Below are 72,089 nucleotides of genomic sequence, written 5' to 3'. Positions count from 1 at the left end.
GACTACATTCCCAGATTTAGCTGACTTCCTGTTACAATATATATATATATAAAAACCCTATACATGTAACATAATACAGTGTAACAAAAGATTAAATTTGTTTCTGTTCATTTCAAACATCCAATCATGTCAGACATCACATCATCAATTTACCAAAAAAATGTTAGTAGTCACACATGATTTGTATCCTCTTACCTAGTCAATCTTTTCATAACAATGATCCCCCAGAATTTCAGAGCCATGATCAAAGACCTCCTTTCCTTTACCATAGATGTCTGATGTGCATGTGATAGCGGTGGACTGAGAAAAGCGAGAATTGGTTCTAATAGATATGCAATTAAGATCACCTTCCTTCAAAAAAACAGAACAGTTACAAAATTATAGTGTATGTGAACCTTGTTCTGGTCCTGACAAAGCAAACAACAGGGCTAAACTGACTCCACCTTGATGACAGGTCCACCGTCATGAGTGATCTAGATATAGATAGTCATTTAGAAGGGCTGCCTTAGAGTGATCACTGGCGGTGATAGTGGCGAGAAATACATGAGAACATAACACTGACAAGGCGCTCCTGAAATGACATGTGGGTGTCATTTATGCATGATATGATAAGACCCCAAAGGGCTGACTAGCAGTGATATCAAATGCCCAGAAAAAGAGGACAGTGTATCCATTGAAGCAGTCTAGGTTTATTCCACACATGGTTAAAAACAAATTAAATACGTGGTGGTTACCAGTTGATGACCAGCCCCATACCACAGGCATGCAGGATATGCTGAGGAACCAGGTTACCGATGTGGACTGTGGGATCCATATAGGAATATTCTAACAGGCTGCGCCAAGGAGGGGGTGAATCCACGTCACCGGAAGTAGCTGGAACCAGAAAGTCTGTAGTGGTGGACACTCAGACTGAGACACACCAGAGAATGACACCAGTTGCCAGGATAACATGTTTTGGGGTACGTCCCTTTGTCAAATCCACTTCCAACTAATCCTGGTGACGTGGATCTACCCCCCTCCGTTCCACGGCCGGCGAGAATGTTCCTACATTAATCCCACGGACCTCATCGGTAACGCGGTTCCCTAGCATATCCTGCATGCCTGTGGTATGGGGTTGGTCATTAGCTAGTAACCACTGTTCATCTCTGTTGTTTTTAACTGTGTGTGAAATAAACCTAGACTGTTTCAATTCATACAATGTCCTCTGTTTTTCTGGACTTTTGATATTACTGCTAGTCAGCCCTTTGAGGCCTTATCATATAGTGCATATATGATGCCCACATGTCATTTCAGGAGCGCTTTGTCAATGTTATGTTCTCATGTGTTTCTTCTTACCACTATTCCAGTGGTCACTCTGAGTCAGCCCATCCAAATGACTATTTATATCTGGATCACTCTTGATGGACTTTTCATCAAGGTGGAGTCAGTCTAGCACCTTACAATGCTGGTGTTCTGGTCCTGGGCTGCTAGATAAACTATTGCAATGACACTAATAATGGGCAGAGGACTCGAATGACAGGACGATAGTCCTTATCAAGCCTTAACATAATATAGGTCCTCTAGTGCAGTGGTCCTCAACCCTGGCCTACAGGGCCCACTAACAGGCCAGATTTGCAAGATAACTGAAATACATGCCAGGTGATATTATTTCCTGCTCAGTGATTGCAGTACTCTAGTCTGCATCTCCCCAAGGTAATACTTAAAACCTGGCCTGTTAGTGGGCCCTGAGGACCGGAGTTGAGTACCACTGCTCTAGTGTATTCTTTTGGGATTCTATTACCATCTGCCACTCAATCCCTCAAGAAATGGTGGGAGGGGGGACTTCCCCTTAAATGCGATTAACCAAAAAACGGTTCAAAAAGACTTTTATATAAACTTTTGTACCATGTGTCCCTCGGTATACATCCACCTTTGCTATAGGCTCCTTGTGCAGTGTAGCCACTATCTGCTGCTATAATTATCCTATGGCAGAAAAAGGGGGCAAACATTTGTTTGTGGTACATAGGACAGTGTAAATCACTGGCAATATTGACAGTAGAGTTGCCTCCTTTTGTTAAAGCCAAATATTGGAAGTGACCAAGGGGCTTGCCTTCATGTAGCTTTATAAGGGGATGTGGTTTATTACAGCAAATTGAAATTAAACATATACTCTGTCAAAGACTGTCACCCTTTTATGCTTACTCTAGAGAATATTTCCACAATACTAGATACATTGTCAGGTTACTAGAAGCACTGAAATGCAACAAATGCTACCCTTTTACAAGTAGAGATTACACACAATTTTTCACTACTGGAGTCCTGGAATCAACTGTACACCCTTAAAAAGGTAAGCTGTGAACCTAGAATGTTGGGAAAAGGGGGAAATAGGTTTCAAGGCCCCCCTTTTCCTCATGGGATCACCGTAGCCTGAGGGTTTCAAGGCTCCCCCTAGCAGGTGAGGGCGTGGTCTCATGGGGGGCTTATACCTGATAGGTAGGGGACCCATATCCTGACTGAGTTGGGAACTATGGCGGATATGTATTCCCACCCGGATGTACTATTGGTGCATCTGGGTGGGAATGATATAGGTCATAAGAGAACGTTGGATTTGGTGTTTCAAATGAAGCACTATGTCCGAACGATTAAAGCTTTATACCCTGGGTCAGTGATAATTTTCTCCGAGATTATACCCAGGTTACAATGGTCATGTTTAAGTCTTTGTCGTTATGGGGAAAAGATTCGTAAAAGAATTAACAGGATAATGGAAAAGTTAATGTCTTTGGGTTATGGTTTTTTATTTCGCCATTCAGAATTGGAAGGTAGCATTAAAGGGTTATATAGAGGCAGACTTGTATAAAGTACTTGAAATTTCTACTTGAGTAAAAGTACAAGTACTCGATCAAAAAGTGACTTGAGTAGAAGTGGAAGTGCTCGCAGAAAAAGTTACTTAAGTAGAAGTACTAAAGTATTCAACATTTTTTTTACTTAAGTATTGCAAGTAGTTTTTTCAAAAAATTTGCTACTTAAGTACTAAAAGTAAAAAGTACCAGTAGTTTTGAAAAAAAAATTCTACTCAAGTACTGAAAGTAGAAGTACAAGTACTGTTTTATGTAGTTATTAAAGAAAGAAGTCAAAAGTTTGAACATCATATTGTTTTTTATTATTTCAAATGATTTATTCAAATGATTAACCCGTGTTAGTAGTTTCTTGATGCACTTTAAGCGCTGTAGCACCATTTATTTGTTTGTTTCATATTTTCTTTTTATTGGAAAGATTTGGTATAGCAGCTTTTATTATACACAGCCTTTATTTTCGTATGCACTGATTTACAAATGACATTATACACATTTTTTTGAGCTTTATGCAACCTGCCATCTACTGTTCTGGCAGTGGTAATTTTTTTAAAAGCAACGAGTAACTATGCAGCACAAAAAAAAAAATATCGGAGTAGAAGTATCGAAATCATCGAAAAAATGTAGTGAAGTAAAAGTACAAGTAGGAGAAAAAAATTCTACTCTAGGAAAGTACAGATACCGCATTTCGGTACTTAAGTACAGTACTTAAGTAGTTCTACTTCGTTACTATACATCTCTGTATAGAGGTGATGGAGTTCATTTGTCCGATATCGGACTTGATATATTCAACAACAATCTTCAGACATGCATTGAGAAGGCCACGGTAAGGGGGTAGACAGAGGTCGTGCAAGGTGCACATCCTCTGTCTGTTTGGGGACAGTGTAATAATATTGTGATATGGTTATTCAGCTCGAGCTCTAATAGCTGAGTTGAAAATTTGTATGGAAGTCAAAAGTTATAAGTCATATCGTTATGAGTATGAAGTTGAAGTTTTAATAAAGTGTATATTCAAACCAGTTAATAAAGGCCGTGGCCAAAATTTTGCCATTAAGAAGTCTAGTTGTGTGTTTATTTGCATGTCTGAAGATTGTTTAAGAATAAATGCTGCGTGTGATCCCATGAATGTACATGAGCCTACACTGATCACCACAAAATACTAGCACATTATGTAAAAACTTACCCGCAAACGAAGCCCACGTTGTCATTGCTGGGGGCCGCATCCATCTTCACACATGTTCTTTCTAGGTCCACGGACTCCGGCATGCACGCGGGAGCCGCTGGTCACGACATGCCCCGATGACGTCATCGGTTGCATATAGAGTAAATATCTCCTAAATGGTGCATGTTTAGGAGATATTTACAGTACCTATAGGTAAGCCTTATTATAGGCTTATCTATAGGTACAAACAATTGATGGAAGTTTACTTTCACTTTAAGATATTAAATTATATTTTACTTGGTTTATATAACATCAGGTAGCTCTAGTTTCATACCCCAATATATGTGCCCCTATAATCTTCCTGTTAATAATGTCACCAAATTTTAGCTTTCTTAAAAAAATTACGCACTCACTTATTACATACAATCTTGAAGAGATTAAGTACTGGTGTGAATCCTTTAGTATTATATTCACACATTTTTACTGGGTGTGTGAATTGAATGAGATCAGGGTAAGTTTCATTGCAAACTGGATACAACACAATATAATTCAGGAACAGTTTTAGAAGACATGTATTAAAAACAAAATTGTGCCAAGCAGCAGTGTTATTAAAATGAACTGACAACAGTATCTCAGTTTTCTCCTTTGTTGTTGCAAAATCCTGCAGCACATTTTTCAAAGTAATGGCCAATGTTTTGTCTGTAGATATTAGCAGCCTGCAGTTTTATATCAGTATAACTGGGCAACAGAGGGGCTATTGCAATTTACTGTATCTAAAAGCATTACAGTTTCTGTCTGACTTAATGTCTGGTGTGTAGAGCATCACAAGGTTAGCACTGTACAGCATCAAGATTTAAACATAACAATAAAGGCACTGTGCTAAAAAAAGATGTATAAAGATATACATGATCTAAAGATATGTAATTCTGCTCTTCTATATAAATCAGAATAATAGCTTTCTGAAGTGAGCCATGTTGTTTTACAAAAAAAACTACTTTTTTTTTTTTTTAAGCTAATTGTGCTAAAAATAAAGCCAGTGCATTTACAGTATAACCAACTCTTTGTAAATAAATAGTGGGAGCTCTCGCGCGCAAAAGCAATATTACTCCAAAAATAATAATATCGATATCAATATATAATGTGAAATCAATATATGAGCAAACATGAAAAAGATGATGAAAGTGAATAGATCACAGTGCTGCAACTTAAATAAATATAACTGAAAAATAACAGTGCAAAATGATATAAACTGTTAGCTGGGCACAAATATCATCCAAAACAGGGACATGTGTATAAGTGATCAATCAAATAATCAAATAAGTGAACAATAAAATTCAAAAAAACTGCCTCCAAAAATATATTTGTATATAAATATGAAAAATAAAAATAGTCCAAAAAAGTTCATGAACTAAACTGAAAATCCATAGTGATAAGTATAGATAGTCCGGTGAGATTCCAGTGACTTCAAGATAAAAGAAACACCAAAAAAAGGTCCACCACCTCTGTGTTCCACACCCCTTTGCCAAGTCACTCACCCCCACTTAATGCCATCCACTCTCATGGAATGGGCAAAAGACACTTGGATGTTCCACCTTAGATCAAGAGTAGTGTTGAGCGAACACGGACTGTATTATTCGTGTTCGTACCGAATAATTGGATTTTTGTTACCCGAAAACGGACCCAAAAACTTTACTGTATGTTCGGGTTTAAAACCCATGTTCGGTCATTTTATTACAGGGTTTGTATGTAATGGTGCGCTTTTAATGGCGGGCTTTCAACAGCCAATCAACAAGCGTTTAACTGGTGTGCCTTAAACCATCCCAGCCATTCCTACTAATGTATTAGTAGCTGTGATTGGCCATCTGAAGCATGTGACCATGTTTTTATAAGTTCGAGAGCCCCAGCGCGCCGCGTCATTCTGCTGTAGATTAGGGAGAGAGCACACATCATACGTGCTGGCTGCTGATTAGGGACAGACAGTAAAAAATTGTATTGTGTCCGAAAAGAATGCAGGGTCAGGTCGGAGTGCAGGCAGGGTGAGTTATTAGGGCATTTTAGGGCGAGGCAGGAGAATAGGCAGGGTCAATGTTCTACATCAATTTTGCTGTGTGGGGGGTTGGTTGTGCACTGCCAGTGAACGATCTTATCGACAATATTAGGGCGATGCTGGAGAATAGGCAGGGTCAGTGTTCTACATCGATTTTGCTGTGTGTGGGGTGGTGCAGTGAACACAATCTTTTTGCCCGCTGAGGAGGAGGGAGAAAAAAATCTATTTTTATCAGTCAGTTGTGTGCAGCGTTTTTGCTTCAGTGCTACATAGTTACATAGTTACATAGTTAGTGAGGTTGAAAAAAGACATCAGTCCATCCAGTTCAACCTATGATGTGTGTGTGTGTTTGCTTTTAACCGTACATTGTATACCCCTGTATGTTTTGGTCTTTAAGGTGTCCATCTAATAGTTTTTTGAAACTATCAATGCTCCCTGCTGATACGACTGCTTGTGGAAGAGAATTCCACATCCTTACCGCTCTTACAGTGAAGAACCCCTTACGCACTTTAAGGTTAAACCGCCTTTCCTCTAGTTTTAGTGAGTGGCCACGTGTCTTATTGTATCTCCTTTCACTGAATAGTTTGTTCCTTATGCTCGGGTCACCAGTACAGTATTTGTACATTGATATCATATCCCCCCTCAATCGTCTCTTCTCCAGAGAGAATAGGTTCAGTGCTTGTAGTCTTTCCTCATAGCTGATGTCCTCCATTCCCCTAATTATTTTTGTTGCCCTTCTCTGGACTTTCTCCAGTTCCAGCACATCCTTCCTGAGGACCAGTGCCCAGAACTGGACAGCATACTCCAGATGTTGCCGGACCAGAGTCTTGTAGAGAGGGAGAATAATCTCTTTATTTCTGGAGTGAATCCCCTTTTTTTTTTTTGCCACTGCCAAGCTTGTTGTCTACCAGTACCCCCAAGTCCTTTTCCATCCTAGACTCACCCAGAGGTTCCCCCCCTAGTGAGTAGCTTGCTTTCAGGTTTCTGGCCCCCAAGTGCATTACTTTACATTTTTCAACATTAAACCTCATCTGCCATGTAGTTGCCCACCCCGTTATTTTGTTCAGGTCCACTTGCAAGGTTTCCACATCCTGCATAGAAGATATTGGCATGCCTAGTTAAGTATCATCTGCAAAAACTGAGATTGTACTCGATATCCCCTCCTCTAGATCATTTATGAATAAATTAAACACGATTGGTCCCAGGACAGAACCCTGGGGAACCCCAATTTCCACCCCCGCCCAATCCGAGTACTCCCCATTAATCACCACCCTCTGGACTCTCCCCTGGAGCCAGTTCTCTATCCAGGTACTCACCTTATGGTCCATACCTACCTTCCTTATTTTGTACAGTAAGCGTTTGTGGGGAACGGTGTCAAAGGCCTTTGCAAAGTCCAGATAAACCACATCCACCGGCTTACCTTTATCTAGATGGCAGCTCACTTCATCGTAGAAGGTTAATAGATTTGTTTGGCACGAACAATTTTTCATGAACCAGCCTATAGTTACCCGGGATATATCTCGGCCCCTTTTTAAATATCGGTACCACGTTGGCTTTTTTCCAATCAGCTGGCACCATGCCCGTCTGTAAACTATCCTTAAAGATCAAGAATAATGGTCTGGCAATCACCTGGCTGAGCTCATTGAGAACCCTCGGGTGCAAGCCATCCGGTCCCGGGGATTTATTTATGTTAAGTTTCTCTAGTTTAGCTCTAAGTCTATCTTCTGTTAGCCATGGCGGTATTTCCTGAGGTGTGTTGTTTAGTTTGGCCTTACAAGCTAGGTTCGTGTAGCCCCCCGATTCTTTTGTGAAGACTGAAGAGAAGAAATTATTTAACACTTCCGCCTTTTCTCTGTCCTCAGTGGCCATTTTTCCTTTATCATCTTTTATGGGGCCAATGTGTTCTGGCCTCGCTTTTCCTACTGTTTATATACTTAAAGAACTTCTTTAAGTGCTGACTGTGATAAGACACTGCTGTGTTCACATGTAGGGTTGAGCGAACACGGACTGTATTATTCGTGTTCGTACCGAATAATTGGATTTTTGTTACCCGAACACGGACCCGAAAACTTTACTGTATATTCGGGTAAAAATCCGTGTTCGGTCGTTTTATTTCCGGGTTTTGCATGCTTTGGCGCGCTTTTCATGGCGGGCTTTCAACAGCCAATCAACAAGCGTTTAACTGGAGTGCCTAAGCCATTCCAGCCATGCCTACAAATGTATCAGTAGCTGTGATTGGCCGTCTGAAGCATGTGACCAAGAATTTATAAGTTCGAGGCAGCGCCGCTGCGGCGTCATTCTGCTGTTTAGTTCAGGGAGAGAGCACACATCAACGTGCTGGCTGCTGATTAGGGACAGACAGGAAAAAAAAAACATTTGTGTACGGATAGAATTGAGGGACAGGTCGGAGTGTGTTAGGCAGGGTGAGTGGTAGGCATTTTAGGGAGAGAGTCTGCTGATTTTTAGGGTCAGTGTGTTCTACAAACTACAATCGATATTGCTGTGTGGGGTGGGGTTTGCAGTGACTGATCTACGATCTTAGCAATCCTTTTAGGGACAGAGTCTGCTGATTTTTAGGGTCAGACAGTGCGTTCTACAAACTACAATCGATATTGCTGTGTGGGGTGGGGTTTGCAGTGACCAATCTACGATCTTAGCAATCCTTTTAGGGACAGAGTCTGCTGATTTTTAGGGTCAGACAGTGTGTTCTACAAACTACAATCAATATTGCTGTGTGGGGGGGGGGGGGGTTTGCAGTCACCCGATCTACGATCTTATCAATCCTTTTAGGGACAGAGTCTGCTGATTTTTAGGGTCAGACAGTGTGTTCTACAAACTACAATCGATATTGTTGTGTGGTGTGGGATAGGAGATAGGCAGGTGTCAATGGTCCACATCCATTTTGCTGTGTGTGGGCTGCAGTGAACACAATCTTTTTGGGGTGCAGTGAACACAATCTTTTTGGGGTACAGTGAACACAATCTTTTTGGGGTGCTGGCTGCTGATTAGGGACAGACAGGAAAAAAAAAAACATTTGTGTCCGGATAGAATTGAGGGACAGGTCAGAGTGTGTTAGGCAGGGCGAGTTGTAGGCATTTTAGGGAGAGAGTCTGCTGATTTTTAGGGTCAGTGTGTTCTACAAACTACAATCGATATTGCTGTGTGGGGTGGGGTTTGCAGTGAACGATCTACGATCTTATTAATCCTTTTAGGGACAGAGTCTGCTGATTTTTAGGGTCAGACAGTGCGTTCTACAAACTACAATCGATATTGCTGTGGGGGGGGGGGGGGGGGTTTGCAGTCACCCGATCTACGATCTTATCAATCCTTTTAGGGACAGTGTCTGCTGATTTTTAGGGTCAGACAGTGTGTTCTACAAACTACAATCGATATTGCTGTGTGGTGTGGGATAGGAGATAGGCAGGTGTCAGGGGTCCACATCCATTTTGCTGTGTGTGGGCTGCAGTGAACACAATCTTTTTGGGGTGCAGTGAACACAATCTTTTTGGGGTGTAGTGAACACATTATTTTTGGGGTGCAGTGAACACAATCTTTTTTGCCCACTGAGGAGGTGGGAGAAAAGTATTTTTCTATCAGGCACTGTGTGCAGCATTTTTCCTTCAGCTGTGCTGTGCTGAGTGACTGATCATACACTGCTGTGTTCAGTTCACATGTGCTAATATTGAGTGGTTTCAAAAATCATACAATTTTTTTCTATTCCACTATTCAATATACAGCCTTGGGTTAAAAAAAAATTAAATTGTGGCCTGCAGCAGAGCTGAATGATATTTGGGGTTTTTGGGGTTCATCTCATACTTCTGAAGATTTGAGGGTGCTGCCTGTTCCATACTCCTCCTACTCCTCATCCAGCCTTTTAGGGGTACAAACAATAGTAATTGGGGCCTAGTGTGCTTCTGTACGTGTGAGATACATACACTTTTTTTATCATATTTCCTATTCCGCTATTCAATAAAAACCTTTGGGGATCAATTAAATTGCGGGATAGTCTGTGTTGGTACGTGTGAGATCCACCTTTCCAAGTTTTTGGGGTTCATCTCATACTTCTGAAGATTTGAGGGTGCTGCCTGTTCCATACTCCTCCTACTCCTCATTCAGCCTTTTTGGGGTACAAACAATAGTAATTGGGGCCTAGTGTGGTTTTGTACGTGTGAGATACATACACTTTTTTTGATCATATTTCCTATTCCGCTATTCAATAAAAACCTTTGGGGATCAATTAAATTGCGGGATAGTCTGTGTTGGTACGTGTGAGATCCACCTTTCCAAGTTTTTGGGGTTCATCTCATACTTCTGAAGATTTGAGGGTGCTGCCTGTTCCATACTCCTCCTACTCCTCATTCAGCCTTTTAGGGGTACAAACAATAGTAATTGGGGCCTAGTGTGGTTTTGTACGTGTGAGATACATACACTTTTTTTGATCATATTTCCTATTCCGCTATTCAATAAAAACCTTTGGGGATCAATTAAATTGCGGGATAGTCTGTGTTGGTACGTGTGAGATCCATCTTTCCAAGTTGTTGGGGTTCATCTCATACTTCTGAAGATTTGAGGGTGCTGCCTGTTCCATACTCCTCCTACTCCTCATTCAGCCTTTTAGGGGTACAAACAATAGTAATTGGGGCCTAGTGTGGTTTTGTACGTGTGAGATACATACACTTTTTTTGATCATATTTCCTATTCCGCTATTCAATAAAAATCTTTGGGATCAATTAAATTGCGGCATAGTCTGTGTTGGTACGTGTGAGATCCACCTTTCCAAGTTTTTGGGGTTCATCTCATACTTCTGAAGATTTGAGGGTGCTGCCTGTTCCATACTCCTCCTACTCCTCATTCAGCCTTTTAGGGGTACAAACAATAGTAATTGGGGCCTAGTGTGGTTTTGTACGTGTGAGATACATACACTTTTTTTGATCATATTTCCTATTCCGCTATTCAATAAAAACCTTTGGGGATCAATTAAATTGCGGGATAGTCTGTGTTGGTACGTGTGAGATCCATCTTTCCAAGTTTTTGGGGTTCATCTCATACTTCTGAAGATTTGAGGGTGCTGCCTGTTCCATACTCCTCCTACTCCTCATTCAGCCTTTTAGGGGTACAAACAATAGTAATTGGGGCCTAGTGTGGTTTTGTACGTGTGAGATACATACACTTTTTTTGATCATATTTCCTATTCCGCTATTCAATAAAAATCTTTGGGATCAATTAAATTGCGGCATAGTCTGTGTTGGTACGTGTGAAATCCACCTTTCCAAGTTGTTGGGGTTCATCTCATACTTCTGAAGATTTGAGGGTGCTGCCTGTTCCATACTCCTCCTACTCCTCATTCAGCCTTTTAGGGGTACAAACAATAGTAATTGGGGCCTAGTGTGGTTTTGTACGTGTGAGATACATACACTTTTTTTGATCATATTTCCTCTTCCGCTATTCAATAAAAACCTTTGGGGATCAATTAAATTGCGGTATAGTCTGTGTTGGTACGTGTGAGATCCACCTTTCCAAGTTTTTGGGGTTCATCTCATACTTCTGAAGATTTGAGGGTGCTGCCTGTTCCAAACTCCTCCTACTCCTCATCCTGCCTTTAGGGGTAAAAACAATAGTAATTGGGGCCTAGTGTGCTTCTGTACGTATGAGATACATACACTTTTTTTGATCATATTTCCTATTCCGCTATTCAATAAAAACCTTTGGGGATCAATTAAATTGCGGGATAGTCTGTGTTGGTACGTGTGAGATCCACCTTTCCAAGTTTTTGGGGTTCATCTCATACTTCTGAAGATTTGAGGGTGCTGCCTGTTCCATACTCCTCCTACTCCTCATCCTGCCTTTAGGGGTACAAACAATAGTAATTGGGGCCTAGTGTGCTTCTGTACGTGTGAGATACATACACTTTTTTTGATCATATTTCCTATTCCGCTATTCAATAAAAACCTTTGGGGATCAATTAAATTGCGGGATAGTCTGTGTTGGTACGTGTGAGATCCACCTTTCCAAGTTTTTGGGATTCATCTTATACTTCTGAAGATTTGAGGGTGCTGCATGTTCCATACTCCTCCTACTCCTCATTCAGCCTTTTAGGGGTACAAACAATAGTAATTGGGGCCTAGTGTGGTTTTGTACGTGTGAGATACATACACTTTTTTTGATCATATTTCCTATTCCGCTATTCAATAAAAACCTTTGGGGATCAATTAAATTGCGGGATAGTCTGTGTTGGTACGTGTGAGATCCACCTTTCCAAGTTTTTGGGGTTCATCTCATACTTCTGAAGATTTGAGGGTGCTGCCTGTTCCAAACTCCTCCTACTCCTCATCCTGCCTTTAGGGGTGCAAACAATAGTAATTGGGGCCTAGTGTGCTTCTGTACGTGTGAGATACATACACTTTTTTTGATCATATTTCCTATTCCGCTATTCAATAAAAACCTTTGGGGATCAATTAAATTGTGGGATAGTCTGTGTTGGTACGTGTGAGATCCACCTTTCCAAGTTTTTGGGGTTCATCTCATACTTCTGAAGATTTGAGGGTGCTGCCTGTTCCATACTCCTTCTACTCATCATCCTGCCTTTAGGGGTACAAACAATAGTAATTGGGGCCTAGTGTGCTTCTGTACGTGTGAGATACATACACTTTTTTTGATCATATTTTCTATTCCGCTATTTAATCAAAACCTTTGGGTATAAACAATTAAATTGCGGGATAGTCTGTGTCGGTACGTGTGAGATACACCTTTCCAATTTTTGGGGCGCATCTCATACTGCCGAGGATTTGAGGGTGCTTCAGTCTGCCTCCTGCCTGTTCCGAACTCCTCCTACTCCTCATCCTGCCTTTAGGGTACAAAAAATTGTAATCGGGGCCTAGATTGTGTTTGTACGTGTGAGATACACCGTTTTGTAAAATTTGTCCTATTCCGCTATTCAATATACACCCTGTTTGAGTGTAAAAAATTAAATTGCGGATAGTCTGTACAGGTACATGTGAGATACACCTTTTTAAATTTGTTTGGCGCATCTCTTTCTACCGCCGAGGATTGCAGGGCGCTTCAGTTTGGCTCCTGTTCCCAACTCCTCCAACTCCTCTTCCTCATCCTGCCTTTAGGGTACAAAAAATTGTAATCGGGGCCTAGTTGGTGTTTGTACGTGTGAGATACACCGTTTTGTAAAATTTGTCCTATTCCACTATTCAATATACACCCTGTTTGAGTGTAAAAAATTAAATTGCGGGATAGTCTATATCGGTACATGTGAGATACACCTTTTTAAATTTGTTTGGCGCATCTCCTTCTACCGCCGAGGATTGCAGGGCGCTTCAGTTTTCCTCATGTTCCCAACTCCTCCTACTCCTCTTCCTCATCCTGCCTTTAGGGTACAAAAAATTGTAATCGGGGCCTAGTCTGTGTTTGTACGTGTGAGATACACCGTATTATAACATTTTTCCTATTCCGCTATTCAATATACACCCTTTTGGAGTGTAAGAAAATTAGATTACGGCATAGTCTGTATCGGTACGTGTGAGATACACCTTTTAAATTTGTTTGGCGCATCTCCTTTCACCGCCAAGGATTGCAGGGCGCTTCAGTTTGCCTCCTGTTCCCAACTCCTCCTACTCCTCTTCCTCATCCTCCCTTTAGGGTACAAAAAATTTTAATCGGGGCCTAGTCTGTGTTTGTACGTGTGAGATACACCGTTTTTTTATCCTTTTTCCTATTCCTCTATTCAATATACACCCTTTTGGGGTAAAAAACATTAAATTGCGGCATAGTTTGCATATTTGACTGTCAGATACACCCGTGCGATACTGTTGTTGTTTTGTTCCGCTATTCAATAAACACCTTTCTAGGGCAAGATCATAAATTACAGAAATATGAGGAGACCGTCAAATAGGGGCCGTGGCCTGGGTTGTGGTGCTGCTGGTAGAGCTCCTGTTGCAAGGAGAGGACGTGGTCAATCTGTGCCAGCTACACGCACAAGTGAAACACCTTCCACAAGTGTGAGTAGGCGACAGAACCTGCAGCAGTATTTGGTAGGGCATAATGCGCCTCTAGACGTGATGAGGCCTGAAGAAGTACAAGCGATAGTAGATTGGGTTGCTGACAGTGCCTCCAGTTCCTTCACATTGTCTCCCACCCAGTCTAATGCAGAAAGGTCAGAGTTGGCACCTGCAGCCAATGTCCAACCGTCTTTCACCTCACCCCCTTGGAAATCAGGCAAGCAGTCTGAGCCCCAATCCATACAGCAGTCTCTTGTTCTTTTTGAGGACTCTGTCAGCAGGGTTTCCCAGGGCCATCCACCTAGCCCTGCCCCAGAAGTTGAAGAGATTGAGTGCAGTGATGCCCAACCACTTATTTCTCAAGATGAGTACATGCAAGGACCATCGCAGCACGTCTCCGATGATGACGAAACGCAGGTGCCAACTGCTGCGGCGTTCAGCATTGTGGAGACCGACAAGGGCAGGGGTGAAGACTGGGTGGAAGATGATGTGGAGGACGATGAGGTCCTCGACCCCACATGGAATGAACGTCATGCAGGTGACCTGAGTAGTTTGGAGGAAGAGGCGGTGGTAGCACAGTGCCACCAGCACAGCAGAAGAGGGAGCAGGGTGCAGAAGTGGAGCGGCCGTGCCCTAGACACTACGCCCGCTACTGCCCAACGCAGCAAGGGAACAAGCGCACCAAAGTCAGCTCAAAGGAGTTCTCTAGCGTGGAAGTTCTTTAGAAAATGTGCTGATGACAGGACACGAGTGGTTTGCACCCTGTGCAATCAGAGCCTGAAGCGAGGCATAAACCTTCTCAACCTGAGCACAACCTGCATAATCAGGCATCTAAGTGCAAAGCACGAGCTGCAGTGGAGTAGACACCTTCAAAACCAAGAAACGTCTCTGGCTCATCCTGCTTCCTCTTCTGCTGCAGTCTCGGCCGCTCCAGCCACATCTGTAGTGATACCGGCACCTGCCACCCCGCAAACAGAGGATCTGTCAGCAACACCACCACCTGGGTCACCAACCATCTCCACAATGTCCCGTGGAAGCGTTAAGCTTTCCATCTCCCAAACACTTGAGAGGAAGAGGAAGTACCCCCCTACCCACCCGCGATCCCTGGCCCTGAATGCCAGCATTTCAAAATTCTTGGCCTTTGAAATGCTGTCATTCCGTCTGGTGGAGACGCACAGTTTTAAAAACCTTATGTCGGTAGCTGTCCCACAGTACGTCGTGCCCAGCCGCCACTACTTTTCCAGGCAAGTCATCCCTTCCCTGCACAACCAAGTGGGGGAAAAAATCAGGTGTGCACTACGCAACGCCATCTCTGGCAAGGTCCACCTAACTACCGATACGTGGACCAGTAAGCACGGTCAGGGGCGTTATATCTCCCTAACGGCACACTGGGTAAATGCAGTGGCGGATGGGCCTGAGGCGGATAGCAATTTGGCGCATGTCCTTCCACCACCGAGGATTGCAGGGCACTTCAGTTTGCCTCCTATTCCAAACTCCTCCTACTCCGCTTCCTCATCCTCTACCGCCTCCTCATCCGGACAGCGTAACACCTTCACCACCAACTTCAGCACGGCCAGGGGTAAACGACAGCAGGCAGTTTTAAAACTTGCCTGTTTGGGGGACAAACCACACACCGCGCAGGAGTTGTGGAGGAGCATGGAACAGCAGACAAATGAGTGGTTGCTGCCAGCGAGCCTCAAGCCCGGCCTGGTGGTGTGCGATAACGGGCGAAATCTCATAGCAGCTCTGGGACTAGCCGGTTTGACGCACATCCCTTGCCTGGCGCATGTGCTGAATTTGGTGGTGCAGAGGTTCCTTAAAAACTACCCCGATATGTCAGAGCTGCTGCAGAAAGTGCGGGCCGTCTGTTCGCACTTTCGGCGTTCTCACCCTGCTGCTGCTCGCCTGTCAGCGCTGCAGCGTAACTTCGGCCTTCCCGCTCACCGCCTCATATGTGACGTGCCCACAAGGTGGAACTCCACCTTGCACATGCTGCAAAGACTGTGCGAGCAGCAGCAGGGCATAGTGGAGTTTCAGCTGCAGCACGCACGCGTGAGTCGCTCTGCGGAACAGCACCACTTCACCACCAATAACTGGGCCTCCATGCGAGACCTGTGTGCCTTGTTGCGCTATTTTGAGTACTCCACCAACATGGCCAGTGCCGATGACGCCGTTCTCAGCTTAACTATCCCACTTCTATGCCTCCTTGAAAAAACAATTCGGGCGATGATGGAAGAGGATGTGGCACAGGATGAGGAGGAGGAGGAGGATGAAGAGGTAACATTTCCAAGGCTTTCAGGGCAGTCATTCGCAAGGGGCTCCGAGGGTGGGTTCCTGAACACACAAATGCCATGGGACACAATTGTCCAGCAGGGGCACAGTTCTGGAGGATGAGAAGGATGAGGAGGAGGAGCTGGAGGAGGAGATGGAAGCATGTTCACAGCAGGGTGGCACCCAGGCCAGCTCATGGCCATCACTGGTGCGTGGCTGGGGGGATACAGAGGACACGGACGATACACCTCCCACAGAGGACAGCCTTTCATTGCCTCTGGGCAGCCTGGCACACATGAGCGATTACATGCTGTGGTGTCTCCACAACCACCGCCGAGTTGCCCACATTCTAACTTGTGCTGATTACTGGGTGGCCACGCTGCTGGATCCCCGTTACAAGGACAACGTACCGTCCTTAATTCACTCACTGGAGCGCGATCGCAAGATGCGCGAGTAGAAGCGCACGCTGGTAGACGCCATGCTGCTGGCATTCCCACCTGACAGCGGGGCCACAGTGGAAGCACAAGGCCAAGGCAGAGGAGGAGGAAGAGGTCGCCAACGCAACCAGGGCACCGCCAGCACCTCAGAAGGCAGGGTTAGCATGGCCGAAATGTGGAAAAGCTTTGTCAGCACGCCACAACAAACAGCAGCACCAGCAGCTCATATGGAACGTCTTAGCAGGAGGCAGCATTTCACCAACATGGTGGAGCAGTATGTGTGCACACGCCTAGACGTACTGAATGAGGGGTCTGCCCCCTTCAACTTCTGGGACTCCAAGTTGGGCACATGGCCTGAGCTTGCCCTTTACGCCTTGGAGGTGCTGGCGTGCCCTGCAGCCAGTGTATTATCTGAACGGGTATTTAGCATGGCTGGGGGCGTTATCACAGACAAGCGCAGCCACCTGTCCAGAGACAATGTGGACAAGCTCACGTTCATTAAAATGAACCAGGCATGGATCCCACGGGACTTTTCCGTACCTTGTGCAGAATAGCGATGGATACCGACCTTACCCAGCCATTGTTCCATTTTTGCTCTTTCTCACTCTTTTGGGGTGTACCCTCATTTAAAATTTGTGAAAAGAAGCAGTGTTGGCTACCTCGTCCTCCTCAGGGCCAGATTAACGTAGGGGCTATTGGAGCTGCAGCTCCAGGCCCCTACCTTTATATAGGCCCCAGGTTGGCCATATTCACTGTTACCGCTCTTCTGTCACTTGTAAACACAGAAGTCTGGCTTCTATGCTCGCTTCCCCAGGCAGCTCCCTCAGAACCTCCCCACACAGCACGAAGGCCAGACAAGGAGGGATACTTGACGATGCATGGATGTGTTTATGGGCTTCAGAGACAGCATCCCATGTGGAATTAGGCATGCATGGCTGCACCCTTCCTCCTCTGGGTGCATGCCAAGGCACGGCCCTTAAGGCCCTTCAAAATCCTCAGCACCAAGCCCATGATGCTCTTAATCCGGCCCTGGTCCTCCTCCACCGCCGCTTCCACCTACACCGCCCATAGGTGTGCGCAGCCTATTGCATTAGGGTGTGCACCCCAAAGTTTAAATACGCATGCATGTGTTTGCCTACATGTACATGGCCCCGATACATTACTCTCCCTGCTGGAAAAGTGAAATGGAGCAGAGCAGGTCCGAGGGAGATCTTTCCCATCTCCTCACTGGCAAACAGAGCAATAATGCTATGTGCCCTAGGTGATTAGGGTGTGCCCAGGCACATCCGGCACACCCTGTGCGCACGCCTATGACACCGCCACATCCACCACCACCGCAACCTCCCTCCTACTCCATATGGGCCTCGTCCTTCAGAGATGAAGAACATTGTTTTATTTTTCTGTTTTTTTTTGTTGTTTTAAGTTATTTCCCTATCCACATTTGTTTGCAGAGCACTTGCCATGCTCTTAACTACGTTTTGCTGCCATTTGCAGCAGTCTAGCCCTTTCCATTGGTGTTTTAGAGCCATTTTAGTGCCTGAAAGTTTGGGTCCCCATTGACTTCAATGGGGTTCGGTGTCCGGGAAAAGTTCGGCAAAAGTCCGGGACGCGGACCCGGACTTTTTTTTAAAGTTCGGCCGAACCCGCCAAACACGGACATCCAGGTGTCTGCTCAACTCTATTCACATGTGCTATTATTGACTGATTTTTAATTTTATACACTTTTTTCTATTCCACTATTCAATATACACCCTTTTGGGTTAAAAAAAAATAAATTGTGGCATAGTCTGTACTAATCTATTTAAAAATTACAAACTTAAAGGGGAATTTTCTTTTTTTTTTTCCCTTCATAGCCTGCAGCAGAGCTGACTGACATAAGACACTGCTGTGTTCACATGTGCTAGTGATTTTCAATATTATACACTTTTTTCTATTCCACTATTCAATATACACCCTTTTGGGTTAAAAAAATTAAATTGTGGCATAGTCTGTACTAATCTATTTAAAAATGACAAACTTAAAGGGGAATTTTCTTTTTTTTCCCCTTCATAGCCTGCAGCAGAGCTGACTGACATAAGACACTTCTGTGTTCACATGTGCTAGTGATTTTCAATTTTATACACTTTTTTCTATTCCGCTATTCAATCTACACCCTTTGGGGTAAAAAGAATTAAATTGCGGGATAGTCTGTATCGGTACATGTGAGATACACCTTTCCAATTTTTGGGGCGCATCTTATACCGCCGAGGATGGCAGGGTGCTTCGGTTTGCCTCCTGCCTGTTCCGAACTCCTCCTACTCCTCATCCTGCCTTTAGGGTACAAAAAATAGTAATCAGGGCCTAGTCTGGGTCTGTACGTGTGAGATAGATACACCTTTTGATATCATATTTTCTATTCCGCTATTCAATCTACACCCTTTGGGGTAAAAAGAATTAAATTGCGGGATAGTCTGTATCGGTACGTGTGAGATAAACCTTTCCAATTTTTGGGGCGCATCTTATACCGCCGAGGATTGCAGGGTGCTTCAGTTTGCCTCCTGCCTGTTCCGAACTCCTCCTACTCCTCATCCTGCCTTTAGGGTACAAAAAATAGTAATCAGGGCCTAGTCTGGGTCTGTACGTGTGAGATAGATACACCTTTTGATATCATATTTTCTATTCCGCTATTCAATCTACACCCTTGGGGTAAAAAGAATTAAATTGCGGGATAGTCTGTATCGGTACGTGTGAGATACACCTTTCCAATTTTTGGGGCGCATCTTATACCGCCGAGGATTGCAGGGTGCTTCAGTTTGCCTCCTGCCTGTTCCGAACTCCTCCTACTCCTCATCCTGCCTTTAGGGTACAAAAAATAGTAATCAGGGCCTAGTCTGGGTCTGTACGTGTGAGATAGATACACCTTTTGATATCATATTTTCTATTCCGCTATTCAATCTACACCCTTGGGGTAAAAAGAATAAAATTGCGGGATAGTCTGTATATAGTTGCAGGGTGCTTCAGTTTGCCTCCTGTTCCCAACTCCTCCTACTCCTCATCCTCATCCTGCCTTTAGGGTACAAAAAATTGTAATCGGGGCCTAGTCTGTGTTTGTACGTGTGAGATACACCGTTTTATAAAATGTTTTCTATTCCGCTATTCAATCTACACCCTTTGGGGTAAAAAGAATTAAATTGCGGCATAGTCTGTATCGGTACATGTGAGATACACCTTCCAATCTTATGGGGCGCATCTTCCACCGCCGAGGATTGCAGGGTGCTTCAGTTTGCTTCCTGTTCCGAACTCCTCCTACTCCTCATCCTGCCTTTAGGGTACAAGAAATTGTAATCAGGGCCTAGTCTGTGTTTGTACGTGTGAGATACACCGTTTTGTAAAAAAATTTCTATTCCGCTATTCAATATACACCCTTTTTGAGTGTAAAAAATTAAATTACGGCATAGTCTGTATCGGTACATGTGAGATACACCTTTTTAAATTTGTTTGGCGCATCTCCTTCCACCACCGAGGATTGCAGGGCGCTTCAGTTTGCCTCCTGTTCCTAACTCCTCCTACTCCGCTTCCTCATCCTCTACCGCCTCCTCATCCGGTCAGCGTAACACCTTCACCACCAACTTCAGCACAGCCAGGGGTAAACGACAGCAGGCAGTTTTAAAACTTGCCTGTTTGGGGGAAAAACCACACACCACGCAGGAGTTGTGGAGGAGCATGGAACAGCAGACAAATGAGTGGTTGCTGCCAGCGAGCCTCAAGCCTGGCCTGGTGGTGTGCGATAACGGGCGAAATCTCATAGCAGCTCTGGGCCTAGCCGGTTTGACGCACATCCCTTGCCTGGCGCATGTGCTGAATTTGGTGGTGCAGAGGTTCCTTAAAAATTACCCAGATATGTCAGAGCTGCTGCAGAAAGTACGGGCCGTCTGTGCGCACTTTCTGCGTTTTCACCCTGCTGCTGCTCGCCTGTCAGCGCTGCAGCGTAACTTCGGCCTTCCCGCTCACCGCCTCATATGTGATGTGCCCACAAGGTGAACTCCACCTTGCACATGCTGGAAAGACTGTGCGAGCAGCAGCAGGCCATAGTGGAGTTTCAGCTGCAGCCCGCACGCGTGAGTCGCTCTGCAGAACAGCACCACTTCACCACCAATAACTGGGCCTCCATGCGAGACCTGTGTGCCTTGTTGCGCTGTTTTGAGTACTCCACCAACATGGCCAGTGCCGATGACGCCGTTGTCAGCTTAACTATCCCACTTCTATGCCTCCTTCAAAAAACGATTCGGGCAATGATGGAAGAGGATGTGGCACAGGATGAGGAGGAGGATGAAGAGGTAACATTTCCAAGGCTTTCAGGGCAGTCATTCGCAAGTGGCTCCGAGGGTGGGTTCCTGCACCCACAAACGCCAGGGACACAATTGTCCAGCAGGGACACAGTTCTGGAGGATGAGGAGGAGGAGATGGAGGAGGAGATGGAACCATGTTCACAGAAGGGTGGCACCCAGGCCAGCTCATGGCCATCACTGGTGCGTGGCTGGGGGGATACAGAGGACACAGACGATATACCTCCCACAGAGGACAGCCTTTCGTTGCCTCTGGGCAGCCTGGCACACATGAGCGATTACATGCTGCAGTGTCTCCACAACGACCGCCGAGTTGCCCACATTCTAACTTGTGCTGATTACTGGGTGGCCACGCTGCTGGATCCCGGTTACAAGGACAACGTACCGTCCTTAATTCACTCACTGGAGCGCGATCGCAAGATGCGCGAGTACAAGCGCACGCTGGTAGACGCGATGCTGCTGGCATTCCCACCTGACAGCGGGGCCACAGTGGAAGCACAAGGCCAAGGCAGAGGAGGAGGAGGAGGAAGAGGTCGTCAACGCAACCAGGGCACCGCCAGCACCTCAGAAGGCAGGGTTAGCATGGCCGAAATGTGGAAAAGCTTTGTCAGCACGCCACAACAAACAGCAGCACCAGCAGCTCATATGGAACGGCTTAGCAGGAGGCAGCATTTCACCAACATGGTGGAGCAGTATGTGTGCACACGCCTACATGTAGTGAATGACGGGTCTGCCCCCTTCAACTTCTGGGTCTCCAAATCGGGCACATGGCCTGAGCTTGCCCTTTACGCCTTGGAGGTGCTGGCGTGCCCTGTAGCCAGTGTATTATCTGAACATGTATTTAGCACGGCTGGGGGCATTATCACAGACAAGCGCAGCCGCCTGTCCAGAGACAATGTGGACAAGCTCACGTTCATTAAAATGAACCAGGCATGGATCCCACAGGACTTTTCCGTACCTTGTGCAGAATAGAGATGGATACCGACCTTACCCAGCCATTGTTCTATTTTTGATCTTTCTCACTCTTTTGGGGTGTACCCTCATTTAAAATGACTGAAAAAAAGCAGGGTTGGCTACCTCGTCCTCCTCCACCGCCGCTTCCACCTACACCGCCCATAGGTGTGCACCCCAAAGTTTAAATACACATGCATGTGTTTTCCTACATGTATATTTTCCCCCGGTACATTACTCTCCCTGCTGGCAAAGTGAAATAGAAGTGTGTGGCACTTCTCTTATGGCAGAGCAGGTCCGAGGGAGATCTTTCCCATCTCCTCACTGGCAAACAGAGCGATAATGCTAATGTGCCCTAGGTGATTAGGGTGTGCCCAGGCACACCCGGCACACCCTGTGCGCACGCCTATGACACCGCCACATCCACCACCACCTCAACCTCCCTCCTACTCCATATGGGCCTCGTCCTTCACAGAGGAAGAACATTGTTTTATTTTTCAGTTTTTTTTTGTTGTTTTAAGTTATTTCCCTATCCACATTTGTTTGCAGAGCACTTGCCATGCTCTTAACTACGTTTTGCTGCCATTTTCAGAACTCTAGCCCTTTCCATAGGTGTTTTAGAGCCATTTTAGTGCCTGAAAGTTCGGGTCCCCATTGACTTCAATGGGGTTCGTGTCCGGGTAAAGTTCGGAAAAAGTCCGGGACACGGACCCGGACTTTTTTTTCAAGTTCGGCCGAACCCGCCTGTAACGGAACCGTCGACCCACACCGTGCTTGTGGTCTTCCGTCAGTATAAGGTTTCCTCCAGTCTGGACATATAGAGATATTCCAGCCGCCCCCCATACAAAAACTAGCCTGAACTTAGCTTGTATGTGTCTGGAAACAACTAACTCCTTTATTAAAACAAGCAGCAGATTTTTATACACTTGAGAAGCATGACAGTCACTACATGAACAATGGCCTGAATATTTACATAAAAGCATCACATAATGAATAGATAACGAGGTAGAGCTGACTCATGGCTAATCCCATCTAGACAAGGTTATCATTCACATGCTAATTAGCTCAGCGTACTTAAGTCAGCCTGGAAGCCCAGACTGCCGGCACCAAAAGTAAAACAAGATACAAATACACATATTATAGTGTAAATACTGAGAACCCACAGTAAACAATAGATGATCAAATCAACATGATTTACAATCCATGGAAGACAGGTGTTTGAGCTGATGGCATGCATCTGTTACAAGTCTGATCAACTGAGCATTCCAAACCATCAATTTATCTGTCACATAGTTTTTTTTCAGTCTTAGTGATGGCGAGTACCGTCACATATCTTCCCCCCAAAGGTAGACGAACCAGGTACCAGACCCCCAACTGGTCTGTGCCTGAGTTTGTCGGGTAACAAGTCCCAAAGAGTCAATCCATCATGGCAACTTCCTTGACAAAGTTCCACATAGCTTGTAAGTTTGTCCCGGCAGGGCGCATGGAGCTCTCATAGCCAATCAGTCTGTGGAAGTCTGGTTTGGGCAGGCCAGACTGGGCTTTTTGGTCACCCTGTGTCCCTAAAAGACACAGGGTGATTTAGACATAAGAAGTGCCTAGGGGGTTGAGAGAGGTATTTCCCAACCTCTCTAAGGTAAGCTGTGTTCCATGGGCCCCCCAACCAAAGTGACTACCGTCACATCTCTCTGCTTCTGAAAGGAGACTAACACAGGAGGGGACCCCAAATGGGTTGACTTTGAAGGTAGTCTGTAGTTCCAGCCCCCCAATGTCTATACCCACACAGTACCCCAAGCAAATTGTCCCAAAGGGAGCATTACTCACCCAACCAACCTCTGCCTCTCTCGCAGAACATACCCGCTGTAGGGAAGAAGCGTGGACTGGCCCTTCTCCCTGGAGTCCTTTCAGCTGCTGGGGAGAAGACAGGGTGGCTGGGCTCACTCCCTCATGCTGTTGGGGATCTGGGCCGACTGCCCAGCATCCCTGGGGTATACAGGTGGGGATTGTAGTCTCATCCACCTGCTCAGGAAATCCATCCCTTGTGAGTTGAGGGCAGAGGCCAGCAGCACTCTGCTCTGTTGCCAGCACTTCTGCTGGGGACTCCACGTAATCTTCTCCGGCAACCTCTTGTCTCTTCTCCCCCTGGATCCTGATTTGCTGCTGGGGACTGACCACCACCTTCTCACCCTGGGCCTCTGGGACTGCTGCAGGTGTGGGGCAGAGGTCTTGGACCCTCTGTCCAGTTGTCAGCGCTTCTGCTGTAGAAAGTTCTTGTAACTCCACACATGCTGCTGGCCTGAAATCCCATGTCCCTGTCAGTGATGTAGCAGAAAGGTCAGCTGCCTCTTCTCTCTGGGAAGCTGAAGCTGCTGTTGGTGTTGGGCAGAGCTCAGTAGTGCTAGGCCCTGATGCCAGCTGTTCTGCAGGAACATAAACTGAAAAGTCAGTGGCCTTGCACACATCTTGCTGGGTCACCAATTGTTGCATCCAGAGGTCAGCAGCGCTAGGCCTGGATGGTTGCTCATCTGCTGCAGGCTCACTGGGAGCTTCCTCCTCAGCAGAAAAGTCTAATAAATCTCCAGTCTCTGGAATTGCTAAAAGTCCAGGACATGGACTGGTGGCACTTGGGCCCAGTGCCAACACTTTTGTAGGTGATTTATAATCCAAATCATCTTCCAATGGAAAGTCCATTAAATTTGTAATCCGTGGTTTGGGAATGAAGGTGGCTTCCTCTTTTCCCATACCTTTATCCAGCGGCTGAACAGATGCATTCCTCCATCCAAGCTCGTCCTGTGCAGAAACACGTTCGTCCAGGTGAGTCAGCACTTGCTGCATCCGCCATAAGACCTCCGCATCCAAAACCGTGGGTGCAGGTGAGCAAAGCACACTATTACTGTGCCACATTGCCGACTCTTCAGTCAGGATTTCTGGACTGTCAGCTGGTACTTCTGGGTATTCCCAGGCAAGGGGAGCCCAGGCCTGGCACTGAGCAGAGTCTAGCAGCTGTCTGTAGGCGATCTCCAGCTCCCATTCCTGATTGGCTAGAAATTCCAAATCTTCCAGTACCCAGTGCACGTCCAAGACATTCAGCATCTGTTCTCTGTATTCTAAGATTTCCTCCAAACGCCACTCCAAATCGCTCCCAAAGTCAGGGTCCTCAGACAGCCTCTCTAATAACAGCCCCAGGCCGCCGTAGCAAAAGCCTTCTGTTGGGCTGCCATCTGCTGTCCATGGGCACACTTGGGTTACATACCAGCGGAGGGCTCTATAGCTCTCATCCAACCGCATCTCCACCTGGACCAGCCTGCTTAACTCAGCTTTCCATTCCTTATGCGGTAGTCTCCCCAAAAACACCATTCGCACTTCGTACTGTGACCAGTACCTTTCCTGGAAGGAGGGGAGGATTTTTCCCTGGTGTCGCTGCTCACAGGCTAGCGCTTCCTCCCAGAGTTCCAATCGGATTGAATCGTGCCATCCCAGCAGGACCTTCTCTGACACCGGTCCCCTGTGCTGTATCCGCATCTCTCGCAACCTCCTTCCGAATTCCTCTTCCATGGCGGCTGATATCTGTACCTCTCCTCTTCTGCTCCCCGGACCTTGGATCCCGGTGGAGGTTTGGATGTTCCAGACTGCAGGAAGCATCCCACCGCTGCCACCAATGTAACGGAACCGTCGACCCACACCGTGCTTGTGGTCTTCCGTCAGTATAAGGTTTCCTCCAGTCTGGACATATAGAGATATTCCAGCCGCCCCCCATACAAAAACTAGCCTGAACTTAGCTTGTATGTGTCTGGAAACAACTAACTCCTTTATTAAAACAAGCAGCAGATTTTTATACACTTGAGAAGCATGACAGTCACTACATTAACAATGGCCTGAATATTTACATAAAAGCATCACATAATGAATAGATAACGAGGTAGAGCTGACTCATGGCTAATCCCATCTAGACAAGGTTATCATTCACATGCTAATTAGCTCAGCGTACTTAAGTCAGCCTGGAAGCCCAGACTGCCGGCACCAAAAGTAAAACAAGATACAAATACACATATTATAGTGTAAATACTGAGAACCCACAGTAAACAATAGATGATCAAATCAACATGATTTACAATCCATGGAAGACAGGTGTTTGAGCTGATGGCATGCATCTGTTACAAGTCTGATCAACTGAGCAGTCCAAACCATCAATTTATCTGTCACATAGTTTTTTTTCAGTCTTAGTGACGGCGAGTACCGTCACATACATAGGTGTTTTAGAGCCATTTTAGTGCCTGAAAGTTCGGGTCCCCATTGACTTCAATGGGGTTCGGTGTCCGGGTAAAGTTCGGAAAAAGTCCGGGACACGGACCCGGACTTTTTTTTCAAGTTCGGCCGAACCCGCCGAACACGGACATCCAGGTGTCCGCTCAACTCTAATCAAGAGTACACTGGCTGGTAGTTCACTGATGCCTAGATAGCCTTCCTTCCGCTTATAGCATAAAAAGAAAGAGAGGATACCACTAGTGCAATAACCGCTGAAAGACCTTTTAATGAAATATCAGCTTCCAATGTTTACACTCACATAGAACAATCCTTGTAAAAACACATAAAAGAATGTCATAAGCGGGGGTAAAGGTGCTCACTCAGATCCTTCTGCCGCGGCGTAGTGTACCGCTGGAACCGAGCAGACACCTCTGCTCACCCGACCAATCCTTCCGGTACGTTGTGTAGCCAAGCCCCTGACGTTTCTCCCTGCAATGATCACAGAGACCATGTGATCCTTCTATATAGGATCGCAGGTCTTTGTGATAATTTCACAAGCCCAACCCCCCCCCCACAGTTAGAATCACTCCCCTAGGCTTACATTTAACCCCTTGATCTCCAAGGTGTTAACCCCTTCCCTGCCAGTGTCATTATTACAGTGACAGTGCATATTTTTAGCACTGATTACTGTAGTAATGTTACTGGTCCCCAAAAAGTGTCAAAAATGTCAGTTAGGGGTCCGATCTGTCCACCGCAATGTCGCAGTCCCGCAAACAATCACAGATCACCGCCAGTACTGAGCTGAATTTGGGGGGAGATCATATATTAGTGGCGGGGGGGGTGCAGTGCTGAATCGTCAGCCCCGAGTGTTAGTGGTGAATTGTGTGGTGGGGAATGAGAGCGGGGGTGAATTTGGGGGAGATCACATATTGGTGGGGTGTCGGTAGTGAATTGTGTGGTGTACGGGGGGGAGAGTGACAGCAGTGGTGAATTTGGTGGGGAGATCACATATTATAGTGGGGGTGTCAGTTGTGAATTGTGTGGTTTGGCAGGGGTGGGGGGGCCCTACACCACCACTGTATTTATTATACCCCCTACACAATTCACCGCTGATCTCCTCACCAAATTCACCACTGCTGTGTCATTCCCCCAAATGTATGATTGTATGATACAGTGGTGGTGAATTTGGTAGGGAGATCACATGTTGGGGTGGGGGGGTGTGACAGTGGTGAAATGTGTGGGGTGGTGGGGGATGACACAGCAGTGGTGAATTTGGTGAGATTACATATTGGTGGGGGTGTCATTGGTGAATTGTGTGGTGAAAAGGTAGGGGAGTGACACAGCGGTGGTTAATTTGGGGGAGATCACATATTGGTGGGGGTGTCAGTGGGGGTGTCAGTGGTGGTGGGGGGGTATGGCAGCGGTGGGGAAACCTCCGCTGTGTCAACCCCCCCCTACACAACCACTGACACCCCCACCAATATGTGATCTCCCCCAAATTCACTGCTGTCATACCCCCTCCCCCCTTCACCACACAATTCACCACTGACACCCCCACCAATATGTGATCTCCCCACCACATTCACCACCGTTGTGTCATAACCCCCCCCACCACACAATTCACCACTGACACCCCCACCAATATTAAGGATGATCGAACTTTTGAAAAGTTCGGTTCGACCAGAACACCCAAATTTTCCAAAAGTTCGGCCCGGATTTCAGAACCCCATTGAAATCAATGGGACCCGAACTTCGGTAATCAAAAAACACCATTTTGAAGCCCTAAAACCCAATAAATGCCCCTAAAAAGTGCCTGGGGTTCTGGGTCATGCTCCATTAACTATTAATCACACAAAAAAAGTTCTTAAAAATTGTCATTTTTGATAAAAAAGCCAATTATTGAAAAAATAAAAAAAAAAAACAAAAGAGAGATTTTTTGATTTAGTATCTGGGGGGTCTAAAAGGTGTGCATGTGAAGTTTCAGCTCTGTAGCTTGTCCAGAACCATGAAAAAAAAAAGATAATTTTTCAGTAGAACAGGGATGTGGGTCGGGACCCTCCTTTAACTTTAACACCTATATGATCTTTTTTCTGGTTCTGGACATGCTACAGAGCTGAAACTTCACAGGTACACCTTTTAGACCCCCCAGACACGGGGGGCCGGATTTAAAGAAACTGCAGCTTCAAACATCTATGACGTGTTTCAGTTTCGCCGCGTTCAAATCAATTAACTGGCGCTGCGGCGAATTGGCGAGTAAAACAGCAATAATGAATTCCGCCGTCAGCGGGATTCACTTACGATCGCGGCTTCGCCAATTCGCAAACTTATGTCTTCCTGCTTATAGCAGTTTCACATAGCGATGTGGGCTAGTGGATTAGTGCACACATCACATGTCTGTAATTCATCTCCCTCTGCTGTAGGTTCGAGGCTTACCATCTCCACCTACTTTTTTTATTTTCTTTTTTTGTTTATATTGCTAAAATGGAACGGATTACATCATATATATTGCTAAATAATGTTACACTCAGAAGCGCTTGCAAGCTTACACCATTTTAAGTGTTTTTTTGATCTTGTCTGTGTGTCGAATCGATCTTATGAAGGAAAGTACCAAAGGCAAGTGACCAAACCCCTACCCTACTTCAGGGCAAGATGAAACCTCACAATTTTACCATGGTCTTCTTCCCACATTCCATACAATGTTTAGTTCTTTAGCTATATGTGCTTTTTAGCCTTAACACACTCCCTTTTTTCCACCATACAGCTTTATTCTGCACAATAGCTAAGTGCTTTGCAACTTCACTGCAGTTCACAACGTCATGGGTTCAAATCACATCACTACACTTGGGATCTCTTTTCACTCTCATTTTTTTAAACAGTTTTTTTAAACTATCTTGAATTTGGGGGGGGAGGGGGGTGTCCTACCCAAATTTAAAGCACATCAATGGAAACAACACAATTTTGATTTTATGAGTGTGGTCCTAGTTTTATCGAGATGCAATTCTTTACATATTTACCATGGTTCTTACAATTTCTTGACCAATAAACATAGGTGTCTGATATTGGACTCTCTCCATATTTCAACAACACAGGCCCTCATAGTCCAACACTACATTTGCCTCACACCTCAACACAACACTGTCACATCCCTACTCTACATTACAACCCCTCACATCACCAGTACAAGCAGCATGCAAAGTGCAAAACTCCGGCCTTGGCAGCTTAATGGGCCATACACTAACAATTTGTCTAGACTTTTTCCTGTAGACTTAACCAAACCATATAATAGAAGCTCAAACCTCAACACTTTCAATTTGGATGCAATCAGGCAGGCCCTTGCACTACATAGAAAATGTCAATCGGAAGGATAAAGTCTTCTCTAAATCTTACAGTGTGGATGGCCCTTTTGTCTGTAGGCACCCACACAAAACAAAAAAACACATGTTCAATTCTAATGTATTTATTTATTTGAGAATGACAGCAGAAGGAGGGATGCAGCAAAAGAATATTGTCACTCTCCAGTCCGTGTGCCTTTACAGCGCCAGACCACGATCTTTGCTCCATGGCTACGGGATTCTGATGTCTTCCACAACTTCCGGCAGAGTTCAGAATCCATTCTGCACCTCTACCAGCTCATAGGGGACAGGCATGGCAAGGTTGCTGGGCAGCTTCCAAGCCACTTTCGAAGTTCCAGGGTGTTCATGTTGGTCATTGGCCATGTGCCTTACCAAATATCCACTGACCACAAAAGAAAATGAGTGGAGTCCATCAAGGTGGGTTTCTACCACCTACACCCGCAAGCAGTACCACTCCTGGAAAAATAAAACAAAGGATAAGACATTTCATTATGAAAATCACATCTTAATGCCTGTTTGCTTCATTCTGAACTTCATTTAATTTCGACATCACGAGTGAAATAACACATTTTATGCCAACTTACACAAACCAGAAATCATTAATGTAAACATTTGAATACACACCTGTGACGCCAGACAGCCCATCACCACAGGCTTCCCATGGTACGTGCCATGATTCCAAGATGTTGATGTTCTGGAAAATTACAACACCATAAGATACCAAGCAGCCGTTCATGTTATCAATAACTACACAGGTGGCATAGACACAAATAAACACCTGCCAGCTCTTCTCAGCCCTTTACACTATTCACAATACCAACATGTTTATGGTTAGAGGTGCATGTTTTTGCTCAAGTAACACAATTTTACCAATGTTGACTACACTTTATCTACAATGGCAAGTGTCATTGGCAGATGATAATCACCCTCTGTCTCCCTGTGAGTGGCACCTCTGCTAACTAGCTAATTAATACACATGCCCTATCTTGACCGGTTACAGTACTTACATGTAAAGTGGCTAGCAACCAGGGTATTCCGGGTGGCCATACCGGCAGCGGTGCTCCGCCGCCTGGGGGCCGCCGGCTGACGGACCTCTGGCTCCCTCTCCTCCGTCAGCTCCCAAGAATCATCCCGGGCAACGCACATGTTGTGCAACACGCAGCACGCCAGGATGATCTTGGAAGCCTTTGTAGGAGAGTACAGGAGTTCACCCCCAGGCCGGGCCAAGCAGAGAAACCGGGACTTGAGAAGACCTATGGTCAACTCAATGATACTCCGGCTTCTCCGCAAGGCCCTGTTGTAATTCCTCTCTGCTGGGCCCTGGGGGTACCTGATTGGAGCCATCAGCCACGTCAGCTGCGGGTAACCAGCATCCCCTGAAAAATAAGAAAAATATACATTAGTTATTCATATCATGTGACTTTAGATGACTCCTCAAAATGGGAGACAATTAGGCATTTTACTAAACAACCTGCTCGTCTGTTTGCAAAAAATCATATGAAACATCTCAACTCTGTCTAACTGCCTAAATCACTAATACAAATGGGAAAAAGGACACACAAAGTGGTGGGTTTCTCTTGCAAGTTACAACTTGGCCCCTATTCTGTTCCTATTACATTAGCCTAGGTCTTACTTCTGGAATATATCTGCAACTAGAGTGAGGAAACCAATATTGACTCACTTATGCAAAGTACTTTGGGGATATGGCAATACCATTGGAATCATTTGTAGGTTTTCTTTGGGTGGCTAGAGGACACCATTTACACATTGGTTAACCACCTTCATTGGACTCAAAGACAACTTTGCAAATCTTTCTTTTGTGAGCTGCTAAGCTGCTGATCTGGTTGTGTGTGAACAGCCTGACAACTAATAACACATCCATTTTAGGTAGGCTTTGCTTAAATCAGGGTGTACACCGATGTAGCTTATTCCTATGTCTATGTAATCTTACAGTTTATGTTGTTAAGACAAAATACTTTACCAATAAGCCACCCTTCGGGCATTTGTCCACTTTCAAACACCTCGTACAGAGTACTTGTTCTTAACATACTGGAATCATGGCACGACCCTGGGTGACCAGTGTTGACACTCATGATGCGCTGTTTGGCGTCACACACTAATTGGACGTTCACAGAGTGGTACTGCTTGCGGTTCCGGTATTCACTTTCGTGGCTCCTTGGGGGCCTAATGGCTATGTGGGTGCCATCGATTGCCCCTAGGATTTGCGGCATGTGTGCCCGCCGGTAGAAACCCAACTTGACTTCATTCCACTCATTTTCATTCTGTGGCCAGTGGATAAAATTGGGCACTATATCCACTATGGCATTAATGACCAACATGAACACCCTTGAAACTGTGGGCTGGCTAATGCCCATGATACTTCCCGAAGTGGCTTGGAAGCTGCCACGCCCTAAAATATACAAAGTGGCCAGCAATCTGGCCATGCCGGGCACCGCATGGCCGCGCTGTGTGTCCGGGTCAATTTTCTCTGCTATGAGCTGGTAGAGGTGTAGAATAGTTCCTCGCTCGAGCCGGAACTTCCTCCTGACATCAGAATCCCGCAGCTTGTCCAAATAGATCCTTGGAGCAAAAATGCGTGGCTGGCGAGGTAAGGGCACACGGACTGGAGGTGCTGCTGCTGAAGGTGCTGCTGCTGCTGCTGCTGCAGCTTCCCCACCTTCTGCTGCCTCCTGTGCCAGGGCCTCCTCAAACAAGGCACCAATAAATGCCAGCATTGCACCATCTAATGCGTCTGGGATATCGTCCTCCATTTTGAACGCGCAAATTCGCGAATGCGCAGATATATATAGAAACGGCCGCTAATTATCACACCTGTGAGCCAGCTATAAAAGGAGCACATGGCCAATATGGCTGCTGGATGTTATAGATCGATGTTTCTTATGTGCTAGCAAGACCCTGTGACCCACAACCTACATTATCTGGAGGTAAGACAATTGTATCTCTCTCTCCCAAAAAAAAGGAAGGAGACAATTTGTACTTATCTTGGGTGTGCTTAAGTTGTCTATGGTGAATCCCCTCCAACCCACAATAGCTTGGGAACCCCTCAAGTGTCTTTTAATCATTGGCAGTTGGCCCCATGTGCATGTGGTTTGGACATGTGTTTTCTCATGTTTGTTAAAGGTGTGCAGTCTAGATTTGGCATCTAAACCTGCCCCCTTACCTTCCCAGCTTCCAAAGACACCATTTTTGCTTTCCTGATAACTGTAATTTATTATGTGCACGTATGTAGGTCATGCGATTTCTCATGTATGTTTAATGTTTGCAGCCTCCTTTTGCCTATAAAGGATTACACCACCACCACCACCACTGTGTTTGTGACATTAGGTAAGTGTTTGGAGGGCCTCGTGTGATTTGTACCCCTATGCGTTTTCTTATGTGTTTTTTTTTTTACATTTCTTTGCAGCCTCTTCTGCTCTTTAACACCACCACCACCACCACCACCACCACTGTGTTTGTGCCATTAGGTAAGTGTTTGGAGGGCCTCGTGTGATTTGTACCCCTATGAGTTTTCTTATGTGTATTTTTTGTACATTTCTTTGCAGCCTCTTCTGCTCTTTGCCACCACCACCACCACCACCACCACCACCACTGTGTTTGTGCCATTAGGTAAGTGTTTGGAGGGCCTCGTGTGATTTGTACCCCTATGAGTTTTCTTATGTGTTTTTTTTTTACATTTCTTTGCAGCCTCTTCTGCTCTTTGCCACCACCACCACCACCACCACCACTACTGTGTTTGTGCCATTAGGTAAGTGTTTGGAGGGCCTCGTGTGATTTGTACCCCTATGAGTTTTCTTATGTGTTTTTTTTTTACATTTCTTTGCAGCCTCTTCTGCTCTTTGCCACCACCACCACCACCACCACCACTACTGTGTTTGTGCCATTAGGTAAGTGTTTGGAGGGCCTCGTGTGATTTGTACCCCTATGCGTTTTCTTATGTGTTTTTTTTTTACATTTCTTTGCAGCCTCTTCTGCTCTTTGCCACCACCACCACCACCACCACCACTACTGTGTTTGTGCCATTAGGTAAGTGTTTGGAGGGCCTCGTGTGATTTGTACCCCTATGCGTTTTCTTATGTGTTTTTTTTTTACATTTCTTTGCAGCCTCTTCTGCTCTTTAACACCACCACCACCACCACCACCACTACTGTGTTTGTGCCATTAGGTAAGTGTTTGGAGGGCCTCGTGTGATTTGTACCCCTATGCGTTTTCTTATGTGTTTTTTTTTTACATTTCTTTGCAGCCTCTTCTGCTCTTTAACACCACCACCACCACCACCACCACCACCACTGTGTTTGTGCCATTAGGTAAGTGTTTGGAGGGCCTCGTGTGATTTGTACCCCTATGCGTTTTCTTATGTGTTTTTTTTTTACATTTCTTTGCAGCCTCTTCTGCTCTTTAACACCACCACCACCACCACCACCACCACCACCACCACCACCACCACCACCACTGTGTTTGTGCCATTAGGTAAGTGTTTGGAGGGCCTCGTGTGATTTGTACCCCTATGCGTTTTCTTATGTGTTTTTTTTGTACATTTCTTTGCAACCTCTTCTGCTTTTTTTGCCACCACCACCACCACCACCGTGTTTGTGCCATTAGGTAAGTGTTTGGAGGGCCTCGTGTGATTTGTACCCATATGCGTTTTCTTATGTGTTTTTTTTTTTTCCTTTTCTTTGCAGCCTCTTCTGCTCTTTGCCCACTACTACCACCACCACCACGACCAAGTCTGTTTGTGCCATTAGGTAAGTGTGTTCTGTAACTGTTCACTAATTATACTGTATATGAAGAGCAATCTGCAAATCCTGTTTTTTCTGTTTTCTCTTTTGTCATTTCAGATTTAGGAGTTTGGGGCTCTTTGCTGCTGCTGGACAGCCAGATTCTCTGCCCACCTCGTGCTCCCATGGCCCCACCCACTGGAAGGATGAGAAGGGCCAGGGGGGCCAGGGGGGCCAGGGGGGCCAGGGGGGGCAGGGGGGGCAGGGTGGGCAGATCGTCTGGCTCTGGTGTGAGGGAGGCTCCAGCTGTATCCATGAGGGAGTCCACCATCCCCATCCCGGAGGAGGAAGCCGGGGGAGGTGTTAACACACCAAGTGGACAAGCTGGCTCTTCTGACAGTAGTCCTGGAGAGGGTCCGTCCACCAGAGTCAGCTTGTCCACATTAACCCGGCTTCCCCGTTTCACCCACAATCAGTGCTGTGCCCTGGTCCACGCCTATATGGCCAGATATCAGGCGATACATGGGACCAGGGCCGCGTCTTACTCAGTAACAGAGAAGAACAGATTGTGGGATGAAATCCGGGATGCTGTAAATGCACTGGGTGAAGCACCTCGCCACCGTGACAGTGTGCGGAAGAAGGTCAACGACATCTGTGGGTCCGTTCGGAAGAAGCTAATTGCATGGGCTGCGGAGGGTCTTTATGACCGTCAAGGTCGGCTGGATGAACGTGCACGAAGTTCTCTCTGGGATTATCAATTACCTTTCTTGAACATCATAGGACCCGATACCATCTTTACCAGAGAGGACTTAGATTCGGATGCTTTGCACCGAGGTAGGATATTATCTTGGATGTCAATTGTGTGAGTTGTTTGGAAAAGATTAACTACTATCCTATGTGTGACATTAAGAGAATGTGATACTTGCCCTTCCAATTGTCCTTTTTTTGTTTTCCCCAACCTGCAATTTGTTCATCTGTAGCACGGATCTCAGCCCCTCCACAGCCCATGCAGCTTGGCGAACCAGACGGACTCACAGGTGTTGACATCAGTGCTGACCCTCCTCCTGGTAGGTCCAATATCATACTGTGCCAAACAATGTAGATGTTTTTTTTTGGCCAAGATAGCTCATATTGCTATGTCCTTTACAGAAGATCCGCAGCAGGGAACACACCCAGTGCAGCTAGGCCTGGAGGAAGGTGTTGGTATGTCTAGTCAAATAATGTTTTTTTGAATCTTATTAACCCCATTAACACACATGTTTTTTCTTAGGAAAGAGTGTTGCCTTTTAGATGTTTACCCTGCAAAACACAGTTGACAGCATTAATGGGTGCCGTCATTAGTAGGCAGACCAAGCCTTCTTAACCTTTGGGAGGGTTTAGCAAGTGTCCTATGAGCCCAGGAAAGCACTTTAGAATGTTTGGCCTCAATGCTTCATTCATGAAGCTAGGAGGGCAATCTGGCCATAATCATTACTGACTAAGGTTATGTACTAAACATGTTTTTTATTTTTTTTTTTAAAAGAACATCAGGCCCCTCTTGACGTTGCAGCTGGAGTTGGATCAGGAGCTGGCGACGATTCTGCATCCAGTGCTGTGGTATGTGATATAAGGGAACAAGGTGCACATGTAACATTTCAATGGTAGCATTGATTTTGGACTAGATGTGGCTTACATTGTGTGTGTTAAATTAGTGCTATGACATTCTGACGATGCACCAGCACAACAAGAGTTCTATCTTGAACATCAGGGAATTATGTTATAATTTGGTGTGCCACTAATGTTCCAAAAACATCCAGGATCTTTAAAGTCCGGCCCGTCTTTGATTTTCCAGGTCCAAATTCATGGGTATCGTTTGGTTGGGTTGTCCTCTAGCCGATTGATGGCAAGATTTTAGACAACATACGTAGATGTATAAAGTCATTGGTGTAGTAACAGATTTACCAAAAGCATAAACAACCTACCACACCAGGGTTAATTGGGAACACCTTCATGTTGAATCTTTTTTGCCTTTGTCATATTAGTCCTACCAATATAATATGTACCCATTATCAGAAGTGTTGCTAGCTTGGATAATCTTACAATGAACAAGTACTCATTAGAAGCACATCAAACTTTTCAACGTTCTGCTTGGGGTGTTAAGTTGTCAAACTAATCTGAAATATTTAGTCATGATGTTTGATAATGATTTGGTCTATTTCTTCTGCTTTCAGGTAGCCTTAGATGCAGAGGGATTGTCACCTACCCAACTTCGTCCATCTATGCTGGATGTAGCCGAGAGGCTGCTTGATGAGTATCAGGTCCAAAATGAGTTAAGGAGGCGTACTCAGCAATCTACTGAGGCAGTACGTCTGCTCGGGCTCATACAGGAATCTGTAGCAACAATGGTACAGGTTCACCAGGATATGTTACAGGTTCAACAGGATATGCGTAACAGCTTGGTAAGTTTAGCAGACCAGCATCAACGGGATCGGCAAAGTGTTGACACTCAGGTGCTGGCCACACGCCAATGCCTGTTTGGATCTGAAGATGCCCCATTGGCAGAGCCCTCCCAAACATCTCACTCACCTGCCACTGCAGGTTGTGGTAGTGGGAGGGTAATGCCAGTGTTGGCCACTTGTCAGGCAGCTGGGGATGGGACAATTCCTCCTGTAGCCACTCCTAGCACTTCACACTCCGTTCGGACTCCCACACCCCTCAATGAGCAATCCTCCTGCACAACCTCAATGCGCACTGGTTCCACAGTACCCCTTCCACCTGACTACATTCCCTCCACACCTTTATCACTTCACTCCTCCCCAGGCCGTTCTTCTTTTTTGTCACCAATGCGACATGTCGTTTGCCCCCGCACCGTGGACCACAACAACCAATCAACCACCACTCCCCACACATCTTCACAACCCTTGCACCACCAGCAGCATCAAATAGCCTTGGAGCAGCAACGATCCCATCTCATGGTAATGGCACACGTTACCCAAATTCTTAGGCTGAGCACAGAGCAGATGGGACTATTGGCACAAGATCTTCAGTCTGGGACATTTCCAGGGTTCAACACCCTGCATCAGCAGCAGCCTCAGACACGGGATCTGATTCTAATGGGCCACTTTACCAGAACTCTAAGGCTAACCCCAGAGCAGATGGGACTATTGGCCCACCATTTGATGGCAGGAACCTTTCCATTGCTCACCACACTGCTTCAGTCACCACCACCACCACCAACTTAATTTCTATTTTTTTTTTTTTTTTTGGTTTTGTTAATGATTGTTACATTGGCCAATTTGTGGGGCCATTTTTTTTTTAAATTTGAGGGTGGCACAATATGATTTCTTATAGTGCTTTTTTTGGGGATGAAATAAAATTTTATGCAAAATGATTAGTTTGTGTTTGCTCTTTGGTTTTTTAGGAGTGTTGGTGGCCAAGTAATGGCCCTGGTTAATGTAGGCATTTATACACACGTGCTTCTCGATCTCCAAACATATGATTTCATGTAAATTTAGATAACTCAATGTTCACATAACGACCCAAGAAAAGGTCTCCCTTCAAATGTAGCTTCAAAACAAGTCTCAAGGCTAACATAAACCAAAGCCAACATACTAACAATTACAGACCACACCACTCAAGTAAACAAATACAACACAAAAGACATTCGATGTGTACACCAAAAAGAAAACTTGGGTAATAAAATAAATGTTTTAATAACACATGTGGGTGTCTACCAACTGTAGCGTACAAAAAATATATTACAATATATAATAGAATGAACTAAATTGCCAATGTAACATTTGTGTTGCAAAGAGCAACATACTTAAATTTAATTTAGATAAACATTTTAAACATTTTTTATGTTTTGACATCATTTTTTGGAAGGTTTTCACAAAAACAATTCTTTTTTGTAAACATTTGTGGTTTTGTCCGTTGCCATAAAAACAACAAGGCTTTTTTGTAAACATTTGTGGTTTTGTCGGTTGCCATAAAAACAACAAGGCTTTTTTGTAAACATTTGTGGTTTAGTTTGTTACCAAAAACAACAAGGCTTTTTTGTAAACATTTGTGGTTTTGTCCGTTGCCATAAAAACAACAAGGCTTTTTTGTAAACATTTGTGGTTTAGTTTGTTACCAAAAACAACAAGGCTTTTTTGTAAACATTTGTGGTTTTGTCCGTTGCCATAAAAACAACAAGGCTTTTTTGTAAACATTTGTGGTTTAGTTTGTTACCAAAAACAACAAGGCTTTTTTGTAAACATTTGTGGTTTTGTCCGTTGCCATAAAAACAACAAGGCTTTTTTGTAAACATTTGTGGTTTAGTTTGTTACCAAAAACAACAAGGCTTTTTTGTAAACATTTGTGGTTTTGTCCGTTGCCATAAAAACAACAATTCTTTTTTGTAAACATTTGTGGTTTTGTCGGTTGCCATAAAAACAACAAGGCTTTTTTGTAAACATTTGTGGTTTAGTTTGTTACCAAAAACAACAAGGCTTTTTTGTAAACATTTGTGGTTTTGTCCGTTGCCATAAAAACAACAAGGCTTTTTTGTAAACATTTGTGGTTTAGTTTGTTACCAAAAACAACAAGGCTTTTTTGTAAACATTTGTGGTTTTGTCCGTTGCCATAAAAACAACAAGGCTTTTTTGTAAACATTTGTGGTTTAGTTTGTTACCAAAAACAACAAGGCTTTTTTGTAAACATTTGTGGTTTTGTCCGTTGCCATAAAAACAACAAGGCTTTTTTGTAAACATTTGTGGTTTTGTCCGTTGCCATAAAAACAACAAGGCTTTTTTGTAAACATTTGTGGTTTAGTTTGTTACCAAAAACAACAAGGCTTTTTTGTAAACATTTGTGGTTTTGTCCGTTGCCATAAAAACAACAAGGCTTTTTTGTAAACATTTGTGGTTTTGTCCGTTGCCATAAAAACAACAAGGCTTTTTTGTAAACATTTGTGGTTTAGTTTGTTACCAAAAACAACAAGGCTTTTTTGTAAACATTTGTGGTTTTGTCCGTTGCCATAAAAACAACAAGGCTTTTTTGTAAACATTTGTGGTTTAGTTTGTTACCAAAAACAACAAGGCTTTTTTGTAAACATTTGTGGTTTTGTCCGTTGCCATAAAAACAACAAGGCTTTTTTGTAAACATTTGTGGTTTAGTTTGTTACCAAAAACAACAAGGCTTTTTTGTAAACATTTGTGGTTTTGTCCGTTGCCATAAAAACAACAAGGCTTTTTTGTAAACATTTGTGGTTTAGTTTGTTACCAAAAACAACAAGGCTTTTTTGTAAACATTTGTGGTTTTGTCCGTTGCCATAAAAACAACAAGGCTTTTTTGTAAACATTTGTGGTTTTGTCGGTTGCCATAAAAACAACAAGGCTTTTTTGTAAACATTTGTGGTTTAGTTTGTTACCAAAAACAACAAGGCTTTTTTGTAAACATTTGTGGTTTTGTCCGTTGCCATAAAAACAACAAGGCTTTTTTGTAAACATTTGTGGTTTAGTTTGTTACCAAAAACAACAAGGCTTTTTTGTAAACATTTGTGGTTTTGTCCGTTGCCATAAAAACAACAAGGCTTTTTTGTAAACATTTGTGGTTTTGTCGGTTGCCATAAAAACAACAAGGCTTTTTTGTAAACATTTGTGGTTTTGTCGGTTGCCATAAAAACAACAAGGCTTTTTTGTAAACATTTGTGGTTTAGTTTGTTACCAAAAACAACAAGGCTTTTTTGTAAACATTTGTGGTTTTGTCCGTTGCCATAAAAACAACAAGGCTTTTTTGTAAACATTTGTGGTTTAGTTTGTTACCAAAAACAACAAGGCTTTTTTGTAAACATTTGTGGTTTTGTCCGTTGCCATAAAAACAACAAGGCTTTTTTGTAAACATTTGTGGTTTTGTCGGTTGCCATAAAAACAACAAGGCTTTTTTGTAAACATTTGTGGTTTAGTTTGTTACCAAAAACAACAAGGCTTTTTTGTAAACATTTGTGGTTTTGTCCGTTGCCATAAAAACAACAAGGCTTTTTTGTAAACATTTGTGGTTTTGTCGGTTGCCATAAAAACAACAAGGCTTTTTTGTAAACATTTGTGGTTTAGTTTGTTACCAAAAACAACAAGGCTTTTTTGTAAACATTTGTGGTTTTGTCCGTTGCCATAAAAACAACAAGGCTTTTTTGTAAACATTTTTGGTTTTGTCCGTTGCCATAAAAACAACAAGGCTTTTTTGTAAACATTTTTTTTTTGGTTGCCAAAAACAAGGCATTTTTTGTTTTTTTTTGGTTTTTTTGGTTCCCAAAAAAAGGGTTTTTTATAAATTTTTATATTTTTTTTGGTTGCCAAAAACAAGGCTTTTTATTTATTTTTTTTTTTTTTGGGTCCCCAAAAAAAGGGTTTTTTATAAATTTTTATATTTTTTTTGGTTGCCAAAAACAAGGCTTTTTGTTTTTTTTTTTTTTTTTGGGTCCCAAAAAAAGGGTTTTTTATAAATTTTTATATTTTTTTTGGTTGCCAAAAACAAGGCTTTTTTTGTTTTTTTGTTTTTTTTGGGTCCCCAAAAAAAGGGTTTTTTATAAATTTTTATATTTTTTTTGGTTGCCAAAAACAAGGCTTTTTTTGTTTTTTTGTTTTTTTTGGGTCCCCAAAAAAAGGGTTTTTTATAAATTTTTATATTTTTTTTGGTTGCCAAAAACAAGGCTTTTTGTTTTTTTTTTTTTTTTTGGGTCCCAAAAAAAGGGTTTTTTTTTAAACTGTTTTTGATTTTTTTGTTAGATTTTTGTTTATAATGGGCAACAATTACAAATGGGACATTTCTTTGTGTTGCAACGTGCAACATAAGTAAACAAACCACAAAAAAAAAATACTAGGATCTTTTTAAAGGTGTGACATTCCTAACGAATGGCTCCTTAGGGTCTGGATCCACGCCACAAAGGTGTTCCAAATATAGAATTCGGTCTCCGCACCACCTCATATAATCCAGGAGGACCTCGTAGGTGAGGTGGGTGTGCCCTGGGTAGAAAAAAACATGACAATTAGTTTTAGGCAAAATGATCCAAACAAGGATTGTAATTAATGTGCCTCAACAAATATGCTTAGGAGTCTATTGGTTGGCTTTTATCAACACTCTGAAGCAAATATGCTAAATTGCTGTTGTAAACCTTAAACTCAAACTTTCACAGCAAATTGTTCAAAAGGTTACATAAGATGGCTTGGAATGTTAGTAGCAGTTCCACCAAAGCTAAGTAAAATGCTTTTCTGCATGTAAACACAAGCAATCATTTTGAAGAATGTAAGGTGTTTTGGGTTCAATTGGTCAACACGATACATGTGCACACATTTATCTCTATCACCATTGGAATCTGTGGAGCGTTCTCTCTCACTCTTACTGTCTATAGATTGAACCTGACACATAGTAGAGACTCACCCTTAGGAATTTTGAGGGCCAGTTCTGGACGGAGCAGATGTGTCTGCTCCCCTGATCTCCTTTCCGCCATCCCAGCTGTGTTAAGAGAGAAGAAAAAGTTTATCAACAAATGGACTCACGCTAACTGTAGGTTACGCAGTCATGAAAACGCTCTAACACCCACTCATTACCCCTCCACATTTCCCTGAAAGTTTTATTTAGACATTGATATGGTGGTGATGCAGATTTGTACAGTGCAAGCGTCATTCTTCTGGGTGAAGCTTGTAGCGTTAAGGATACGTACTCCCTGCTTTTGTGCTGATTGTGTTTTTCTGATGTTTTTGGTGCCTCAGCCCTGCCTGTTCTAAGTGTTGGAAACATATCATTTTGGGAGGGCTGCGGAAAACTAATCAGGTTAGACTTACACTCTCTAGGTTTTTGGGGACAAGAGAAATAACAATCCTCCTTTTTACATGGCCCCTGTACACACCTCTAGGCACCTCCCTCCTGTTGTTTGACCCCACAGCAGGCAGCTTGCTATGGAGGCACATGAGATGAAGCCAAGCACCCTGTGCCTGTTCAGGCACTAGGCTGTGAGCCAGCCTTGCCCCCCTCCCTTCCATTGGTCTCAATGATTAGGAGTGACAGCATCAGGAGGCAATATTGGCATGCTGTCACCTCAGTTAAGGAGGAGGGGGAGTCTGTTCCAGACAAGTATTAGTGCAAACATTTGGACCGTAAAAAATGGTCCCAGTAAGTCTTAGGGGGAATATGCACACCTATCACTTGGAATACTAATGCATAGAATGCATTCACATAAAGAACCCGCTGCCTTTAGAACAACTTGAAGCCTGAGCGGGGACATACACAGTTAGCATTTCTCCACTTACTAAGTAGACACATTACTGGAAAAGCACACAACTTACCATCATCAGGTTTTTTTGGGGCCCCTGAAGTGGATGGCGTTGCTGGCTCTGGAGAAACTGCACAAAAAGAACACAAATTGTGAACTGGAATGTGGTACATTACCGAGGAAGAGTATTTATGAAAGATTGACAAACACACATTTTCAGTGTTGACTAAATCAGGACATGATTAAATTACAATGTCCCCTAAAAATTTACAAGTACAAAGCACACCATTTCCAATGTAGAGAAACTAACACCAATTTAGAATAGGGTGGCTTGAGATAACTTACAAAAGATAACATGTCCTGTAAAGCTCCCCAAAACCACCTTTCAAACATGAAGGTTAAGCAAGAGTGTTTCATGACCAACCTTCCTGTCACATATAGCAAAACTACACTTGCTTTGACTCCAACTTAGATTATCCTAGATACACATCATCCTAGCACACACAATTCATGTGAGAATCTAATTTTAGGTACTTACAGACTAGTTCAGGGGAGCCTGGAGTGGGGGAGGATGGGGGAGACCCTACATGGGGGGATGGTGTCCCTTCATGGGGGGATGGCGTTGTATCTCCTAGAAACACAAAGACACAAATACAATCCTTGAACAAAAGCTATTTGATAAAGGCACACAGAAAGTAGTCTGGAAACATTGAAGGTAGTAGTTACAGTGGACTGGGTAAGCAGTGGCCCCTCTTCCCCAGTCCTCCACAACAAACATCCTCAATGTCAGCTGCTACAAAACCCCAATGTCAAAATATATATATTACAGCCCTTATATTTACCAGGACACATTGAACACACAAACACATGTAGAATACTTACTTCCCCTTTGAGGAGAGCCCAGGTCCTCATCCGAGTCGGACCAATTGGCCTCTTCTTGGCCAACAGTTTGTTCCTGGCCCGGATCCAGGCGACTCGGCCCTGCCTGAGGCTCCTCTCTTGCTGAAGTTACATCAACCACAAAAGAAAACAAAACAAACAATCATTCCTCCAAGTTCGACCTAATACACAACACACCAGCACATCCACATTACTTACAGGGGGCCTGAGAAGGCTGAGCCGCAACATCCTGATCACTGGTTTCTAAAATAAAAGAAATACATTATATATTATTTATGGACACAAATAGGCAGTAACCTCTCATCATGCTAGCACCATACTCAATGCCCCTACAATTCAGAACATAGAAGTGCACTTACACCAATGAGATGCATTGACCATGTTTTAAAACAGGAGGGCACCATGCAAATTAAGCGGGCGCCTAAGGCCTCGCACCTACAGGGGCCTTGCGGCCAGTGGCGGAGCACCAACATTTCGAAGGGCGCAGTCAGGGAAATCTCCCAAGTAAAAGATTGCTTTCAATCCTCGGATCAAAAAGTTGCAGCAGTGTGCTGCAGTCCCTTCACTGCGTCTGCCAGGTGTCTGTTGTCCGCTGACACTTACTCCTCCTTCTCTGCCTGGGGATTGGCCGTCTGATCATGTTATCCTAAGATGTGGAGGAATCGGTAGGTGTGTACCTGCACCAGTAGGAAGTGACTGGCCGGTCAACTCACTCTGCTATCATCAGTTGTTGCTCTGGGAGGAGAGCTCCGCCCTGGACCCGGAACATACAGGTAACCAGGCCCAGACTTGATATTTTGCAGGCTGGTCATAGATTTGTTGTGTCCACTATGCAAAGTGGTTGAGTAGCCCCAGGGAAGTTGGAAGAGTCTGAAAATGGTTGGTGGAGGAGGAGGAGAAGAAGGCCCTGGGTGGCTGGGGGACAAGGAGAGGGCCCCTGGGGGTTTTCTAGAGGAGGAAAGATCCACAATGACGCCAGAGTCAATTGCCAAGGAAGAGAGTGGAGCTGAGCAAGTCCTGCCTATCTGACATGAAAGCCAAACATGGTGTAGATGGAGCCCTTTGCCCTACACAATGACAGCACCAGAGGTGGAAGGTGAGTGGTAGCGGGTCTTTGACATTATAGAGCATATGGACTCTGTCCATTATTGGTAGTTTTGTTTGGAGTTGTCCTTTAGATGTTTAACTGTGTTGTTTTTGACCCGAGCTGTGAGGGACTGAGGTATGACAGCCCACTATGCTGAGACTTATAGTGCCCTAGAATGTTGAGGACTGAGGAATCCTTAGTCCCTAACAGAGGGCACTACAAGTCTTAGCATAGCAGGCAGTATTTCCTCATTCCCCTACAGAGAGGATTACAAGTCCAAGCAGGTAGCCTTCTGCAGTGGGACTTGTTGTGCCCTTGACTGTGGTGGACTGAGGAAGGGAAGTGTAAGAGGGTCTCTGTAAGCTCAGATGTATGGGGGAGCTTTGGGGAACACAGAGTTCCCTTTTACACCAGAGTCCCCAGCTTCCCCCCTCAAATAATGGTTCCCAAACTCTCCTTATATCAGAGTCTTCACACTTCCCTCTTACAGTGTAGTAAGTCTGGAGACTCCGATGTAAAGGGGGCTCTGTAAAATGTGAGAAGAGATTAGAAATTTCTAACATTTTTCTTTTCTACTTACGATCCACAATTTTCAGCTGCTCAAATGGCTCGCTGCCTCTGACTGCATATTGGAGTGTGGCCGTCCTCCTCCTCCCCTTCTTCACCAAAATCACAAGAGGGTGCCGTCCGTCCGCTTTGGCTAGAAGCAGAAGAAAAAAAAAAACATAAAAAATACGAATGTACATAGTAGTATTAAAGGTTGTGAAGAGACACTTGATGGAGGTAGGAAAGGTAGGAGCGAGAGGGAGGGGGGGGGGGGGGGGTGTTGGTATTAGTGTTGTTGCATAGCTAAACACATGTCCACCTACCCAAAAAATTGTAACCTATCTGGTCACATGTAATGTATATTTTTACTTACCGGAGATTTGCTCCACAGCCTTTAGCAGGAGCCTGGGTGAGCGCCTTTTGGCATCACTCCAGGCCCGCTGCAGATCCACTATATCAGCCTGGAACTGAAATCTCCGCTGCAGCCTCATCCGGAGACGACACATCATCTTGTGCTTTTGGTGAAGATGCGTATAAACTTTATCATACCCCCAGAGGAGGAGGAGCTGTGGAAAGAGCAGTGTATGTTTGAGTCCAAGTATGTCCAAAATAGTACAGTCTTCAAATAACATGCTAGGTCGTCTTTGAGATATTGTAGAACAAAGAATTCCATTTCTGGTGATACATATACATCGATGTCCAAATCTACCTCCATGACATAGGTTGCCCCACACTGGTGATTTCCTCTACATGATATAGCCATTTTCTCAATTGGCCTTTCATGACACACCCAGGGCCGCCATCAGGGGGGACAGGCAGTCACTGTATTTACAACCTTATTGCTGTCCATTTAGCAGGGTGCAAGTAACTTTACACACATGTAGCATAGGTATCAACTTTTGTCACCATGTTAAAAGGACAGCAGTATGGGTAGCATTACAGTGACTGTTATTAGTCCAGGCTCACTAAACTAGCCAATGCTTGGAAAAGCAAGCCATGCAGATTGCTTTTCAGGTCCCTTTTAACACGAGCTGTCTGATTGGGTGTGGCTGTTAATTTTTGACGCAGACCTGATAAGCCCCTCAATTCTCCTTTATGGAGTGTTATATGTAAATGGGATTGCTTCATTTGAGATGCAGATTTAAACTGTGTATGGCCAGGCTGAAGGTACCCAAGTTGATTGGTCGATCACCTGGAGGACAACGTACAACCAGTCTGTCAGATTTTACACACACTTATCGCTAGCATCTCTTGTAGCCACTAGCAATAATCACTGTGTTTTCCTGGCAGGGGCAGCACCAGGAGAACACAATGGCTCCGCAGGAGGGTTTCCCCTGTCTGTGTTGATGGTGGAATCAAGGCAAAATGTTTTTCCTGCAAGCCACGGGACAAACAAAGATATTTTTTTAATGAATCCATGATTTTGCCAAAATGGAAAAAAAAAGATGTTTGCTTTGTATATTCTTAAGTTTGCTACATAACTAGAACATGTAACAGTGTTATATCATTGCAGGAGATTTCCCTTCACTTCCTGTCTTGGTGTCACCAGGACAGGAAGTGAGGGAATCTCCCGTGGGGATACAGCCAGCAATTCTTTCCTTTTATATATACTATGGACATTATAAGGCAACAATTGCAAGCTATTTCCCCACAGTGATATTCCCCTCACTTCCTGTCTTGGTGTCACCAGGACAGGAAGTGAGGGAATCTCCCGTGGGGATACAGCCAGCAATTCTTTCCTTTTATATATACTATGGACATTATAAGGCAACAATTGCAAGCTATTTCCCCACAGTGATATTCCCCTCACTTCCTGTCTTGGTGTCACCAGGACAGGAAGTGAGGGAATCTCCCGTGGGGATACAGCCAGCAATTATTTCCTTTTATATATACTATGGACATTATAAGGCAACAATTGCAAGCTATTTCCCCACAGTGATATTCCCCTCACTTCCTGTCTTGGTGTCACCAGGACAGGAAGTGAGGGAATCTCCCGTGGGGATACAGCCAGCAATTATTTCCTTTTATATATACTATGGACATTATAAGGCAACAATTGCAAGCCATTTCCCCACAGTGATATTCCCCTCACTTCCTGTCTTGGTGACACTAAGACAGGAAGTGAGGGAAAATCTCATGCAATGATATCACCCTACTAGAAATTGTAGTTCCGTCTAAAAAGTATACATAAAGTAAGCACTTGGTTTCCAAAGTGGCAAAATTATGGAGGAGTTAAAACCCCATAGTGTGATCGGGTAATCTGACGGTGTGTTCCTACACTCCTCAATGTGTCTGTTCATTAAGCTGTGCTGAATTATCCTTGATTCACAATTCCTGCAAGAGTTGCACATGGTATGTGGGAGATGCAAATTTAAGGTGGCATAATTATCCACACAATCACACATAATCCTTTTTAAAGGTCACCAGCAGAATTTGATGGCATAGTGGTTCACAGCAGTGCCATCAGATTCCAGTTAGATCTGTAAATTAACAAAGCAATGGGATCTGGGGGTGTATTTAACTTGCAATGGACACCCCCATTCATTATCATATGGCAGTGTGAGATGGGTCTGTTGGGAATGTGATCCATTGAGACAAGTGATTATACACTCATGTGTTTCTTTTAGAGGTGATTTGTTCAAGGCAATCCTTTGAAGACATGACCATTCCAGATTTTTGTGATCACTGATTCCATCTCAGGTGAACCAATTAGCTGCTGTGTGCAGATCCAGCTTATGATGGTAAGAGTGTCAGACAAGACAAACGGGGCCGAGCTTGCAGTGTGTATGGATGTATGTAAGGCAATAATTTTTTGCATTATGCATTTAGGGAATATAATGTTTCTAATCTTGCATATATGAAAAGGGTCAATACATTTGTCTTTATCTAGATAGATTCCAAAGCGTCAGAGCAATCTGTCACAGATAATTGGGTTTCATTTTGTGTAAAAGTTGAAACGAATCAAATCTATCTATATACAGGCATAGCCCACTTTAAGTACACAATGGGACCAGGGCATGTATGGAAACTGAAAATGTACTTAAAGTGAAGCAATCCCTTTTTTCTTTTCTCGATGCATGAAAATACACCAGCTCCATTGTAAATTTTGGCCACATTGACATAGCCTTACTCCCAAACCATGTGGGAGCATGTTAAGGGGATCCAGGACTATGACATGATAGATTACCTAGGCAAGCTGGCCAGCCACAAAATGGATATGGTGTAGTCCTGGGTACCTGGGTACCCTGTCGTTGCTCCCTAAGTTTGTTATCCCTGTCACTTATGGTTTGTGAGCAGTGTCATGGCAAGCTGAACAAGCTGTGTCCTTACTCACGATTGTATATAAAGTGAGTGTACTTAAAGCAGGGTATGCCTATCTATATCTATATAGAAAGTTCAGAGATGTGAACCTGTTCCCTATTATATACACTAATATATGGTATATAACATTCTATAATGTATCTAATGTATATATATTGTATATAATATATACATAGTATATATATTGTCTAATATATATATTTTTTAGATACACATACATACATCTATATATATACACATAATATATATATATACATATAATATATATACATATATATACATATAATATATATATATATATATATATATATATATATATATACATATAATATATATATATATATATATACATATAATATATATATATATATATACATATAATATATATATATATATATATATATATATACACATATAATATATATATATACACATATAATATATATATATATATATATATATATATACATATAATATATATATATATATATATATATATATATATATATATATATACACATATATATATATATATACACATATAATATATATATATATATATATACACATATAATATATATATATATATATACATATAATATATATATATATATATACATATAATATATATATATATATATATATATATATATATATATATACACATATATATATATACACACATACATATATATATATATATATATATATATATATATATATATATATATATATATAGGGAACAGGTTCACATCTAGGAAGTTTCTATAACAGGAAGCTTCTAGATCACGTCTAATAGGCAGAAAGTGCATGCGCAGATCAGCAGACCAAAAGTTTCTTGCACACCCGCTAGATAAGCGACCCACCCTGCCACCATCCCCCATCCCCCATCCCGCACCCTGCACACTCACACCCCCTCCTTACCTTACACACAAATGCCACGATTTCGTCTGTAAACAGTGCAGGAGCCATGATGCACACTTACGACAGGGCCTGGACAATTTCCGGAAACGTGTGCACGCAGCAAAAGTTTCGTTTCCGGTTTCATGTATAAATGTGAGAACGCGGTTTTGTATATTCGCGAATTCGCGAATAGTGAACATACACAACCATTAAGCAGATTTAACTTAGAAAAAGAAATACAAATACATACATTTGTGGACACCAGAAAACTTTATTTAGACACATGAAGACATTTTCAAAAAAAAATTGGAAACATGCTGTTTATTACATTTGTATTTTTCAAACCAAAACAACCTTTGTACAACATTTAGACCATATACATCGACAAAGAGCCCATAATCAACAGATGCATGTGCAGATTGACAGAATTATGTTAACAGCAATAAATACTTACAGAGAGTCAACACACAACACAGCCAAATCTCACCTCCATAAATAACAAAGGGCCAAAAATGTTACCCATAAAACATGTGACACACAAATATATTGGACCTCTTCGTAGGTCAAATCTTTCCTGATGTCTGAGTGAGCTATATATAATCCAAGCAAACACACCCAGAATGGTAACGCCCAGTCCAAAAATTAACTGTGTGTATCCTGTGTGTTTTGGAGCATGCTCAGTTGCCAAAACAAGGGAAATAGAAATGAGGAATAGAAATGTATGTAGGTGTGTATAGTATATGTGAATTGAAAAAATTCTCTCTTGAAGTTTGCTAGTCATTATTTAGAATGTTTAGATACAGGAATACATACATATATATACAATTACGTGAGAGAGAGAGAAATATATATTTAGGGAAACAATTGAAACACACCTTTTGGGATTTGAGAAGTGAGATTGTGACGATTGACCAGATATGTAAGCCAACAATCTGACTCATCACTCATGAACATCCCTAAATTTGGCGTGGCAATTATATCAGGCGTTCTTATGTGCATTTTGGCTGGCGTTTTCCCAGGCGTTTTGACATGCATTTTTTGGGCAGGCATTGTTATATGAAATCACCTACAAAAGCCCCAAAAACAGACCACAAACACGTACATGTGAACGTAGCCCGTTTGGGGGCGTTTGAGGGGGATTTGTCCAGCTCAAGGATCAGCTCCCAAAACAGGCAAAAAATCCAATCCTATTCAGTTCAATGGCCCCTGTTCCCATGTGAGCATTTTGACGGCATGAGGAAAACACCCAACGCTCACTGAGAAATAGCACAATGATTAGGGAGTCTGCCTTCCTGCTGTAGGTTTGTAAGTTCGAATCCGGAAGGTGCCCTCTGTATGGGCAACACTTGGATATCTCCAATCCTCCAAATGTTGACATCATTAATTTTGTTCATGTTTGAAAAAGGCATGTGTATCAGCAAACTTTTAATCCAAAGACATGAACAAAATACAAAAGATGCCCCATAAAGTCAATATGTAGCAATATTGTGAGCTAAAGCTCTATTTGTTTGTTGGGCATACTTTGCTAATTAGCCAAGTATAAGGGATATATATATATATACCTTCAGTTAAATGTGTAGTAAAATGGTAACACTTGGCCATACCCATATGGAAGAAAAGGTAGTATTTGCAATATATTTCTAAAAACATTCTTTGGAAACACATAAAATATTGTCAAAATTGTGACATTTCCTTGATATGTGTGAAATGCTATTAATCTTTCTTTGAAATATGTTTTACATCTATTTTTTTTCTATCTGACGACCAATTCCCCAATGTAATATTTTGTGGGTTTTTTCAGAGAATGTGGAGGTTCTATATAAACACTGTAGATTTGACTGCTATGATTTCGGAGTTAGCAGGAAAGGTGTATGGAATGTGATGGTGTTTACTAAAGGATCCCTTGTTGGAAGTGTGCATGTTTTTCCAATTCCGCCGGTTTTTGCCATTTTCTATGGGCGAGACAGCGGATTTGCAAGCGGTATTCAAAAAAAAATTGACCCAAAATCGCGCTGGCGAAATTTTTTGAGCCAATTTGACGTTGCGCATGCGCACATTCGCGAGTTCGCAGCTCGCGGCTGGAGGAGCTGTTTAACCTTTCCACACTTTCGCAGATATCTCTCTTTCTAAGTCAGTTTTTGAGATTTTTTAAACGCAAGTCATCTCCAAATTGACTTCCACACCTTCCACAGTGATTTGGGATTTTTGGGGGTACAGGGGAAAATTTGGCTAAACTTTAGTCGAGCTTTTAGCTGGCGTGGTTTTAAGTCGCGCTCTGACCATATTGCATCTTAATGAATCTCACACTAGGCGCTATTTTCCGCCCGCCGTTCTTTGAATGCCAATTTCAGACTTAAATAATCGCCGCTTCGCAAAATCACGCCGAAACGCCAATTCGCCGTACTATGAATCAGGCCCAAAATCACACAAAAAAGTTCTTATAAATTGTCATTTTTGATAAAAAAGCCAATTATTGAAAAAATAAAAAAAAAATGCCCAAAAAAACGCTAGCGTCAAAAAAAAATGCCCAGGTGTGTTTTTGCTGGCAAGTTCAGATGTTTTTCCTGACTGCAAAGATCCCAAAAAAATGCCTTCTATTAAACCGGCAAGGTGTTACAGGAGCGAAGCAAACCCCCTGTCAGAAAGTTTTCTAATACAAACAATCTTTTTTTTTATGGTTCTGGACATGCTACAGAGCTGAAACTTCACATGTACACTTTTTAGACCCCCCCCCCCCCCCAGATCTGAAATCCAAAGTAAAAATCAAAAAATCTCTTTTTTTTTTAAATTTTTTCAATAATTGGCTTTTTTATCAAAAATTACAATTTTTAAGAACTTTTTTTGTGTGATTTTGTGTCTGGGGGGTCTAAAAGGTGTCCCTGTGAAGTTTCAGCTCTGTAGCATGTCCAGAACCAGAAAAAAAAAAGATCATATAGGTGTTAAAGTTAAAGGAGGGTCCCGATCCACATCCCTGTTCTAATGAAAAATTATCTTTTTTTTTTCATGGTTCTGGACATGCTACAGAGCTGAAACTTCACATGCACACCTTTTAGACCCCCCAGATACTAAATCCAAAGTAAAAATAATTGGCTTTTTTATCAAAAATGACAACTTTTAGGAACTTTTTTTGTGTGATTTTGTGTCTGGGGGGTCTAAAAGGTGTACCTGTGAAGTTTCAGCTCTGTAGCATGTCCAGAACCAGAAAAAAAAGGATTGTTTGTATTAGAAAACTTTCTGACAAGGGGTTTGCTTCGCTCCTGTAACACCTTGCCGGTTTAATAGAAGGCATTTTTTTGGGATCTTTGCAGTCAGGAAAAACATCTGAACTTGAGTATAGTGGTACTGTGCACAAGTTCAGATGTTTTGCCTGCCTCCAAAACCCCCCAAAAAATGCCAGCAAAAACACACCTGGGCATTTTTTTTTGACGCTAGCGTTTTTTTGGCATTTTTTTGGGTTCTTTTGAGGCAGGCAAAACATCTGAACTTGTGTATAGTGGTCCTGTGCACAAGTTCAGATGTTTTGCCTGCCTCCAAAACCCCCCAAAAAATGCCAGCAAAAACACAGATCACGGCCCCCACTATGTGAATGGGTATTGGGTACCGCGTACCCATACCCATTCGCCAACAAAGTGTAAAAAATTAAAAAGCACAGGAAACTGTTTTTGACAAGTTCTTTATCAAAAAGAAAAAAAAATAGTGTCGCTCGATGTAAATCCATCGTCAAGCACAATACCCGCCGACCTGAAAAGTAGAAAAATTGCAAAAACGCTTCGCCTCCTAAGAGGCTACCCACCATTTGCTCGATCTTCAGCATTGACAGTTCTTTTATAGGCAAGAGGCGGGCCACCTGGCTACATCACCAGGTGGCACCAACCCTTCTGATGTCACATGAATCATTTTTTGCAATTTTTCTGTTTTTTGGGAGGCAGGCATCGTGATTGATAATGGATTCACATCTAGGGACACTATTTTTTTTTCTTTTTAATAAAGGACTTGTCAAAAACTTTTTTTTACACTTTTTTGGTGAAAGGGTATGAGTACCCGATACCCATTCATGTGGGGGGCGAGATCTGGAGCCGCCTGACCCGAAGCACCCCCCCATGTTGAGGGCATGTGGCCTGGTATGGTTCAGGACCTGCCCTGCCAGGCTGCGTGCTCAGATATGGGTTTGGTATGGGTTTGGTATGGATTGTTGGGGGGTGGGGACCCTACGGCGTTTTTTTTTTTTTTCATTTTTTAATCTGTATTGTGGGGAGCCAACAATACTTTACAGCCATGAGCAAGTTTAAAGCAGAGTTCCACTCAAAAGTGGAACTTCCGCTTTAAGGCCTCCCGACCCCTTGACATGCCACATTTGGCATGTCATTTTTTTTGGGGGGGGTTCCTAGTTTTGACAGGTACCCACTCCCACTTTAGCTTGGGCTCGAGTGGAAGTTCTCCCCTCTCCCTCTCTCCCTCCCTGCAATCTTCTGAGACATGTTGTAGGTCCCAGAAGATTGCCCGTCCACTCAGGACATGCAGCGCAAGCTGTCACAGCTGGGCGTCCACAGCGAAGAGGGAGAGAACCGAGGCTCCCGCCCGCCATGTCGTTGGACCATGGGACAGGTGAGTTTGTGTTTATTAAAAGTCAGCTGCTACACTTTTTGTAGCTGCTGACTTTTAATAAACACAAAAACCAGTGGAACTCCGCTTTAAATTAAATTTTTTCCTTTAGAATTGTCAGCATTGCTGCAGCAGTTTTCATACATCGTACACATGCGCCACTTTACGGGCACATTAGGTGAACCCCCCAGGCACAATATTTAAAGGAATTTTTCATTTTTATTGTTTCACTTTAAGCATCAATAAAATCACTGCTCTTTTAACAATGATCATTTAAAAAGTAAATTGCATTGTTGCATGTCCCCGAAGGCAGTACCCAGGTCCCCATACACTTTTATGGAAATAACTTGCATATAAGCCTTTAAAATGAGAACTATTGATTTTTCTTGTCCCATAGACTAATAGAGTTTGCATGTTCGCTAGAACTTTTTCATTGTTCGAGATGTTCTGGTGAGAAGTGAACATGGGGGTGTTCAGCCCATCCCTAATATTCAATAACTTCTGAAATAATGACAGTACAGCCAGAATAAGGACATATTTACACTCATCAGCTATTTAGTAACGTTTTAAACCCAAGCAACCTCATATTGGACAATATAGGGAGCCAATCAGACACATTTACCCTGCCAGGTAATGTAGACATCCTAAACCTGTCATATTTATATCCATTTTAAAGGTAATACCTTGCTATATAATAATATCCACAACTGTAACCTGCAGGTATTCAGGTATATTAATACCTATAGAAAACTGGATGTATGGCATGATCGTGCCATTTTATGCAATACGACACTGTGTTGGTTTAACTGACAATTGCACAGTTGTGCGATGCTATACCCAAATAAAATTGATGTCACTTTTTCCCCACAAATAGAGCTTTCTTTTGGTGGTATTTAATCACCTTTGCGGTTTTTACTTTTTTTTTTAATAAAAAAAAGAGCAACAATAAAAAAAAAAAAAACAACATTTTTTTTACTTTCTGCTATAAAACACATCCAATAAAAAATATAAAATAAAATGTTTTCATCAATTTAGGCCAATATGTATTCTGCTACATGTTTTTGGTAAAAGAAATCCCAATAAGCGTATATTGATTGATTGATTTGTGCAAAAGTTAACGCGTCTAAAAACTATGGGATATTTTTTGCTATTGATCAGCGATTTTTAGTGGGACTGCAGGATTGTGGCAGGAAATCTGACACCCAGTGACACTTTTTGGGACCAGTGACACTAATACAGTGATCAGTGCTAAAAAAAAATGCACTTTTTTTTAGCACTGATCACTGTGTCTGATTGGCTCCCCATATTGTCCAAATAAAGGGGTTAACATAAGGGGCAATCAAAGGGTTATGTGTGCTCCTAGGGAGAAATTTCTAACTGTGGGGGGAATGGATGCACTAGTGGAAAACAGAAATCCGTGTTTCTGCTTAGCAGAGAACAGGTATGTGATTTTTTGAAGCCGGGTCGCCGTGCCGCAGTATATATGTTGCAGGCGGTATGGAAGTGGTTAACGTAAGTCTGCTGAAACTAGGACTTGCACGTTTTTTCATTTTTCACCCCTTTGTCTTGCTGTTGCTTATTATCTCTTTGTTTCCTTTGTAATATGAGGGATCATTAGCTCTAGTGGTAGATGCGTTTTCATGTGATTCACATGAGTCAGGACAGTTTTAGGGCATGATAGCCCATTTTTAATAAAATGTAAATGGAAAGTCTGTAACAAATAGGGTTTCCCATAAGGGGTTCTTCTCCAGTAAATACGCATAAATGGAAAATGCTATCCCACCTGGTTCCTAAGCTCTCACTCAGCTGTAGTCACAGTACCCTTGCTCTTTATGTTGGTCACCCAGACCAAAGGTTCTTCTGTGCAAACGGCTTCATTCTAGTGTCCACAGCTCTGCTCTAGCCTTAAGGCCCATACACACTATACGAAAATCGGAAGTAAAATTTCATCCGACTAACGATCTGCCCGATTTTCGGATTGTTAGTATAGTGCTTTCGACAGCTGATTACAAATTTCAGACGACAAAAACTGGATGTGAAGACTATAAATTTTTTATCATATGTCAACACAACGTCCGATTTTCGTTTAATTAGTACAGTTTTCATCCGAAAAAAATCATAAGAGCAAGACTAGGCATGCTCAGAAACGAAAGAACACATACAAAACAATTCAACACATGACATCAATTCTGTCGTACGAGAATTTTCGTATGAAAGTAACCTCTTCACTTTCGACATGAGACTAGCATGCAACAAAAAATGGACGACAGATTGTTCGATAATCTGATCGCGTGTACGGGCCTTAAGTCCTCAGGCCATTATCTGTCTCTTGCAGACATGCATGGTTTGGCTGCTACATGCAGTCTCTTTGACTCCTAGAGACATTCTGTCTCTCTTGGTTGGAGCAGCCTCCAACTGGGAGCCCGGAGGTATTCCTATACCTCCATTATAAGGGCTGTGTGAACCTGAGCACACACCCTGCTTGTCCTGCACAAAACCTGTACGCAGGGTTGGAGATTTATTTCCACCCAAGACACTATGAAATTTCCAAAGTACAGAGCCCCATGCAGGAATGCCAAAACCTGGAGAAAGCTGCAAATGTTTTCTCCACTCCACATCTCTGCTCTGTAGTCATGCACTGAGCCAATGTGCACACCCTGTGTCTTTAACTGACCGATTTCATAGTGACAGCATCCCATAATGTTACACTTTGTAATACCCTTTCTCTGTAAATATTTTATTTACATAATTTTTACCTTTTCATTATTAAACCATATTTTGAAATGTGTTAGGATTGTCTCTAATGTACTAATGCAGAAATAAAAGAATCCCCCTCTCTTTGAAGAGTGCTATTTTAGTGTAAATCTCTGGACATGCCTGTCTATATTGACAGTGTGTGATGCAGACATTTAGTTAATTTATTTAAATGTATAATTGTCATTGCTATTATTGTGAAATGTCGATAGGCCCAAAGCTATCTGGTAGCAGTTTAGGGTTTAAAGAGTTAATTGCTTAGTTAACTAAACTCAATGAAAAACAGTCTGTTTGCACTTAGATTGAGGCCCCACAAGCTGGAAAATGTTGTGTAGGGTGAGGCTGAGAGTATCATTGTTGCAGATCAGGGACAGCACAGTGGGAGGTTGCCCAGTTATTTGTCACAAGTAGGTGAAAAGGGCAGTGGTCTGACACGTGTATGTCTAATGTTCTACCAATTTCTATTGCATTGTCCGTTAAGTCTGTCTGAGGATACCCTATGCCTGCCCAAATTATTCATGGGAGACAGGCTGTATTTTTATTTAAACTGAGAAAAACTTATACCCGTTTGAAACTCTGGTAGGCTTTGATTGCTATATTTTTTGCATGGCAAAAAGAAGGTTTTTTTTTATTTTATTTTATCATTATTTCTTATTTTAATACTAGCCTAGTGTGCCTATTTGGTGAATGCGATGAAAATTTTAAGTCTCTTTGGTTTGAACAAGTACTGTCTAATAATATGACAATATTATAATGATTATGTTTATGGAGTATGTAGCATAGGCCCAGGGACATATAATAACTACCGATCATGGGAATCCATAGAAAAATTTTGATGGGGCCCCCAACTAAGTCTCTCTGTAGCAACTGACAGTGCCAAAAACTGTCATTGATCTCAAAGTGTAGCTATACCCAAATGTATTTTTTGTTTTAGTTTTGGTTACAATGGTGACAGTTTAGAAACCCTGTGAGGTTTTACTGTTACTGCTGAACTGCTTAGAGAAAATTCTCTTCACTTTCCAACTCTGTTCCAAAGACAACTATTTGCCAGACAGTAAGGGGTCTACGTATAGAAAGTTTGTTAAACAAAGTGACACAAATCTGCTCAGCTCTAACAAAACTTGCTATATTCTGTGTTATACTATCTCAAATGATCATAAATGCCATCTGATGCCATAATGCAATAATTGTTTTGAAATACCTCAATCAGAAAAAAAATGACATTTGGCTGTCATTTGCATTGCATTTAAAATCATTTTAAAATCTTTAGAAGGAGATTAGGGAACTTAACAAGTGACTGAGGAACTGGTGTAGGAAGGAGGGGTTTGGGTTCCTGGAGAACTGGGCTGACTTCTCAGTCAGCTACCGGCTCTTTAGTAAGGACGGGCTGCACCTTAATGGGGACGGTACAGCTCTTTTGGGGAGAAAGATGGCCACCAAGTTGGAGGGGCTTTTAAACTAGGAGATGGGGGGAGGGCTCAGAAGTAGAGTCAGTCAGGAGGGAGCAAAGGACAGAAGGTATTATTAGGATGAGCAGCGACAGTAGATCTGAAACGTCAATTGGGGGGTCTGTGCGGACAAACCTCAAACAGGAATAAAAATAAGCACCATTCACTATCAACTTCCACAAATCTAAGAGGGGTATATGCAAATGCCAGGAGCCTAGCTAATAAAATGGTTGAGTTGGAAATGATATTACATGAGACGGACATAGACCTTGTGGGAATAAAATAAACTTGGTTCAACCCCTCACATGACTGGCTGGCCAATATCCAAGGGTATTCTGTGTACCAGAAGGACAGGGTAGGAAAAAGAGGGGGAGGGGTATGTCTCTATGTCAAGAATAATGTAAGGGTGATAGAGAGGAGTGATATTATGGAAGGGATGACTACGGAGTTAGAATCCGTGTGGGTAGAACTCCATAGGGAAGAAGTAAAGGGAAAAGTAATTGTGGGGGTTTGTTTTAGGCCACCCAACCAAAGGGAGGAGGTAGAGCTGGAATTTATATCACTGTTGGGTAAAGTGGCAAAGCTGGGATCAGTCATCATATTAGGGGACTTCAATTATCCCGACATTGACTCGGAAGAGGGGACTACACACTCACAGAAGGCCCTTCTCTTCATGGAAACCTTACAGGACAACTACATGTCTCAGTTGGTGGTTTCTCCTACTAGAGAAAAAGCAGTGCTGGATCTATTGATGACTAATGACCTAGACCTAAGCTTGGAGGTAGGAGTCCAGGACAACCTGGGCTCTAGCGATCACAGGATGATCACATTTAGCGTAAATAACAATATAATAAGGCAAGAGGGGAACATAAGATTCCTAAACTTCAGAAGGGCAAACTTTCCAAAATTGTGCTCAATGATGGAAAGGGTAAACTGGGACCAAACCCTAGGAATACTGACCACGGAGGAAAAATGGGAATGCTTTAGGAACATATTAAACAAATGCATCTCGCAGTGCATTCCTATGGGTAATAAATTTAGAAGAGACAAAGCCAAACCTGGCTGGCTAAACCGTAATATTAAAAAATGTATTAGGGGAAAAAAATGGCCTTCAAGAAATATAAATCAGAGGGCACAGTATCAGCTTTCCAGCAATACAAGGAGGCAAATAAGAAAAGTAAATACGAAATCAAAATGGCTAAAATCAACTTTGAGAGACAAATAACGGAGGATAGTAAAAAGAACCCTAAGAAATTCTTTAAATATATCAACAGCAAAAATACTAGGGTAGAGCACGTTGCACACATAATTAACGATGAGGGGAGGATGGTTACAGAGGACATTGAAAAGGCAACCGTGCTTAATGCTTTTTTCTCCTCAATCTTTACACAGGAAAAGCAGGGGTACACTGACCATGACTGTATGGTTAGCAGGAATTCACAGGACTTGCCACTATGGCTAACAGAGGGTGAAATCAGGGAAAGGCTGGATAAAATTAACACAAATAAATCACCAGGCCCGGATGGCGTACATCCGAGAGTACTTAAAGAACTTAGTAAAACTATATCTAGACCACTGTTCCTGATCTTTGCTGACAGTATTATGACAGGAAATGTACCAGGGGATTGGAGGAAAGCTAACGTGATACTGATATTCTAAAAAGGACAGAGGCATGTCCCAGGAAATTATAGACAAATAAATCACCAGGCCCGGATGGCGTACATCCGAGAGTACTTAAAGAACTTAGTAAAACTATATCTAGACCACTGTTCCTGATCTTTGCTGACAGTATTATGACAGGAAATGTACCAGGGGATTGGAGGAAAGCTAACGTGATACTGATATTCAAAAAAGGGCAGAGGCATATGCCAGGAAAATATAGACCGATAGTCGATATCGCCTGACATCGATAGTATGTAAACTTCTGGAGGGGATGATAAGGGACTATATCATAGAGTTTGCTAAAGACAACAACATCATCAGCAGTAATCAGCACGGGTTTACAAATGGGCGTTCTTGTCAAACCAATCTCTTAACATTCTACGAGGAGGTGAGCTGTGAGCTAGATAGGGGGAGACCAGTGGATGTGGTGTACCTGGATTTAGCTAAGGCATTTGATATAGTTCCCCACAAGCCCTTAATTTATAAAATAAGGTCTGCAGGCATCGACCACAAGGTTTGCTCTTGGATACGGAACTGACTAAAAGGGCGTGTCCAAAGGGTGGTAATAAATAGCGCGTACTTAGACTGGTCTGGGGTGGTAAATGGGGTCCCCCAAGGCTCAGTCCTGGTACCAACCTTGTTCAATTTATTCATAAAGCGCATTGAGGATGGGATCATTAGTTCTATATCAGTTTTTGCAGATGACACAAAATTGGGCAGTGCAATAACTGCAGAGCATGAGGCAGATATCTTACAGAATGACCTGAACAAAATAACAGAGTGGGCAACGACATGGTAATGAGGTTTAATATGGAGAAGTGTAAGGTTTTGCACTTGGGGACTAAAAACATAAAAGCACAATACACTTTAGGGGGGGAACCTTTGGGGAATCAAAAATGGAGAAAGAGCTGGGAGTCTTGGTAGAGGATAGACTAAGCAATAGCATGCAATGTCAAGCGGCAGCTGCCAAAGCCGGCAGAATATTAGCATGCATAAAGAAAGGGATGTATTCCAGAGATAAAACTATAATCCTACCACTTTATAAAACGCTGATCCGACCGCATCTGGAGTATTCTGTCCAGTTCTGGTCGCCAGTCCTCAGGAGGGATGTGTTGAAGCTGGAGAGAGTCCAGAGAAGGGCAACTAAACGAATCAGGGGATTGGAGGACCTTAATTATGAAGAGCGTCTACAATCATGTAATTTATTCTCCCTGGAAAAGAGACTCCTGAGAGGGGACATAATAGCAATTTACAAATACCTCAATGGTAATCTCAGCATAGAAAAAAAGCTATTCAGTCACAAGGATTGCATGAGAATGCGAGGACATATAATGCGAATTAGAGGAGAAGCGTTTTAACCTCAGGCAACGCAGGGGGTTCTTTACTGTTAGGGCTACAAGATTGTGGAATTCTCTTCCACAAAAGGTAGTTTCTGCGGTATGGCTACTTTCAAAAGACTCTTGGACATATATCTCAAGGATCAGAACATTAAGTGGTATGAGAGATGATTATGGCCACACACACCTACACAGGTTGAACTGGATGGACTATTGTCTTTATTCAACCTCAACTACTATGTAAACTATGTAAAATCTTACAAGATAGGTATATACCACAGAGCATGGCATGTTTCATTGGAGCTGAGCAAATGTGTGTTACATTCATTCAGCAACATTTTTATACATAGACACTTAAGTAATGGAAAAAGTTAATTAGGCAAGCAGACTACAATAAAAAGCTGACAGAGGTTCATGCATCCTACTTAATTTAAAAAAACACACATTTTTAAATTCTCTCTGATCCCTCCCTACTTCTTCCAAAGCTAAAAAAATGTGGGTGCATATACATTTCAAAAATACTATGCCTAAATCAAAGAAATACAGTAAATAATAATGAAAACCTAAAATTTTACTTTAAGCAAAACATATGTGCGAAAAAAAAAGCTGTGTTGGGCGGAGTTAAATTCCTTCAGACAGTTCCAAAGGCTCATCTTCACAGTACTTGTAACATTTTAGTTGCATGTTTCAATGTACCGTAAATAAAGCCTGGTACACAAGGTAAGTGAGCAGATCATGAGGAGGTCTCTGTACTACCTAATCAATGTTAGTAAAGTTAGCTCGCAAAAATGAGTCGGCGTTGGTGGGTAACAATCTCAGAAGGGGCTCAAAAGTGAGTTCCCTATAAGCATACGTGTAGTACAACCTTCTTCTGATAAAATATGGTGGGAATTACCATGTACACAATTCCATAAAAATTATGAGAAAGTATAAAAACTACTGATAAAAGACTAAGTTATTCGGACTATAAAAAATCTAATAAATTCCAAATCATAAAGAATAAGTATCCAGATCCTAAAACAAATGGTGTATCTGTCTTCAATATAGATAGATCAATAGGGCTGTAGAAGATACAAATAAAAGTCTGAATCCTTAAAAATATGTATCCAACTCCTACAACAGAGATATTTCTGATAAAAGTTATAAAAATATCAATCAAAATATGTATCCAAATCCTAAAAACAAATGGTGTGTCTGTCTTCAATAAATAGATTGATAATAGTAAAATCCGAATCGTGACAAGTATGTATCCGAATCATACAACATATAATGGGTCTAAAGGAGCTGCTTAAATATATGTCTAAATCCTAGAACATGTACATATCCAAATCCTAAACCAAAGCCAAATACTGTGTGGGTCTTCAGTAAGGAGAATCTACAGTAGCTCTTGCAATATATATCCAGCTTCTATTCACGGACATACAACGCCAAATCATAGTACCAAGCGATAATAGTCGCAGTAATAGGTGGTCGCTGTAAAGCTATTTCAGATGATCTGATATCACAATAAAACAATAACTCCAATATATACTAATGTGATAACCATTCAATTCTGGGTGAACAAAATATATATAGTATTACTAAATATCCATCAGTGCATTCAAATCATAAGTCCATATTGCATAGAAAATATATGATATAAAAATATGATAAATGAAAAATACAGGTAAATTCTTCTGCAAAATTGATTCAAGTGAAATAAAACAACCTAGTGTGATGATCAATAAATATATAAATATAACTTAATCAAATAAATAAATATAGTGCAATTAGCAGTCCATGTGCAATAAAACAGCTGGTGCAATTAAAGTTTGTGCAGTGAAGAAAGTATAAAGTTCATCCGTGCACATATAATAAAGTGACAATTGGTGAATTTCTGGGGAAACTTGTGAACATCCAGTGATGTGATCCGAAGTGAGTCGTGTAAGTATAGAAGCAGTGGCCGCTGACCTCACTGCACCTTTTAAGGCGCTTTTAGCTGGTATCTAGCCTTTGGATACTGGGTTTCTCCGGTGGCTCCGACCTCCACTTTTCATTCGATAACTGTCAATCACAATTTTACTTGTACGGTACCTTCTGCTCTCCTAGACAAACGTTGTCTGTGTTCCCAGGCTGAGAAAAAAAAATAGGATTCTGTAGTCCGGACTTGACCTTACATGGGATTGCACAGTATGCTATAGTATTGATACTATGTAATCTCCCTTTTTTATAAACCCTAAAATTGGTTTTATAGCTGATGCTTTTCATTGAGTGATGCATGACCTTATTTTTACTTTGGGAACAGCTCAGAACACTGCTTAGGACAAGTTCCTTGTTTCCTTAATAGAAACCACATTTACTTTAATGTCATATATACTACCACAACATTAGGAACCATGTAAAAATATATCAGAAATCCTTATCACAGACATACTTACTAGAGTCCAGTGTTGCCAACCATCAGTATTTTACTGGCAGCCAGTAAAAAACGGGCATTTTTCTCCTGCCAGTAAATTCCAGCAGCAGGAAAAGGTTGCGAGAAAAAAATTCCGGTTTAGAGCCAGCCGAGACCATCTGAATGCCTGTTACAGTGTGTTCAGGTGGCGCCGGTGGGTGGCAGCTTTGGCAGAGGTGCTGTCTGAGCATTTGATGTCATGCAAAAGAGTAAAAGAGCCGAGCAGAGCGGTCAGAGCCTTGTGTGTGGGTCTGTGAGATGGGAGTAGAGCAAGCTGGGAGTGGGACTGTCAGTGCTTTTGGGAATGGAGTAGACTGAAGGGACCACCTGCCATGGAGAAAGACTGTCACTGTGACTCATGAGGGGACGTGTCACATCGGTGAGATGTCATCATCATCTGTACTGCTGCACACTGCTGTCAGTGTCAGTGTAAGAGTCAATTTTGTGTGTGTGCCACCCTTTTTAATTTCTTGCCCTCATCGTGTCCCTGAGCTACTTACTTACTATATCAAAAATAAAATAAGAAATATGTTTTTTGCCTTAATATCTACCTTAAATCAAATTGCTAATTGCATAGTGTACTTGTTTGTAGCCTAAATACTGACATTTGCACTTAAAACTGTAATTTTGTAACTTTTGGAAATGCCAGTAAAAACTTGGCTGTGCCAGTAAATTTTGGGTGTTGTGTCAGTAAATTTTGGGTGTTGTGTCTGTAATTTTTAATCTGGTAGGTTGGCAACACTACTAGAGTCACTAATGTATCTTGGTTGTTCAGGGCCACACAAGCCTATAATCGTTTTATCTTTGACGATTTAGCTAGCGTTAGGAAGAGAAAACAGATAGTATGGAAACAAGCAACATACATCAAGAAGAAGTCACTATATGTGAAGCTGCTTCAATCATACTGACACCTGGGGTGGCATGGATGGGCCAAGCATCCTCTGTTTGCTATGTGTTAAAGTCTGTTAAATAACATGCAGATGACATATAGGCAATAAACTACGTTCTTATGTTTTACTGCATTGATGTAACCTCCTGCAATTCTCTCTCCACTTGAGGGACTGCGTTGCACATGCAGTCTGGTAATAAACTAGTGTGTTGATAAGGATGTTTACTTCACAGAAATTTTCTAGCACTTGAAAAGCACTGAGAAAATGAAAGCTTTCAATGAGTAGAAATGCTTGTTACAGCCTTCTAGGGCATCCCTGCACAGCAACTTTATAGTACAAAATAAGGTACACAATAGCATGTATAGCATAATAGTTTATTGCCTGCAAATGAAATGTATCAGGATCTCAAAGTACTTTAAAGTACAGTGTTTTACTTTTTTGTGGGCATTGACAGCATAAGGTAAATAAAGCTGGAGAATCACAGAAAAAAAATGTTATTTTTATTTTTGAATATGCCTTTGGTAAACAAATGTGAGAAAAATAAATCACAGCCAATATGTATAAGTGAAAAGGTCAGTGAAGAAATAAAACAGTAGGGAAAAATTGATTTTATGGTTCATAAGAGACAGAATCATCATTCAAATACAAGGAGGAAAGTTAAAATAGGAAAAAAATGCAGGAGCAATCAGAACAAAATAGAAAATGATAAACAGATTACAGGAGAAAACAAGTTAGCAAAATACTCAGCATTCTTGAAGGGCATATAAGGTAAATGTAGAAATAAACAAGAGTTGTGTTACTTGAAATAAAGTAAACATATTCTGAAGATGTAAAAGAGAAACCCTAAGGCTCCATGTACACGGGACGCTGGAAATGGCCGTTTAGGAGCAGTTGGGCGTTTTTTTCAGAAGCCCCTGAACCCATCTACATTTTATCTTATCTGTCCATGTACACCAGGTCGTTTACAGTCATTTGCAGGCAGTTGTGTTCAGGGACTGTTTTTAGAACGCAATTATTTGCGTTCGAACGTGTGTTTCCCGGCGTTTCAAACGCACAAACGCGTCCAAACGCGTCTAAACGCGTCCGAACGCGTCTGAACGCGATGGCCCGCGTTTAGCGTTCGCGTTTTTCCACTTTTAAAGGGGAATAATTTTTTTGACCTCTAGGAACGCTTCTAAACGCAAACGCTGCTAAACGCCCGCTAAACGCGGGTACAAACGCGACTGAACGGACGTTTCAAACGTCCTAAAAATTCCAGCATTCAAAGGGACTTTTAACAACGTCCCGTGTACATGGAGCCTTAAGTTACAATTTTAAGAAAAGTATAAAACAAAACAAAAAAAAAAAAGAAAACATAAATAACAAGGCATTTTGCAACTGAAAATAGAAGGCCATAACAGCTCACATAAGTTGACAAACATTTGTTAACACATACCTAACATGCCACAAATAGCTAATAGGCAACCAGTAAAAAAAAAAAAAAGAAATTAGATGCACAGTAAGTGATGATTTGACCCTAAACCTCTCCATGGAAGTTGCATTTCTAGCTAGTGCAACTGTAATCTGTATACCTATCCAGAGACAGATTAGCACCCTGAAGAACCCAAAGATCTTTTGGTGATCCCACAAAACCTCATGCAGGATGGGCCTATAGGTATGGCGACCAAAGTGGTAACCTAAGATCCCATCAATAAGAAGGCACTGTGTCTAGAGCCTTCACATTGCATGTTTGATATTGAATCTTTAGAGCAAGGTTGTCCAAACTTTTGACCTTCCTTGGCCAGATTGAAAGAAGAGGAATTGTCTTGGGCTACAGATAAAATACACTAGCAATAAGGATAGCTGACGAGCAGAAAAAGGTGGGCAGATCACAAGTTAATGATCAATAATATAGATAATATACCTATCTGAGTTAATAAAACTTAATTTTTTCTATTTTTTTCTTATTCTAAAAGTAAGAGGGCAACATGAAACTAGTGAGATATTTGACAGTTTTAATAAACTTCATCAGTATCTAGTTCTATGGATGTAGTAACAATTCCTAATGGATTCCCAAGGTGCTCATTATATATTTTGGTTCCAAATCTGCACTTCATGTGCTTCATCCTTGAAAATAATTGTTCACAAATATAGGTGCTGCTGAAAACTGATGACATGAATAAGGTGTAATTGTGAAAAGTGGGATATTTTTCTTTGGGAAGTCCAGAAAAGAGCCACTGCCAAATTTTTTCTGACATGCATGTGTTCACTAGGTGTAATGAGCACCTTGGGAATCCATTAAGAATTGTTACTACATCCATTGAACTAGTTACTGTTGAAGTTTATTAAAACTGTCAAATTTTTACAAAAAATTATCCCTCAAAATAAACAATGTTTAGTAAATTTATGATTTTGTGCTGGGCCACATTCGGGGGCTATCTTGGTCTACAAGTTGGACACGAAGCAATAATTAAAAACATTGGGATCCAGATTGGTCTAATGAGTATAGATTCAATTGTATTGGAGGTATTGGCTCACCAAAATTAATCACTTGTGGCCTCAGAACAAAAACAATACTATACAAAAAACATGTGGGGAAGAACCCACTAAGTTGTTCTAATATAAGGGCAAACTGCAGTTTGTCCTCCAAAAACTTTAATATTGCTTAAAAAAAAAGTCTAATTCAATTAACAAAAACTATTTATAATTTGCACAATAATGAAGTAAAAAAAATTACAACATTGTCACATTTAAAATACACCAGGGGTCGCATTAATACCAACACTCATACAACAAGCCAGCAAAAAAAGACAAAATATAGTATAGTTATCGTCAAGGGTCCCAATGAGACCTAAGCAATCACTGCAATATAAGTCATAAGGCAGTACATCAAACCGATAACATCTAGGCTCAATATTTACCCAATCTATATACGTTACTAGGTGGACTGATTAATGACAAATCACACATAAGTTGTCCTTATTCAGTAGGTAAGTAAACCTGCATTCATTATGGGAGTGTTGGAATAATCAAGTGTAGAAAATCCCAGTGCAGTGGGGTATGATACTTCAATAGATCATCCAGTCTAGGCAGGGAGCTTCAGTATGCATGGCTATGGACCATGCATGAGGCACATAAAGCAGGAGAGGGGAAGCACAAGCAGGCAGATAGGCAGCTTAGAACACAGATTCAGATTCAAGCGGCAAAGAGCAGACAAGTTATTAGTGCTAGTGCATTAGTGCTGCAACAGTCTTGACAAGTTAGTTTAATTTCAACAAAGCTTAAGTTGCAGGTCGATGCCCATTGAGCCGCTCTTCTCATTATCACATATAAAGTCATATAAATTTGCATGTGCTATAGCAGAAAACTTAAGATGACAATCCTGTTTGAATACAGTATATTAATGACCGCCTCATGTTTGAATATCAGTGTTGGAATGTGGGTTTACTGTGTCTTGTGAAAAAGAAAAACTTATGTGTGATTTGTCATTAATCAGTCCACCTAGTAACATATATAGATTGGGTAAATATTGAGCCTAGATATCAGCTGTTTAATGTACTGCCTTATGACTTATATTGCAGTGGTTGCCTACTGTTGATCTCATCGGGACATTGATGATAACTGTACCATATTCTGTCTTTTTTTGCTGGCTTGGTGTATGAGTGTTGGCAGGGCCATCTTTAATATCGATTTGACCCTGGACAAACTTGTTCTTGGGCCCTCCCAAATCTACTAATCAACTATTTGTGGGCAGTGTGGGCTCAAGGGGAAGCTACTTTGGACCCCACAATGACTGGGCCCGGGGCAGCTGCCCCTTTCACCCTGCCTTAAAGACAGCCCTGAGTGTTGGTATGAATGTGACCCCAAGTGTGTATTTTAAATGTGACAACATTGTCATTTTTCTTACTTTAATTTTTGTGCAAATCATTCATTGTTTTTGCAATTTAATTTGACTTTTTTCAAGTAATTATTAATGTTTTTGGAGCAGAAACTGCGGTTTGCCCTTATATTAGATCAACTTAGAGGGTTCTTTCCCACATGCTTTTGTGTACTGCAAGTTGGACACCCTTGCTTTATAGTGTCCTAGAGCAGTGTAGTTAACCTATGCGGTCTCTATCTGAGATCTGAGTGATCTCCTGCCTGTAGGGTTTTGGTGCTAATGCTTAATTTTAAATTTTGAGTGGAGCCTAATCTTAAAAAGTCACTCTACTTTTGTTGAGAAAAAAAATCCCCTTTGAGTGATCAATGTACATTGCAGGGATTTTATCAAACTTTTATCAAACCATTTTTTGCTCTGAAGAAATTGCTGTTTGCAGACTGCATCTTAATGGGAGGGACTGATTTGTTATACTCTATGAGAGCATGTGTTCTATTGAGAAAAGTTACATGGTCTGCCTTTAGTGCTTAAACCTTTGGGGGTATCTCGCAAAACTGATTTTCTATTGTGGGGTTGCCTAAAATTTTACTTGTATCTTTGCACAGACTTCTGGGAAAATTTGTGAGCCAATCACATAAGAAGGAAATCACATTGCTGGGTTTGCAATGAATTTTACAGAAAATTACAGCAGCTGCAGATTAAAACGGAAAGGTGTTTTATATAACACTAAATTACAGCATTGATTGAGTTGCATTTGTATATTATTATTTTTAATTGATATTTTTTTCCATGAAAATAAATAGTAAGTACAATGTTATGTAATTTATAGTACTGATTCTTTGTTTTGTAGAGTTGGCACTGAGACAGGTAACTTCTTTAAGTCAACATTCTTTATTTAAAACAAAAATATTGTTCTCATCTTCTTTAGAAGTAAGCCCCTGGGACACAAACACGTAGGCTGGTTTTCCAGCGGCTGGAGACATGGCAGCATACAGCCTTCTGTCATGCTAGCACCAACATACAGAACTCTTAAAAAAATGTTCAAATGAGAGAGAAGATAAGTGTCTTCAGCAATATTAATTTCTATAGCCACCATACAAAGGGGCAAGTATTTTTATAAAAGTTAGAAAGCAAGTCTGAGTGTTATCCAAGACAGACCCATTATATACATTTGTAGGGACATACGGTATGTTTAGAGGGTAAGGCCACTTATATCAAAGAACTTATCAATAGGTTGACATGCAAGTTAAACAATAAAAAATAATACAACCTTGAACTACATATGTTACTGGCTTAGGCCCCTTCCACTGGTTGAAGTCTGCCTGCTCAGTGGGGAATCTGTTAACTGATCCCCACTGAGCAGGCGCATGGCTGGTCCGTGTCTGCTCCACTTATGCAGAGTGGACACAGACACAGCCCGCTCACCTCTCTGGGCGGTCAGATGTAAAGGGACCGCCTGTCAATTTACACTCAACTGCCACCTGATCTGATCCCCATCCGTCTGTTTTGATGGATAGGATCAGATGTTGCCTTTGTGTCTGTTTACACCTGATGCTCCATAGTGGAGACTGGAGGGTCCTTTCAGGTTTGCCTAGTGTGAAAGTGGCCTTAACCACTTTACGACCAGCTGCAGCAGATGTACTGTGGCAGGCTGGCTCGTACAGGCAAAGTCCCGTACATGTACAGCGCTCACCTGGGAGGAGCTAGGGGGCTAGCGCGCGCCGCTGGCAGCAAGCTCCTGCCCCCACTCATCAGCGGGGAAGCTAGTGCATGTGTCAGGCGGCTCCGATTGCCACCAGACACTGACGATCTCTCCCCACTGACAGAGAAGGACGGACGGCTGATGAAAACACAGCAACTCGTCCTTCTCCCTCGGATGATCACAAGAGGCTATGTGATCCTATTACAGTAACAGTGCATATTTTTAGCACTGATTACTGTAGTAATATCACTGGTACCCCCAAAAGTGTCAAAAATGTCAGTTAGGGGTCCGATCGCAGTCTCGCAAAAAATCGCATTACTAGTAAAAAAATAAATAAAACATTAAAAATGACATAAATCTTTCCTGTAGCTAGTAAACGCAATAACTTTTGCGCAAACCAATCAAAATACGCTTATTGCGATTTTTTTTTTACCAAAAATGTGTAGCAGAATACAAATTGGCCTAAAATGTTAAAAATTTTGATTTTTACATTTTTTTTGTCATGTCATATAAAAGAATGTGAAAAATTTTGTTTCTTTCTCCAAAAGTGTTGCTCTTTTTTTGTTTATAGCGCAAAAAAAATAAAAAACACACAGGTAATCAAATACCACCAAAAGAAAGCTCTATTTGTGGGGAAAAAAGGACCTAAATTTTGTTTGGGTACAGCGTTGCACAACCGTGCAATTGTCCGTTAAATAATGCAGTGCCGAATCGCAAAATAGGGCCTGTTCATTAAGGGGGCAAATCCTTCCGGGGCTGAAGTGGTTAAAGTGGAACTAATCTCTCTTTATCGACATTAACATGTTTTAATAATTTAGCTGCTAGCATTAATAAATTGATAGGAAGATATATTTACTTGTTTAAAACTTTTTTTTTCTTTAGTTACTTTATGGTTTCTGACCTAGGCCAAAATAATGTCAAACATCCCATGAGTCTTCGCTTTCATCTGGCACACCCTTCTGCCTGCATGCATGAGCTAAGGGAAGATGGTTTCAGGAAGTAAATGCTACATGAGTCATCTGCCCTTTCTCAAGACAGCTGGTGCTAAAAATGCTAAACATTTTTTTTCTCATCAAAAAATTGAGCAAATTAAAAATGATAAAGTTTTTTTTTCTCCTCAAAATATTGAGCAAGTTTGCTTTTAATATTAAAAATGAATTATATAGCATTTTTAGTTGGTGGTGCTTATATATTTGGTTTTTCAGTGTCATTAAAGCAGAACTAAACTCTATCTATCTCATTAAGTTTGACACCTGCATTGGCACAGGACAGAATGATGTTCTTGCCCTAGGGCCAGATTTTGGGGTGTGTTAACTGGACAATTGCCTAGAGCTCCAGAAAAAGAACAATTTATGGCACGCAGAACCCGTCTCCACCCACCTTCCTCTCTGTGTAGGAGGAGAGAGAATAGAGGCTGCAGGAGAAGGAGAATTCACACCCCGATCAAGGACCAAAGAGTGTGGTATCTGGCTTGTGAGTGTATATATGTTATAGGCATGTTAGTGCTTATATTGAATACTGTGCAAAGGTTTTAAGCAGTTGTGAAGAAATGCTGTAAAGTAAGAATGCTTTCAAAAATATATATTAATTGTTCACTTTGCATTTTGTAAATTGATAAAAATAAACAAACAGAAGAAAAATCTAAATTAAATCCATATTTGGTGTGACCAACCTTTGGCCTCAAACCACCATCAATTCTTCTTGGTACACTTGCACCCAGTTTTTGAAGGAACTCGACAGGTAGGTTGTTCCAGACATCTTGTAGAACTAAACACAGATCTTCTGTGGATGTAGGCTGCCTCCATATTATTCTGTCTCCATGCCAAATTATCAGGGAGGTATATGATTGGCCCCAATAATATTCTACAGTAGGACAGTGCAGGGTCGTGGGAAGGCAAGCACTGCTGGAACCAGAGATAGTCAGGAGTGGCATGCAGAGTGATGGTGGTAGGCACTGCAGGGAGCCAGCAAATGAATCCAACAGACAGCCATAACGTGAAGCGATGTCCTGAGTTAGCGTACAATCTTCCAAAAAAAAACTTATAGTCATATT

The sequence above is a fragment of the Pelophylax lessonae genome (assembly GCF_965119305.1).
Source record: "Pelophylax lessonae genome assembly, chromosome: 2".
In the NCBI taxonomy this organism is placed as follows: domain Eukaryota; kingdom Metazoa; phylum Chordata; class Amphibia; order Anura; family Ranidae; genus Pelophylax; species Pelophylax lessonae.
The sequence above is the reverse complement of the archived record's forward strand: the minus strand, read 5'-3'. Positions refer to the sequence as shown.